Genomic DNA, 72,089 nt, shown 5'->3' on the forward strand with positions numbered 1-72,089 from the left:
AATACTTTTGCCTAACATATTTCGTACTTTATTCATAAATTCTTTGAATTTATCAAAAGCTTCAGATTTATGTCTCATAAGATAGACATAACCATATCTACTAAAATCATTAGTAAATGTGACAAAGTATGAATATCCACCTCTGGCTTCAACTGTTATTGGACTTCATACATCACTATGGATGATGCCAATTAATTCAGTAGCCCTTTCACTTTATCCTGTGAAAGGCAACTTGGTCATCTTGCCTAAAAGGCATGACTCACACACCTCAAATGAATGAAAGTCAAAAGGGTTCAAAACTCCATCCCTTTGGAGTTTTGTAATGCAAGTCTGATTAACATAACCCAATCTACAATGCTAGAGGTATGTTTGGTTTTGATCGCTATGTTTAGCTCTCTTGGTTTCAACAATTAGAATATCTTTATTGTTTAAATCAAGAATATATAACCCATTCTATAACCTTGCAATTCCAAATAGAATACCATTCAAACTAAAAGGTCAACAATCCATTAGAACTTGGGCTCCCTCAGTCATGCGACTCCTAAACAGTGCACTCGACACCTTATACTTCTCATGTCGAGCATTTCTTTCGAAAAGCTCCTTGAGGTGTAGAATGATGGTAGCAACGTCCATATTCTCATGCTGCTTTTGTAGTTCAGGTGTCATCGATGCTAACATAAGGTATTGAACAACATCAGTATCATCAAGGAACTTTTGGTAAGTATCCTTTACTTCTTGAGTGGCATCAGGATCAGCCTTAGCCATATAAAGATTGTCAAGGATATGATATACTATTTCTTTTCGGACTTCAGTACAATCCGAAGATTTAGATACTAGTCCGAGAAACTGGATCCATCCAGCCTATTTTCTTTCTCGATTATCGATCCCAGGTTCATATTGCTCAATCAGGTGAATCTACAAATGCAGAAAAGTAAAAATCATTATAATGTTCATTATTATTTAATATGGTCTTTTATAAAAAATGCTCCCACTATTTTCTTCAAGCCCTCTTTATTAACTCGGGGAAGCCCGTTGGCTTTCCTAGTGGACTGAGATCCCATCTAGCCCATTTCAAACCTTCGCTTTGGCAAACAAGCCAAAATAGGTTGATTAGGTAGGTCAATAAACTTAATCCACACTAGTTGATAGCTCCCACTACCAACCTCAAATATGAAGCAAACCAACAATCCAATGGCCGAAGCCATCGTCCTCAAGTGTGATTCTTAGTATCAGTAGAGTAGACACTACCTGTCGCCATGTACACACAACAAGTGTGCCTATGATGTGCTTGTCAACCTTTGCTTTGGCGAACAAGCAAAACACGTCATTTTAAGTTGACCCATCACCATTAAGGAAAACTCCAATGAGCTTTAACCTACCACTGGTAGAAGTGTACCCTTTCCTTTGGCAAACAAGATTCCAACAAACAGTGGTTTGATTGAAGTCATGATGATTGAAGGCGTACATGACTTAATATACTTTATTCGAGGGTTTTATTTCACGTCTCACCAGTTTTATCTTTATTAGCATGTTATAGTCATAACATACCCCTTTAGCATGCATTCTAAGCATTTAAGGAAACGTGCCAATACATGGCCTAACTAAAATTGGTTTCCTCAAGCCTAGAGGAATCGATGGGTCACCTAGGAATTCTATAATAAATATCTTGAGTCTTCAAGTATGATCGGTTCGTTCTTGCTCCGTCTTCAAGTACATTACAAAATACATCATACTAAATTTACAGTGAAATTAATACTACACTAATTTTACATCAATAAATTTAGAAACCTCGAGCTACATTCGAGGGGAATAAGATGAGAAGAGAATGTACATCAAGAAGGGAGGAGAAAGACCGGGCATGCTGGCCCTATTTAAAAATTTACAATCATACATACCCAAAAATATACTTTAAAACATTCACCATAGGTCTAAGGCTCACGTACTGGGCACCATGCAATTTTTCAAATGAGAATTATTGCATATATTTAACACAATCAATTTTGAATTGGGTATTAAAATTACCCTCTTGAATTTGCAGAATTACGCATTGATCCAGTATTAAGAAAAAATGCTACAGTAGCATTCACATCGTGATATAGTTTTATTATGTCGCGGCGCACAGTAAGAACCAATATGCATCGCAGTGAAGTTTTATTTCGCTATGGCCAAAACTAGCAACTCGCACAATGACGACGAATTTGCGTCATGGTATAGTTTCATTATGGCGCGGCACAATCACGTAATTTTGCGATTTGTTGCACCATTTCGTCGTTTTGACGACATAGAGTAGTTTTATTACACTGCGGCGCAAATGCTCGTTGTAAGATTTTACGATGCTTTCATGATGCGGTGAAGTTTTATTTCACTGTAACTCAAATTGCACGATTGCGCGTTCACGTTATGTAAGCATGCTACGGCAAACTTTTATTTCGCTGCGGCCCAAGTGCGCGTTCTTAGTCACTCAACATATCCTGTAATCACGCCGTGGCGAAGTTTCATTTTGCTGTAGCGCATTTACATATTCCAAGCTTACGAAACTCTACGCTGTGATGTAGAACAACTATATTGTGGCGCAAATCGCTATTTCCAAAATACTGTACATGCGCGTGTATTACAAAAATGATCCAATGTGAATTCCTCAACAAACCCAGTTAATATATTAATCAATTTAAGCAATTTTAATAGATTGAAAAACCTAAACATGCATTTTTCTAGCAATCAATTCAGTTAATCAATCAAAAAAATAGTTTAAATATATACAATGAAGACCTTAGTCTCTGATACCATTGTTAGTAAATCGATGAACAAGCGAAAAAAACAAAATTTATGCCCATCGATTACTCTGATTTCACCAACATCAGGGTCTGATATATACCTACGATTGCAAACTCCGTCAGTGTCTTTGAATTTGATTCGCTATCAATTCGAGAATGGAATTGAACTCATGTCGTCCACACGAAGACAGTACATCAGTGACCAAGAATTAATTTTGCTAGAATTAATTCTTGGCTTTAAGGATTGTGTTTTGGAAGATTGAGTGTAGAGAAGAAGAGAGAATTTTTTCTCTTCAAAATTTATCTCCCACGGCTGGAATGAAATTATATGTGAAAACCTATTTTTGCTTTCTTTAAATAATGGAGCAAATATCACTTCCACCCCTCAAGTTTAGGAACAACCCAAACTTTAGGTATAATTGCGTATTAACCCTTATTTAATTATTTAGTTAAATATTAATATAAATATTAATATTAACTCTAATAATTAAATTTATAATTGTGATAAATTACTCTAATAATAAAATTGGACATAGGCTACAACCTCAATAAATTCAATTACACAGCAAAATTACCAATATGCCCATTTGTCTAAAAGACAGATACACCCTTCCAAAATTTACCATCCTTAAATTGTCTTCTAAGTGTGTTACCCGTAAACTCCTTATCATATCGGCAGTAGTAGTATTGCAATTGACACCAATCAGTCGTCTCACTACACACAGACCAAGATTGGCCCTAGTAAGGCATCATGGCCACTTGATAGATTTGAATTCAGCAAAATAGCTACCTATCAACGATATGGTTACTGTGCAATAAAATCCTTTCATCATCTGTTATCTCATCGAGGCTGAGGCACAGAAATAGTGTCAACATCAGTTATCCTCGATATCTTTGTATTCAGTTACTGGACCAATAACTGGAATAATAAATTGGATTAAGCAATAACTCAATCCCATTGTGCCCACAACTTTAGTATCATTGTCATTCACTGAATTGCACCATGAGATAACTTCTCCTATACTCAGGAGTGATAAATCCTCTGTCGATCCACCATAGTCTTGATACACTCCTTGATGCGGCCAATCACTACCGTATTGATAGCTCTAAATACAACTACGTTGGGCTAGTGTCAAAATACACCAATCGGTGCACAAGGCGCTCTAGTGATCTCAAGTCTAAGGATCTCATGCACCACCATTTTTTAGGGGATTTGTTCCGTAGACGCTATGGTTATCATTTATATGGAATCCTCTAATGGGTTAGTCAGGTGAACTTGCCTACAACAAGCACCCATACGCTGCACCAGGTTGTCAACAAACAACCTTGACAAGCGAGATCAGTCGATATCTTTCAACAGGGTCATTCAACACTATGATAGCCTTACCGTATTATCTATGCGCTTGGTCAGAATAATACTAGGGCTACGGACATTTCTAGAATGGCCACCATATGTGATCATAGGGTTCTCACTATCAAGATTTGACACACTTGATACCCTCGTCATGGTTCTACCATCCTAAGGACATATATCAATACATACCATTATGATTTACGGGATATAGAATAAAATGTCTTTTATTGATTAATTAACATTATTACAAAGAGTCAATTCTATAATATTGGATTGGCTCTAGGGCACCTACTCTAATAGGATGTCTTGGCTCCCAACCTTGAGAGGCTGCCAAAACTCTTGTCATTGATGATCCATCTGCCCAGATTGGCGACGAACTCCTTGATCATGTTGGCAACGATGCCACCGCTCCTCCAACTGCTTAGAAATTTTTCTTTTTTTTGTATCTTTTTTTTTTTTTTCTAGTTTAGTTTGTAACTAAACTTTATAATTAATGAAAGACATTTTTTGCATATATTTGTTAAGCAATTTTTTATTTCTGCAGAGTCGCTTTAATCGTCCTAATTGGAGTTATCATGAATAATTTGAATTTGCTCCAAGTTACGCATAGCTCGCTTTTTGAGGAACTTTTCAAATGCATATAAGAAAATCTTGTGTGACAACTCTGAGTCTGGACTGATTGCCCATCTCATGTTTTAGCCGCTGGCAAATGACCGATTTTCCTTCGACGTGTTTTACTTGAATTTTTTGAAGTGTACCTTCATCGATTTGGGAAATTTCACCTTTAATGAGTTGGATTTTGGTGTGGCTTATCAAGCTAAGCTGTATTTTTTCCGAACTATTGACTCTGAATTTTTGGATGTGATCGCGTAGGTTACAATTTTTGAAACGAAAGATAATAAATGACGAACTACAAATAAATAAACAAAAAATGACGAAAAAATTAATGTTCATAAATAATACCTCTTTTTATTAATAATATTTTGGCCATAGACGACCTTACAACAAATATATGAGAGAAAACAAATCATGATTGGAACTCGGGTGCTTATTGGTAATACCTTCGCAAATGCTTGGCTTTCCATGCTTGTAGTACGGCTTCACCATTGAGGTGTTCTAGGTGGAAGGTTCCTGGTATAAGCTTTTCAGAGATCCTGAATGAACCTTCCCATTTGGGCCCAAGTGCCCCCAAGTTTGGGTTTTGTGTACCCTGGACAACCTTTCTAAAGATTAGGTCACCCACTTCAAAGTCACTGTCTTGATCTTGGAATTAAAGTATTGGCTAACTTACTATTGGTATAAGGCAAGCATTAGCTGAGATTTGGTTCAGTGTTCTTCAATAAGGTTTAGCCTCAGTCAGAGAAGATCTTCATTTACTTCTTCATTGAAGACCTCCCTGTGGAATGAACTAACCCCCATTTCAACTTGGGCCATTACTTCACACCCGTATGATAGAGAGAACATGGTTTCTCCTATCAAGCTTCTAGCTGTCGTTCTATAAGACCAAAGGCCTTGGGCGATTCCTCAGCCCATATTCCTTTCAAGGCGTTAAGCTTCTTCTTAATGGTGTGCTTGATCACTTTGTTCACAGCCTTTGCTTGACCGTTGGCTAAAGGCCGATAAACAGCAATGAAGCTCTTCTTGATACCAAGCCGTTCATAGAAAGTTCTGAAATCTTCACTATCGAACTGTTTCCCATTGTCGGTTATTATTGTATGGGGAATTCTAAACCAACAAATGATGTTTTTGTAGACGAAATCTTTTAGCTTCTTCGATGTGATGGCAACTAACGGCTCAACTTCTGCCCACTTTGTGAAGTAGTCCACTGCAACCACCACGAACTTAATTGCCCCTTTTCCTTGTGGCATAAGGCTTATAAGGTCGATGCCCTAAATTGAAAATGTCTATTGGCTTGTCAAAGTAGTCAACTCTTGGGGTGGAGCTTGCAAAACATCTGCAAATCTCTAGCATTTGTCGCACTTGTGCACATAATCTGTTGCATCGTCAAAGATTGTTGACTAGTAATAGCCTTGACGAAGCACCTTGTATGCTAGAGATCTGCCCCCTACATGGTTCCCACAGATGCCTTCGTGGATCTCTCTCAAAACATAGTCCACATCTTCATGGTAGACGTGCCACAAGAGCGGTGAATTGTACCCATGCTTATATAGCTTGTCGTTGATGAGTGGTATCGAGCTAACTTTGCTTGGAGTGTTTTGGCTTCACTTCTTCCTTCAGGCACTGTTCCTTCTTTTAGATAGACAATTATTGCATCCATCTAGTTGTATCTCTACCCTGTTACTAAGATTGGTTCTTAGGGGGTGAGGTTGCTTGGACTTGGGAGGAATTTAACAAGTATCGAATCAGTCTTCTCTTGGCTCACTGCTAAAGTTAGGTGAGCTAGAGCATCGGCGACCGAATTCTTCTCTCTTAGGATTGGAAGAATAATGAAAGACTCGAACTGCTCCAGCTCATATTTCACCTGTCAGAGATAGGATGCCATCCTATCCTTATTCGCTTATATTCCCCAAAAATCTGATGTACTACAAGCTGAGAGTCGCTATAGATCTTGATGGACATTGCCCCCATTTCCTTGGCGAGGCGGATTCTTATGAGCAATGCCTCATACTCTGCCTGGTTGTTGGAGGCAACCAACCTAAATCTGAGTGCGACTCTAATCGAGTTCCCTTCTGGACTTTCAAGCAAGAGCCTAGCTCTTGCGCCCTTCTCATTTGGGAACCCGTCTACATATAGAGTCCACTGTTATAGCTTTTCAAGCTTTGGTTTCTGCTACTCGTTTACCTCCGAGGTGCTCACCCCTGGCAGGCTTAATTCTCCCTCGGGCTAATAGGAAAATTCTGAGATGAAGTCTGCCAAAGCCTAACCTTTTATTGCTGTTCTTGGGATAAACTTTATATCATGCTGACTCATTTCCATCATCCACTGGATCAATCTGCTCGATGCCTTGGGCTTCTACATTATTTTTCTTAATGGAAAGTTCGTCAGCACATGTATGGAGTGTGCTTGAAAATAGGGCCATGGCTTCCAAGCGGCAATGACAAGTGCACAGGCAAGCTTCTCCATCTCAACATATTTGGTCTTAGCATTGAGCAACCTTTTGCTCACATAATACACTGGCCACTGCACTCCATCTTCTCCACGTACAAAGTCGCGCTCATTGCAGACTTAGATATCGATAATTATAGAAGCAGCGACTCATCTTGCACTGGCTTTGATAGCAAAGAAGGCTGCCCCAAATGCTTCTTCAATTCTTGAAATGCTTTCTCGCACTCCTCTGTCCACTTGAAACCCTTTCTTCCCTTTAGGGTCTCAAAGAATAGTAGACACATGTCTGCGGCTCGGAAACAAATCTACTAAGAGCGGCCTCATGCCTTGTCAAGCTTTAAACTTGTCTTATGCTGGTCAGACTTTTCATGTCTAGGAGAGCTTGAATCTTTTCTAGGTTGGCTTTAACATCTCGTTGATTGACCAAGAAACCTAGAAATGTTCTTGAGCTTACTCCGAAAGCACACTTCAGAGGGTTGAGCCTCATTTTGTATTTTCTAAAGATGTCGAACATTTCCCCCAAGTGGTCAACATGGCTTTCAACAACTTTTGATTTGACGAGCATGTCATTGATATACATCTTTATTGTTTTACCGATTTGCTCGACGAACATCTTGTTCACCAAATGCTGGTAAGTCGCCCCAACATTCTTCAAGCCAAATGGCATAAGCTTGTAACAGTAAATACCGTAGTTGGTAATAAATGAGGTGTATTCTTCATCGGGCTAATGCATCTGGATTTGGTTGTATCCCGAGTATACATCCATAAAGCTAAGTAGTGCGTTCCTTGCTATCGTATCTACTAATTGGTTGATCCGAGGTAGCAGAAAGCTGTCTTTGGGACAAGCTTTATTCAAATCTGTAAAATCGATGCAAGTCTGCCACTTGCCATTCCATTTTTTTACCAAGATTGGGTTGACGAGCCAGTCCAGGTATTTCACTTCCCTGATGAAGTTAATGTTCAGGAATTTGTCAACTTCATCTTTGAGCACTTTAGAGTGCTCTGCATCCATAGACCTTCTCTTTTGCTTGATTAGTTGAGCTATTGGGCTGACATTTAATCAGTGGCACATTACCTCGAGGCTAATGCCCACCATATTTTTGTGTACCCATGCGAATATGTTAATGTTTTTCTTTAGAAACCCCGCCAGACTGTCGGCCATTTCTTTGTTTAGATTGCTGCCAATCTTTAACACGCAAGTTGGGTCTTCCTCTCTAATAGAAGATATTTCTTGTAGCTCTATTGTCGGCCCTACTCCAGGCTCTTCTTTATGGATGCGAAGATCTATGGTGTCCTCAGAGGTCCGGGTTTGGCTCATACTCTACAATAACCATGGTTCTCGATAGCGGCCATTTGACTGTAGCATTAATGGCCCGGTTGTAACATTCTTGAGATTCTTTCCTGTAACTTCTGATTGTTGCACCCCCGCCTCAAGTCGAGAACCTCATTGCTTGACAACGTACTGAAGTGATTACATTCAGATCATCTAGGGTCAATCTTCTGAGGATGACATTATATATGGTTAGGCAATCCACCACTAAGAATTCTGCCATCACCGTCCTGATTTTAGGTTCTACCCCCAGGGTCACGGGCAGGTCGATCGTTCCCTTGGGGAGTAGGCTGTCCCTAGTGAATCCATAGAGCGGCAATGGGCACACCTTCAAGTCTCTCTCTATGAACCTCGTTTCTCAGAAAGCTCCCAAGAAGATGATGTTCGCTACATTACCATTATCGACCATCATCTTTTTTTTTCTTTTTTTTTTTTTTTTGCTACAATTACAATTGCATCATGATTATGGTGAGGAGATTCTTCACACTCATCCACTGTGAATCCTATCACCTTGCTCTCTTGTCTGGACCACTTCGACAGCTTCTATTCACATCTCAATACTTAGGGGACCGAGTCTATTTTGGCCTCTCGAGCATATTGCTCGTAAGAGTGCCTTGAGCTCCCTATAATGTTGGGACCCCTGTAGATCATGCCTACTAGGACTTCATTGTTGGCGTTGGTCAGGGCTTGCTAGATTTGGTTATTCTGCTTGCCAGTACTTTCACGAACTGGTGTCTTTTTAACAAATTCTTTTAAGTGGCCCCTTCAGATCAGATCTTTGATGGTGTTCTCTAAAGCCCGACACTCATTGGTGTTGTGCCCGATGTCCTAGTAGTTTCGATAATATTTCTGTTGAACTCTTCTGCTTGGAGCCCCCTTCATTCTTTCTGGAATGGGCAGTTTCTTAGCCTCATGGGAAACTTCATATATATGAGCTATGTCTTGCATGAGGGGGGTGTATTTTGTATACAGCGGGAAAGGCTGCCTGTCCCCGCGATTATCTGTTCCCTATCTCTTTTAAGACATGTTCTGGTCCTTGTCATTGTAGTCTTGGCCCTTCTGCTTGTTTGTTGGGTGATCCTATCGCTTGTTTGAGGCTCTTCTTAGCGAGCTTTTCACTCACTGATGCTTGGTAGCCATCTAGTAAAACTTTGCCAAGCTCACATGATCTTCACTTTGGAGCTCTTTCCATAGCTCCGTTTACGGCCCGATACCTGCAATTAGCAAAGTCTAGATTGACTCTTCAGATGCATCTGCAACCTTTGCCTACTCGTTTTGGAACCTCATTAAATACGAGGTCAGTGTTTGATCTCTTTCCTGACGAATGTTGCTCAAGTAGCTGAGCAGCATTGCGAACTATGTCCTTTCTTAGAATTGTTGCAAGTACAGCGAGGAGAATTGTTACCAAGAACCAATGGAGTTCGCCTTGAGTCTTTTGTACCACCTCTTGGCATCCCCTACCAATGTGACCGCGAAACAGCGACACTTTCTAATTCACACACTTAGTGCAACTCCATAAGGTCGTTGAAAGTGTTGAGGTGGTCTTTGGGATCTCCTTTCCCATCGAACTTACTTTCTAGCGCCCTGAATCCTTGGGGAAGCGGGGCCTAGCGAACCTCCTCTGTGAAGGGAGAGCTCACTATCTCCTTTGTTGCATTGTTTTGGTGGGCTCTTAGATCATCGAGCATTTTCTGCACACGATCTAAGTCTTCATTGTGAGGATTGCCCTGGTTGGCTTTGTTTAGCCTTACCTCAAGTAGGTGAGTTCGTAAATCTTTTGCTTGTGAGCCCCCTTCATTATGCATATTGATGTGCAAGGTTGAGTCATGATGGCTGGGCTGGTATGTGCTATCATGCTCATTAGTGCGTCGCTCGCAACGTTGGTTATAACCAAAGCGTCATTCATTGCCGGATTGGCGCACATGACTTGTCTTGCGAGCTTGCGAAGACTGACATTGTCTTGGGCATGGGTTAAAACCAGTACATTGACGCTAGGGATACTGTCAAGCAAGTTGGGTATCCCTCTAGAGACCATTATCTTCATTTTCTCCTATGGGTTGTTTGCCTAGTCACCTTCTAGGGTTAGCTTGCCCACGAGACTCTCTTTCTTTTGTAGAATGCTCTCGGTGGTGCCAAGGTCATTGGTCATGCCTTGGTGCCGACGAACCAGATTGGTTGCTGACTAAGTGTCGCCTTGTCGGAGTGGCATCTGTAAAGCGTGGTTGGTCAATATCCTAGAGGACTGGTTGCTGATTTCTCAGCTCGACCACATTATGTTGCATAGCTTGTGCGACCATCATTTTGACCATCTCTACCAATTGGCCATTCTCAGGATTTAACGTCCCTGCCCCCAATTGGTTTGTGGCTTGCTGCATCGGTGACATTGGTGGTCGACGCCCGACGACGTCTTGATGCACCTCCTGGTGGATGGTCTCCACATTGTCATGGTTCTCGATAGTGGTCTTTGATCTGGTTCAAACCATCGTGAGCCTCAAGTGATCAAATTGCTGGGTTGGTTGCCAGAAATTCTGAAATTTGGAGAAAGGGCCTCCTTCTAACGCCAAAATATTGATGCAAAAATACACCAACCAGAGCAATCCGATCGACCTTAATGGGATCAAAATTGATGTGTGCGTGATTACAGGTAACCAACAATGGATTAATAATAAATGCAATAAAGAAAATGACAAGACAGTTTTAAAGTCGTTCGGCGAGTTACACTCTTGAGCATACATCCACTGTTCTTGTATTTGTTGTGAGAGCTTACAATAAAAATCCTAAAATAATTTGCTAACCCTTTTCTCATCGTTGAAAGGGGTTTATATACGGATTTTGTACAAAGGAAAGAGCGAAAATAAAGAGATGACAATTAAGTTTGACATGCAACTTCGATATTCTCGCAATTGAGCTAAGATTGTTGTCGATTTGATCCCTTTTGAGATATCCGGGATCTAGAGTTATTTGTGAGCTGGTTGAACAACCGTAAGGATTAGTCGCGACTAGCTTGTACTAGGTAGAGTTATAACTCGACGAGCTTATGCTGAGTTAGACAATCGATTGAGTCGAGCTGGTTCTGGATTGAGCTATAACTTCGTAATTCTCTGATCTTGAAGTAAAAATCACATACAATATTGTACTAATTGAAGAATATGTACAAATTTATTATACAACCCCGTTTATACAAATTTATTTGTCATGATATAATTGGATTGATTTAAAATTAAAGATAAATTAAACAAATTAATGCAGATGATAAGGTAAACATGCGATATTGTCCAATCAATTTGCATTAAATAGTTTCCATGATTAATTTCTTTGTGTAACTGTACTCCTAATTGAAATTTCTCGTAATATTTTCTTATGCTTAGTTACATTGGATAATATAGAATAAAAGATATCATACAACTCTTCAATATCCTAATTGAAGATGATTAGATCTTCATAGGAGATATTTGTCAAAAAGAAAGAAAGTTGAGCATGTTTGGCAGACTAGAAAAGAAGTAAAAATGGGAGAGAAAATCAGTCTAATTTCTTTATTAACAATACTCTGCCTCTTATACAAAAGCTTCTCTTTCCTTATTATTGTGCATCAAATTATAGAAATATGGATTTGTGTCACGTGTCAAACCATTTAGTGCTATGCAAAAAACCCGAAGAAGATACATATAAATCCAGACAAAAAAACAAAAAAGAAAGTATTTATTAGTTCTTTTCTTTTGTCTCTTGACTCTTGTATACGTGTTAAATGATAAGTGAAAGAGTGAAAAAAAATGTGTAAAAGAAGAATATTTCTACCACTCCTCTACTCAGAAGTCAGAACATTAAATAGATGTTGAGAAAATACATACAAATGCTTGAAAGGAGGAATGGTCCAATGCTACGTGTAAAACAAGAGGGCTCTAGAATTTAAGCGCGGTAGTTGTTTGATTGAAGTTTTCTGACTAAATAATAAAAAATAAAGTGAAAGAAAATCATCAAATATCCCACTGAAACACTTATGATACAAGTACAGGTCTGACACTAGTNCATTACATTATAGTTAAATAATTACTCAATTAAATTATAATATTATTATATTACATTATATATTATGATCACTTACTTAATTATAGCATTACATAGTTAAATGATTACATAATTACATAATTAGTTATGAATTTATAACATTACATTATAAACATTAGTAATTTACTAATTTACTATATTATTACATTACTTAATTAAACGATTAAAAATTTAATTAATTATAACATTACCTTATATATTTATAATATGATTACTTAATCAATTATAACATTCCATTATAAACATTAGTATATTAATTAAATGATTTGAAATTTAATTAATTATAATATTAAATTATAGATTTATAGTATGATTACTTAATTCATTATAACATTACATTATACTATTATAGTATAATCATATAATTAATATAACATTACATAATTAAATGATTACTTAATTGATTATGACATTATATTATAAACATTAATAATTTACTAATTTACACAATACTTAATCAAATTATTATAACATTATATTATAAATTTATGGTATGGTTATTTAATTAATTATAACATTCTATTATAAACAATATTATAATACTTAATTAAATGATTAACAATTCAAGTGTTGCTTAGAGATTACAGGTTATGAGTTACATTGGACACAAATGAATTAATAATGAAAATTTATTAGGGGTGTATTTGTAAACTTATAAGGTGTTTTTGTTATTTTTTAAACTAATAGGGGGGTAATTGATTTTTTACAGGGTACCCTGGAAAGGAACCGGAACCTGCATTTTAGGTTCCGGTTCCTTGAATTGAAGAACCTGCACTGTGCGGTTTCGGTTTCAGTTCCTTTTTTTGGGAACCTGCACTGTGCGGTTCCGATTCTGATTCTCCCGAAAAATACAGGGTACCCAGAACCGCTCACCCCTAGAAAGGAGGAATGGTCCAATGCTACGTGTAAAACAAGAGGGCTCTAGAATTTAAGCGTGGTAGTTGTTTGATTGAAGTTTTCTGACTAAATAATAAATAATAAAGTGAAAGAAAATCATCAAATATCCCACTGAAACACTTATGATACAAGTACAGGTCTGACACTAGTTATGGCATCTTTATTTATTGTACTAGATAAAATCATCTTAATAAAATAGGAAAAAAATTAATTGTTTATTTATCTATCTACGAATGTTTTTTACATGAAAAGTACTCCCTCGTTTTATTTTAATAGACATTTTAGTAGACATTTTAGGAAAGTATTTTTTTTTTTTTTTTGCCAAAATAAAAGTCGTTTGACTACTCTATCCTCTCTCTCTTCCGATGAATTTCCTGTCCTTTATATTCCATTTTTTCTCTGCCCTCATCTCCTCTCTCTCTTTCTCCATCTCTGCCCCTTATCTCATCTCTCTTTCTTTCTTTTTCAAATGCAGGTGAAGAGCAGCGGGAGAATCAAAATTTTCTCACTGTAATTTCAGTAAAAGAGTCAGTATGAGGAGAGAGAAATTTATTTTCTTAAAAATTGTGTAAGGTCTTAAAACGTCACTTAAAAAGAAACGGAGGGAGTATATTCTTAACAAGTTTATATGCGTAAAATAACAGTTAATGTGTGATTTTGACACCAACGATCTCGTATGCATAAAATATTAACAAAATTTTAGAAATTATACGTGAATTAATTATGAGAGTTGATTATGGTACAATGGTAATATATGTTTGAAGAAACATAAATAAAAGATTGACAAGAGAGATTTTTATAGTGATTCAGATGCTTAAAGTAAATCCTATATCCACTGTATTTTATTATTCTCTGATTATTTTTCTGATATCGCCAATAAGACGTAGAAAAATGGAGTAATGTTTTATTTACAGAGAAAAAACAATGGTTGAAGCTTGAATGTATGTCTAGCTCTCATATGTCCAACCTCTCTTTTTCATAAAAAAAGGTGCCTATTTATTCCTTTGAGGTCAATGTAATGAGTGTTTTTGCAAGTTGTCTTGACACGTGGGTACCACTCCTTAATCCTTATATTAAAATGGGATATGATTGATATATATGCTCTTAAGTCGGTTTGGTCTTGACAGCTAAGATTATTTTGTCTTTTAGCTCTTGCTAAACTTTGATTGATGGGACTGGCAGCTCATTGCGATTGGTGGTGTTGATGTCAATGTAATTTTACCCATAATAAAAGCCCCCCAGTTTTTGGAGTGCGTAATCGCGCTTTAAAAACTCATGTCTTTGATCTGAATGGCTATCGCACTATAGGTTGTAGTCTCGAATTAAAGAGCTCAAATTATGCATGGTGTGATCAAGTGCTAAGACCTAGGACTACGATTTGAAAGCTTGGAGTGATCTGAAGCTAATCACGATCTGATAACTGACATAAAATGTCTAGTAGATGAATTCCTGGAGAGAGCTGACGTTAGAAGCCCAAACACACGATTCAAAGGTCCCAAACGAACATGTCAACTTAAAACAACCATAACTTTGATCTAGGAAGAGTTTTGGAGCCCGTAAGATACCAACAGAAATCTTGTTTCAAGCTCTATGTTGTGGCGATTGGGAAACCTGGTTGGGTTCATTTTTAGGCCCAAAATTCACTGTTTTGGCATGTTTCGAGGCTATTTTAAGTTTTCTACACGTTTTTTCTAACGCTAACAACTAATCGCGATTTGAGAATTGAGAGCCAAGAACACGATTTGAGGCTGTTCGCAATCTCAAAGCTGAGAGTTGATTGTGATTTGAGAGCTAGGAGTCGATTGCAAAAGAGTTTGAGGCGTGCAATCTGAACAATCCAAAGAAGCGATCTCAAGACAAGGAGCTTGATCTAGAGCACGCGATATGAGAGTTTAAGGACCTTGATATATGCTCACGATCTAAGCAATCAGAACGATCTGATGCACATGATCTCAAGCAAATGAGCGAGCTTATAAGCTCAATCAAAGAGTATAAGGAACTCTATTAGAGAGCATAAAGAGTTCGATCAGAAAGGGCAGACCTTGATCTGAGAACACAAAGAGTTCAATTAGAAAGCATGGGGTTTGACTTGAGAACAGAAGAAGTTTGATCAAAAAGCATTGACTTGATTTGAGAATAGAAGAAGTTCGATCAGAAAGCATATAACACAAAGAGTTCGATCAAAAAGTGTAGAGCTTGATCTGAGAACACAAAAAGTTCGATTAGAAAGCGTGGAACTTGATATGAGAACACAAGGTTTGAATGATCTTAGTGATCTGAGCACTCGGAAGCACGATCTGGGAGATAAAAAACGAGTGTTCTAGTTGCTCGAAAGTATGATCTGGCTGCTCAGAAGCGCGATTTGGGTGCTTTCAGAAGCACGATTTGGGTGCTCGAAAGCACGGACTGGCTACTCGGAAGCTTGATCTGAATGATCTTGAATGAGTGATCTGAGTGCTTTGAGAGCTCAATAGCTTAGGAGCTAGAGAGCTTAGGAGCTTGATCTGATATGAGAGATCTGAGCGTGTAATCTGAGAGATCTTATGCGCGCGATCTGAGAGATCTGATGCGTGAGATCTGAGCAATCTGGGAGATATTATGCGCCCAATCTGAGTGATCTCATACGTGCAATCTGAGAGATCTGATACGCACAATCTAAGAGATCTGATGTGCACAATCTAAGAGATCGAATGCACGTGATCTAAGCGATCTGGCCATGCGATCTGGGAGATCTTATGCATGCAATCTAAGCGATTTGGCCATGCGATCTGGGAGATCTGATATGCGCGATCTGAGTGATCTGGCCACGTGATCTGAGAGCTCTAATGCGTATGATCTAAGAGATCTGGCCATGCAATTTGAGAGTTCTGCTCTGGAACAAGTTTTAGTATTTTGAGAATAACTTGAGCTATAGACCTTGGATTTGGATGATTCTTGGACCATCGGAAAGCTAACTCGAAGGACTACAATCTTGTGTTTATCGCATTGCCAGATTCAGACTTTATCCTGCTCAGATTTTCACATTTGATGACGTGAAAAGAAGCTGGAATTTGCTGAAGAATTTGAGACTTGCTAGAAAAACATGGAGAGCTGATGTGAATCAGAAGCCCTCCTTCTAGGGTCAAACTATTGATGCGTGATTTTGACACCAATGACCTTGCATGTGCAAAGTGCTAAGAAGATCTTAGAAATTACACGTGAATTGATTATGTGAGTTGATTATGGTACATGGTGATATATGTTTGAACAAACATAAATAAAAGATTAGCAAGAGAGATCTTTTTAGTGGTTTGGATACTTAACGCGAATCATACGTCCATTGTTATTTTATTATTCTCTAACTATTTATCTGATATCGCTTGTAAGACGTACAAAAACAGAGTAATGCTTTGTTTACAGAGAAAAAATAATGGTTGAAACTTGAATGTGTGCCTAGCTCTCATATGTCCGACCTCTCTTTTTCATGAAGAGTGGTGTCCATTTATACCTTTGAGGTCAATGTAATGAATATTTTTACAAGTTGTCTTAACACGTGGGAATCACTCCCTAATCTTTATCTTAAAATGGGATATGATTGATATAAATGCTCTTAAGTTGGTTTGGTCTAGACAGCTAAGATTATTTTGTCTTTTAGCTCTTGCTAAACTTTGATTGATAAAACTGGCAGCTCATTATTATTAGTGGTACTAATATCAATGTAATTTTACCCATAACAAATATTATAGTGATGTTTCTTCTCATTTGTATAATGACAAACTTAAGTCTATTATTACACACAGAAAACTCTTAAAAAATTCTTATGCATTTAGATCACTTTTGATCTTAGACAAAAGCAATTCATTAGTGTAGAATAAAGGTGTATTCATTGTCTTTTCCGACGCTTAATTATATATAATATTACGGTCTTACATTGGATAGAAATAAGTTGTTGAGCTTATTAATTAATGAATGGCAAACGCTTGACTCATAACAATATATTTACATATATTAGATATGTAATGTGATCTTTTAATTTAAATTAATGACTTAAACTACACTTTCCAATCCTATCCATCCAATTGTTAGGATAATCATTGAGATGTTATAAAAGTGATATTTTAAAACTTTTTTTGTGGAAAAAAGGTTGTTTACCTTACATGAAGTATTCATATAACAACTATGAGATCAAATTGCTAATCAACTCTTTCAAAAATCTAAATATTTTTTTTTATTTTTTAGCTATAATAAGTTTCTTAATATTACTTTGAAGCAGTGTAATGATGTATTTATTTTATCCAGAAAGGAGAAAAATCAAGAAGAAAAGAAGTCAATAACCTAGAATAAAAGAGGCTATTTTCGTACAAATTGAAGAATATGTATAAATTTTTTATGCAATCTCGTTTATACAAATTTATGCGTCAATACATTATTGGATTGATTTAAAATTAAAGATAAATTAAACAAATCAATATAGATGATAAGGTAAACATGTGATATTGACCCATCAATTTGCATTAAATAGTTTCTAGCAAGTGGCGGATCTAGGAATTTCTTTCAATAGGGGCAAAATACTTTTTTTTTTTTTTTCATTACAATGGGCTTTAATAAAAAATTATAAAATACAAATAAATATCTTCAAAAAACACAATTTTTGTAAAAGTAGAACAATTTTTCTACAATTATCCTTGACTAGTTTTCCTATTCTGAAAACGTTGGATAATCATCTCACTGTCAATTGTATCAAATACATTTTTCTTAATATAGATAACCAAGCAATCATTCATCCATTGATCTCCCATTCGATTGCATAATCGATTTTTCACAAGATTCATTGTAGAAAAAACCCTTTCAATAGTCGCAGTCACAACTGATAGAACCAATGCAACTTTCACAAGCTTATACACCAACGTATGCAAAATTTATTTTTTAAACCGAACTAAATTCTTAACCAAATCACCAATTCCTTGTAACTCAGCAAATTTATCACAAGAACGTATGTCAATAACATAAATTTCAACCTGGTTCTCAAGTACGATCAACTCAAGTGTTGAAAAATCAAATAGATAAAACTGACCAAACCCATTTCTTTTTCCTTTGCTTCTTCTTTCTTTCTTCTTTATGGGCTTTTCTCTCTTTTTCTTCATTTTTGACAAACAACCCAATTTATATATAAAACAACTTCTTTGAATTATGAAACTGCCTCAAGATTCTCTTATTCTCACCATGACCTCGCCACATTAGCTTTTTGATGTAAAAATGTCCAGATTTCTACTCTCGGTTAAATGCAAACCCAACAGTTCTTATTCCTTTCATTTTCACTCCTAATAAAACTTTTAAAAACTAACAGATCCTCTTGCATAAAAATAAAAATCACAAAAAATATGAAATATATATACTCGGATTAAAAATAGGGTTTTACAAAAATAAAATCTAAACTAACCGTGGGGGCTGTTCCCAAAATCTCATAATTCTATAAGTGTAAAATTTAAATAATTATAAGATATGGACTTTTTTCAAAAGTTGAGTGGGGACTGTAGTCCCCACAAGTCATTAATTGGATCCGCCACTGTTTCTAGCTATGATTAATTTCTTTGTGTAACTTTACTCCTAATTGAAGTTTCCTGTAATATTTTCACATGCTTAGTTACATTAGATAATTTAGAATAAAAGATCTCATACCTCTCTTCAATAGCCTAATTGAAGATGACTAGATGTTCATCGGAGATATTTGTCAAAAAGAAAGAAAGTTAGAGCGTGTTTGACAGATTAGAAAATGAGAAAAAATGGGTGAGAAAATCAGTCTACTTTTCTTATTAGCAATACTCTGCCTCTTATACAAAAATTTCTCTTTCCTTATTGTTGAAAGAAATTTACATTAAATCATGAAGCATGGATTTGTGTTACGTGTCAAGTCACTTAGCACTATACAGAAAAATCTGGAGAGGTAAATCCCAATACAGACCATGAGACCAAAGACAAAAAGAAAAGGAAAAAAGAAGAAGCATTTATTACTTCTTTTCTTTTGCCTCTTGTATACGTGTTATATGATAAGTGAAAGAGTGAACAAAAATGTATAAAAGAAGAATATGTCTACCACTCCTCTACTTCGAACATTAAATACATGTTGAGAAAATACAAACAAATACGTGTAAAACAAGAGGGCTCTAGAATTTAAGCTTGGTGATTGTTTGGTTGAAGTTTTCTGACAAAATAATAAAAAAAAAATCATCCTCAAAGATCCCACTAAAACTCTTATGATACAAGTATAGGCCTGACATTAATTATGACATCGTTATTTATTATTAAGGGTGAGTAGTTTCGAATATCCTATATTTTTTGGGAGAACTAAAACTAGAACTATAAGTAGAGGTTCCAAAAAAAGAAACTAGAATCGGAATCATACAGTACAGATTCTTAAATTCAAGGAATCGGAACCTAAAATGCAGGTTTCGATTCCTTTCCCGGGTATCCTGTAAAAAATTAATTACCCTCCTATTAGTTTAAAAATAACAAAAATACCTTAAAAATTTATAAATACACCCCTAACAAATTTTAATTACTCATTCATTTGTGTCCAATATAACTCATAACCTCTAATCTTTAGGCAACACTTGAATTCAATCAATTCATCACAATTCACATAAAATTCCTCAATCAAATCCAAAACACAAATAATTATTCATCACAATTCACAATAAATAACTTCACCAAAATCATTCAAACAAACAACAATATAGAAAGTTAGAAACTGTCACCAACTTTTTTGATTCTCCTACTAATTTCAATCACTACGGCTCCGTTTGGTTCACAATTTTGTGTTTTTGGGAAAAGTTTTTTGAAAAAAGTTAAAAAAAAAGTTGAATTGGGCGGGTATTACGATGTGGGATTTACAAATTATAAAATACCCCCTATGTTTGTTTTTTTACAAAACACCCCTTATAATAAAACATTAAAAGTTAACAAAAACACCCCCAGCCCACCCTCAAATACGGACAGTTGGGTTTTACCCCTTCAGGTGGTTCCACCAGAGACCACACTTGGTTTTGGTACATGGAGTCCATCTCAGATTTCATGGCTTCAAGCAATTTAATGAAATCTGGATCCGATATAGTGTCTTCGTAGGTTCTGGGTTCATCATCTTGGTAGACTAGTACGTCACCATGTTGAGTCATGAGATAACTGTATCTCTCGCGCTCATGGCATACTCTCCCAGATCTACCTAGTTCCTATGCTACCTGAGATGGTTCACTTTGATCCACAAGTTATGGAGTAACCTCCTCATGTGGTCAACCACTTCCTATGACACATCATCCCGTCCTTCGTCTAGTATATCTTGTGGTTCTATAATTTCATCGAGTTCTACTTTTCTCCCACTAGTGCTTCTTAGAAAATATTCATTTTCTCGGAAGACACCAAATCGAGCAACAAAAATTTTGCGCTCTTCTGGGTGGTAGAAATAGTATCCTTTGGTCTCCTTTGGATACCCCATAAATATACGTTTGCAGGATTTTGGGCCCTGCTTGTTCGAAGTCAATTTCTTAACATAAGTTTCGCAACCCCAAATCCTCAGATAAGACAAGTTGGGCTTTCACCCACTTTATAGCTCATATGAAGTGTTATCTACAGACTTTGATGGCACACGGTTCAAAACGTGAGTCGCAGTCTCTAGGGCAAAGGCTACGCCTCAGAACTTAATTGCACTATGAATTACCAAAATACCCTTTCGCCTAAAAGACGAAAATGCCCTTCTATAAATGGTTCTTAAATTTCTTCCTATGTGTGTGACCTTTAGGCTCCTCATCATACCGTTAGTGTGTATTATCGCGATTACACCAATTAATCGTCTCACTACACACAGACAAGATTAGCCCCTAGCAGGCATCATGGCACCCGTAGATTCGGATTCAACGAACCAGCTACCTGTCAACTATATGTTATCGTAGAATCCAATCCTTTCATCATTCATAATCTCGACGAGACCAAGGCATAGAAATAGCGTTAGGAAATGGTCCATACCACGGAAAAACAAAAACATATAACACGGATCATTTCCTTGATTCAAGATCAGGTTATAATTTTACATTTATATAAAGTAACATCTGCACAAAATATAATCGATTTAGAATAACATACGCACTTTGGAGGCTCCTCCAAAAATAGCTTTGTACGTATTTGCTCACGACCCAAGCGTAGGGTCGAACTTATGAATCCACACAAGATAATCACAAAGAACCAAAGAGCGATTTGCTAGATCCTCTTTGGCTTTAAGATTAAAGAAGAATGAATCAAATGAATTTGATTTTAGGCAAATGGGTTTCTCGCCGTGGGAGAGAAATGGGGCTGTTGTGTATTTGGTTTTACAATGAAAATGAGCTAATCAATTAATTGTAACATTTTACAAATAACATTTTCTTTTATAGTAAACTTTAATGCCCTATTCCCATATGGAATAGGCTTGGGCTCCACCCAAACAACCGATGTTACCAAAACCTCCCTAATTAGATATTTTATTTATTTCATCATTATCTCAATTAACTCAATTAATATATATTTAATCTATCTATAACATTTAACAATAATGATGATATTAATTAAATAGTGTGAACACATATTTAAACGTAATTTCACTTATTTATTTTTCTAATTAATAAAGGCTACGACCTTCAGCAAATTTAATTGACTGTGAAATTACCAAAATACCTTTTCACCTTAAAAGATGAAAACGCCCTTTCTTCTTCTTGGATCTAAATTATCTTCTATGTGCGTGACCCATAGGTTCCTCATCATACCGGCATTGATAGTATCGCGATTAACACCAATTATCCTCTCACTGTACACAGACCAAGATTGGCCTGATAAGGCATCATGGCCACCCATAGATTTGGATTCAGCAAGTAGCACCTTTCAACGATATGGTTACCGTACAATTGATCCTTTCATCATCACGTTACTCGACGAGACAGGAAGCATAGAAATAGTTGTCAACCTTCAATTACTCTCATATTATGTATTCAATTTCTGGACCAATGACCTGTATTAAATCCGGATGAGCAACAACTCATCCCACTATGGCCACAGTTTTAGTGTCATTGCAATATACTGAATTGCGCCGTGAGATAACTTCTCCGGTACCCGGGAGTGATGAATCCTCTGTCATCCACCATAGTCTTGATACATTCCTTGTAGCAGCCAATCACCCACCGTATTGACAACTCTGGGGTTACCATCCATATGGAATCCTCTGGTGGTCAGTCCAATGAACTTGCTGCGGGTATTCGCCTACAGCAAGCACCCTATGTTGCACAATTGTCCCAAACAACCTTGACGAGTGAGATTAGTCATTGCCTTTCGACAGGTCATTCAACACTATGATACCTTACCATATATCTGTGCCATTACTTCAGAATAATACTAGGGCTAGGGACGTTTTTAGAATGGCCACCATATGTGCTCATAGGGTTCTCACTATTAATTTTGAAACACTTGATACCCTCGTCACGGTTCTACCATTCTAAGACATTTATCAATGCTATTGCAATAAATATGATTTACCGATATAGTATATTGCCTTTTATTGATTAATGAACATTATTACAAAGGTCATTCTACAATAATTGATTGGCTCTAGGACATCTACTCTAACAATCTCCTATCTGCACTATAGCCATCATTCATGTATTTAATATCAAATGATGTCAAGTGCCTGTCATCTTCTGCTGCGACACGCGTTTGTTGTGGATCTGCGAGATTGTTCGTCAGTATGCACTTTACTAATCTGCACTCTTTCCTCTCAACTATCTCTCTGATGAGATGGATCGTCTAAGTATTTGGTCTGGATTTCTGATGACCGGGGGTTCCCTGGCTTGAGCAATTGCTCTATTGTTGTCACAATAGATGTCTATAGGATCAACAATCGTGGTGAACCATACCAAGTTCAGTAACGAATTTCTATCCAGACTGCTCTCCTTGGCCGCATCTGACAATCGCATACTCAGCCTCTATTGTAAGTCTGCTACAGTGCTTTGCTTAAGCTCTTCCATCTCCTGCACCACCATTGAGACAAAATACAAACCCGGATTGCGATCGATAATCATCTTTGTTCCGTTGGAAACTAGCATCACTGTATCCTCTTCAACGAGCTCATCTTCCCCTCCATAAACCAGAACATATCTTTAGTCCTCTTCGGTACTTAAGAATATTCTTCAGCCATCCGTGACACTCACCTGGATCTGATTGATATCTACTACAAGTGCTCAAGCACATGAGACATCACCGAGTACATAGCATGGCATACATGATGGATCTAATTGGCTGAGGCATATGGGATCACTCTTCATCCCATCTCTCTCATCTTGTGTTTTAGGACACAATTCCTTAGAGAGTAAAACAATATGACATCGAAGAAATCCCTTCTTGGATTCTTCCATACTGAACTTTTCAGTACTTTGTCAATATATGCACTTGACCTAGGCCAAGCACTTACGCGATCTATCATGTAGATCTTTATAACCAAAGATGTAGCTGCTTCCCCTAAGTCCTTCATGAAGCACTTGGATAACCAAGTCTTTACCAACTTGCAAGTTCGGTTATATCATTCCCAATCAAAAGTATGTCATCGACATAAAACATAGGAATGCTACTGCGCTCCCAGTCCCTTTCTTGTAACACCAGGGCTCATCGCGTTCTTAATAAAACTAAATTCTTTACAGCTTCATCACAATGATTTCCAGCTCCTGAAGCTTGTTTGAGTCCATAAATGGATTCTGCAACTTGCATACCTTATTGGCTTGACTATCAAAACAAAACCATTAGGTTGTGTCATATACACATCCTTCTCAAGGTTTCGTTCAGGAAAGCAATTTTGACATCCATTTGCCAATCTAGTCATGATATGTAGCAATTGCAAGCATAATCTATGGATTAATCATGGCTACCAGCGAAAAGGTTTCTTAATCAATGCCATGAATTTGTTTGAAACCTTTGGCCCACTGTGCTTTATAAGTATGCACTTTGCCATCCATGTCAGTCTTCTTTGAAGACCCATTTCCCCTTTTTTGTATCGATGATCAGTTGTAAGATTCCGATGGTGGATGTTGACCTAGACCAAGTTTCGTTATTTTGATTAATTTAGATTTGAATTGCTTTTGTTTTTCCTGAGATTATTTCTGTTTTACTAAAACCCCCCTCAGCCTTGTTCACATAACATAAAATATGGCTAGACACTCTCCGTGGGAATGACCCTGACTCACACTACTGCATGTGTTTTTAGTTTTAATTCTGGGTGCCTACGATAGCACACCAACACAGACAACATAAGTTTGACAAACATATTCAACAAATTCTTTTTTATTTTATTTCATATTCTTCTTCTTCTTTTTCTTTTCTTTTTAAGTTTTATATTTCAGAAAACTACTACAAACTACATTGTTTGGATGCATAATTAATCATATAACCAAGAAATTACTAAAACTTATAAAACTAAGTGTTTATGTTTTTTCTTTTTTCTTTTTTCTCTTTAGTGTTTATAGAATTGAAGATTTTATAGAAACAAAAGCTATTAAAAGATTTAAGATCTTGAGTTAAATAATTAACATTTTTATAAATTCTTCCTGAATTGTTTTAATATATATAAGAACCATTGTTAATATTTTTTTAAAAACCATTATACCCTTATTTAAGATAGAAGATGGGGGGCTAAAGACATAAAAACCGAGGCTAAAAATCACTTCCTTTAATACTTTTGTTTTACGAAAATTTAGTCTAACCCAGTTTGATGAATCCTAATGAGAAAGTCCATGATGAATAGGTTTAAAATATATGAATAAATGGTCCAAAATTAGTAAAACAAAGCAAACCAACGTACTGAAGATTTTAGCCACCTAAAACCTAAACTTTAGCAGTTTGCATAATGGGAATGAGGCCCAAATATGTTAATATTAAGGGTACATTTTGTTGGAGGTTATCTATCATTACTCCAGTAATGTCATTTTATATTACTGACATTACCATGTGTGGGGGTCAAAAATCACCTGCGGCCCTGTCAGGCCTAGTTAGGCATTTTCTATTACAACGACCCAAGAACACGATGCAACTTTGGTTGGGCCAGCGTCAGATTTCATGATTCTGGGCCAAAGCCTGTGGCCCAAATCTAGCCTCCCTCTTGAATGGGCATTATCAACAGCCCACTTAAGGCTAGGTCTCCGGAACAAGGTAAGTAGGATTCTTCCTATTTGATTCAATCCTAATTCGTCTAAGATTTCGTATCTTGGATGAATTAGGACTCCTGCTACTAATGAAGGCGAGTGAATCAAGATTTTCCTATTCACTAGACCTCTTCCTTTATGGATTTAGAATCTTACTAGGATACGAAGATCCCATGACTACTATATAAACAGGGGTCACCCCACAAGACATTCAACATTACACCTTATAACCCCTTAGTTCTCATTCTTGAGAGCTATACATTGTGACCGTGGTTTTAGTTCCCGACTAAGCTACTGGTAACCTTTTTTTTCCTTTACCTTTACTAAAAGCCTTTATTTTCCTTGTTGACTTGAGCGTCAGAGTGCCTACGGCAAACACCACCCCAGTGTTTTTCGTTCGCTTCAGGTTAGTTCCTTTGTGTGTGTAGGTGTAGCAGATTGTCAGTGGCCTTAACCTCATAGAATTCGTCCTTCTTTCCGCAACTATAGATTTTAGCGTTTACAGTTTGGTGCCCACCATGGGGCCTCTGGCAATCAACATTCTTTCAACATTCTACTCCACAAAGGAATCAATCATGACTAAGATGACAAAAAATGCTCATACATACCTCCCAGCAAAAATTAAGGCTTCAACGGCCATAATGCAACAAAATTCGGATAAGGAGGCTGTTAGGAAACGATCCAGTTATGGCAGCGAAAACAAAAACATAAACAACATGGATCATTCCTTAGAACCAAGATCAGGGCACAAATTTATAGTTTATACAACATATATTAGAATCTGCAAAAAATCAATTTAAAGTTAAGAAACCATACCTACGTTTGGAGGCTCCTCCAACTTTAACACCGAATGAGTTTCGCTACCGATCCAATGGTAGGATCGAACCACCGTTAGTCCACACGAAGATAACCCCAAGGAACTAAAGAGGGATTTGCTAGATCCTCTTAAGCCTTAAGAACCAAGAACAAAATCAAAATGAAACTTTGATTCAAGCAAAAGAAATCTGGCGTGGGAGAGAAAAGGGGGCTGGAGTTTTGCTTTGTGAATGAATTGAAATTAATTAATAATTCCACAAAGTGTTGCACTTATATAGTGCACACTATGCCCTATTCCTTCATGGAATGGGCTTGGGCACCAACCCAAACAACCCCTATGTTCAAACAGCCCCATTTAGATATTTTAATAATAATTATTGTTATTTTAATTAAATTAAATTAATATATATATTTCATATATTAACATTTAACAATAACAATAATTCATTTAAATATATGCTATCATATATTTAAACATAATTTCACTTATTTAATTTTATTAACAAATTAAATAAAGGCTACGACCTCAGCAAATTTAATTGCACTATGAAATTACCAAAATACCCTTTCGCCTAAAAAGACGAAAATGCCCTTCTTATAAAATGGTTCTTAAATTACTTTCATGTGTGTGACTGTAGGCTCCTCTCATACCGGTAGTGTGTAGTATCGCGATTAACACCAATTAATCGTCTCACTACACACAGACCAAGATTAGCCCTAGCAAGGCATCATGGCCACCCGATAGATTCGGATTAACGAAACAGCTACCTGTCAACTATATGGTTATCGTAGAATCAATCCTTTCATCATTATTATCTCGACGAGACCAAGGCATAGAAATAGCGTTAGGAAATGGTCTATACGCAGCGGAAAAACAAAAACATAATAACAAGGATCATTTCCATTGAGTCAAGATCAAGGTTATAATTTTACAATTATATTAAAGTAAATCTGCACAAAAGATTAATAAGAGTTTAGAATAACATACGCACGTTTGGAGGCTCCTCAAAATAGCTTTGTACGTATTTGGACCGACCCAAGCGTAGGTCGAACTTATGAGTCCACACGAAGATAATCACAAAGAACCAAGAGCGATTTGCTAGATCCTCTTGGCTTTAAGAATTAAAGAAGATGAAATCAAATGAATTGATTTTAGGCAAATGGGTTTCTGCCGTGGGAGAGAATGGGGCTGTTGTGTATTTGGTTTTACAATGAAATGAGCTAATCAATTAATTGTAACATTTTACAAATAAACATTTTCTTTTATAGTAAAACTTTAATGCCCTATTCCCTATGGAATGAATAGGCTTGGGCTCCAACCCAAACACCGATGTTACCAAACCCCCTAATTAGATATTTTATTTATTTCATCATTATCTCAATTAAACTCAATTAAATATATTTAATCTATCTATAACATTTAACATAATGATGATTTAATTAAATAGATGTGAACACATATTTAAACGTAATTTCACTTATTTATTTTTCTAATTAAATAAAGGCTACGACCTTCAGCAAATTTAATTGACTGTGAAATTACCAAAATACCTTTTCACCTTAAAAAGATGAAAACGCCCCTTCTTCTTGGATCTTAAATTATCTTCTAGTGCGTGACCCATAGGTTCCATCATACCGGCAGTGTATAGTATCGCGATAACACCAATAATCCTCTCACTGTACACAGACCAAGATTGGCCTGTAGAAGGCATCATGGCCACCCGATAGATTTGGATTCAGCAAAGTAGCTACCTTTCAACGATATGGTTACCGTCAATTTGATCCTTTCATCATACGTTACTCGACGAGCGAAGGCATAGAAATAGTGTCACCTTCAATTACTCTCATATTATGTATTCAATTTCTGGACCAATGACCTGTATTATAATCCGGATAGAAAAAAATCAATCCACTATGGCCACAGTTTTAGTGTCATGCAATATAGAATTGCGCCGTGAGAATCTTCTCCGGTACACGGGAGTGATGAATCCTCTGTCAATCCACCATAGTCTTGATACTTCCTTGATGCAGACACAATCACCACGTATTGACAACTCTGGGTTACCATCCATATGGAATCCTCTGGGGGTCAGTCCAATGAACTTGCTGCGGTGTATTCGCCTAAAGCAAGCACCATATGTTGCACCAGATTGTCACCAAACAACCTTGACGAGTGAGATTAGTCATTGCCTTTCGAAATGGTCATTCAACACTATGATAGCCTTACCATATTATGTGCCATTACTTCAGAATAATACTAGGGCTATGGACGTTTTTAGAATGGCCACCATATGTGCTCATAGGGTTCTCACTATTAGATTTGAAAACACTTGATACCCTCGTCACGGTTCTACCCATTCAAGACTATATCAGCATGATTGCAAAAAATAATGATTACGATATAGTAAAATTGCTTTATTGATATATGAACATTATTACAAGAGTCAATTCTACAATAATTGATTGGCTCTAGGACATCTACTCAACAATCTCCTACTTGCACTATAGACAATCATTATGTATTAATATCAAATGATGTCAAGTGCCTGTCAGCTTCTGCTGCTGACAAAGGCTTTGTTAGTGGGATTGCGAGATTGTCGTCAGTATGCACTTTTACTAATCTGCGTCTTTCCTCTCAACTATCTCTTGATGAGATGGAATCGTCTAAGTATGTTGTCTGGATTTCTGATGACCGGGGTTCCTGGCTTGAGCAATTGCTTATTGTTGTCACAATAGATGTCTTAGGATCAACAATCAGTGGGAACCATACCAAGTTCAGTTAACAGAATTTTCAATCCAGACTGCCTCCTTGGCCGCATCTGACAATGCAATTACTCAGCCCTCTATTGTAAAGTTGCTACAGTGCTTTGCTTAGAGCTTCTCCAGCTCACTGCACCACATTGAGACAAAATAAACCCTGATTGCGATCGATAATCATCTTGTTCGTTGGAATAGCATCATGTATCCGCTTTACAACGAGTCTATCTTCCCCTCATAAACCAAGAACATCTATTTAGTCCCCTTCAGGTAACTAAGAATATTCTGAAGCCTCCAGTGACACTCCCTGGATCTGATTGATATCTACTACAGTGCTAAAGCACATGGACATCATCGAGTACATGCATGGCTACATGATGGATCTAATGTGGCATGGCATATGGGATCATCTTCATCCCATCTCTCTCATCTTGGTGTTTAGGACACAATCTTAGAGAGATAAACACAATGACATCGGAAGAAATCCCTTCTTGGATTCTTCCATACTGATCGTTTCAGTACTTTGTCATATATGCACTTGACCTAGGCCAAGCATTAAGCGATCTATCATGATAGATCTTTATACCAAAGATGTAGGTGCTTCCCCTAAGTCCTTCATGGAGAAGCACTTGGATAACCAAGTCTTACCAACTGCAAGTTCGGTATATCATCCAATCAAAAGTATGTCATCGACATAAAACATAGGAATGCTACTGCGCTCCCAGTCACTTTCTTGTAAACACAGGGCTCATCTTCGTTCTTAAAAACTAAATTCTTTTACAGCTTCATCAAAATGAATGTTCCAGCTCCTGAAGCTTGTTTGAGTCCATAAATGGATATCGCAACTTGCATACCTTATTGGCTTGACTATCAGAACAAAAACCATTAGGTTGTGTCATATACACACCTTTCAAGGTTTCCGTTCAGGAAAGCAATTTGACATCCATTTGCCAAATCTCATAGTCATGATATGTAGCAATTGCAAGCATAATCTGGATGGATTAATCATGGCTACCAGCGAAAAGGTTTCTCATAATCAATGCCATGAATTTGTTTGAAACTTTGGCAACCAGCTGTGCTTATAAGTATGCACTTTGCCATCCATGGCAGTCTTCTTTTTGAAGACCCATTTACACCCTTGGGTTTTACCCCTTCAGGTGGTTTCACCAGAGACCACACTTGGTTTGGTACATGGAGTCCATCTCAGATTCTTTCGCTTCAAGCATTTAATGAAATCTGGTCCGATATAGTGGTCTTCGTAGGTTTGGGTTCATCATCTTGGTAGAATAGTACGTCACCATTAGTGTGAGTCATGAGATAAAAGTATCTCTCGCGCTCATGGCATATCTCCCAGATCTACCTAGTTCTATGCTACCGAGATGGTTCACTTGATCCACAAGGTATGGAGTAACCTCCTCATGTGGTCAACCACTTCCTATGAACCATCATCCGTCCTTCGTGTAGTATATCTTGTGGTTCTATAATTTCATCGAGTTCTACTTTTCTCCCCCTAGTGCTTCTTAGAAATATTCATTTCTCGGAAGACACCAAATCGAGCAACAAAATTTTGCGCTCTTCTGGGTGGTAGAAATAGTATCCTTGGTTCTTTGGATACCCCATAAAATATACGTTTGCAGGATTTGGGCCCTGCTTGTCGAAGTCAATTTCTTAACATAAGTTTCGCAACCCCCAATCCTCAGATAAGACAAGTTGGGCTTTCACCCACTTTATAGCTCATATGAAGTGTTATCTACAGACTTTGATGGCACAGGTTCAAACGTGAGTGCAGTCTCTAGGGCATAACCCCAGAAGATTACAGGTAATATCACTAAAACTCGTCATAGACCTAACCATGTCAAGTGAGGTCCCATTCCTCCTTTCTGACACTCCATTGTGTTGGGGTGTATAAGGAGGGGGGGAGTGTGATACTATCCCACAATCCTTCAGGTACTTTGAAAACCTTGAGCTTAAGTATTCACCTCTTGATCCAACCGAAAGCTTTAATACTTTTGCCCAACATATTCTGTACTTCATTCTGAATTCCTTGAATATCAAAGGCTCAGATTTATGTCTCATAAGGTAGACATAACCATATCTACTGAAATCATCAGTAAATGTGATGAGTATGAATACCACCTCGCCTCAACTTTTAGTGGACCACATACATCACTATGGATGATGTCTAAAGCTTAGTAGCCCTTTCACCTGTCCTGTGAAAGGGACTTGGTATCTTGCCTAAAGGCATGACACATACCTCAAAGACTGAAAGTCAAAAGGTCCAAAACTCCATCCTTTGAAGTTTGCAATGCAAGTCTTTAACATGACACAATCTACGTGCCAGAGATATGTCTGGTTTTGATCGCTATGTTTAGCTTTCTTGGTTTCAATGTTGAGAATATCTTTATTGTTAAATCAAGAACATAAATCATATATAACCTTGCAATTCCAAATAAGAATACATTCAAACTAAGGACAACAATCCATTAGATATCTCAAAATGATACCTTATATACAAAGCGGATACTAAATAATATTTCTAGAAATAGAAGGTAAGTGATAACATATGTAGTTCCAATAACAAGCTCGTAGGCCAAGATAAACAATGTCCCTACGGCCAATGTAGCCACATGTGCTCCATTTCTAACTGTAGGTCACTCTCCCTTGGCGAGCACTCCACTCTGCTTGTCCTTGTACATAGTACAATGTAAGCAACACATCCTGTGTCAATGACCAAGATGTTGAGGAAGAGAAATGAATCTCAATCAATAAAAATAACTATAAGTCATGAGCTCTGACTCTCTTGCTGCGAGGAAAGCCTTGCAGTGTTTCCTCCAGTGGCATGCTTGCCACAAAAGAACGAGACTCCTTGCCTTCCCTATGCCACTTCAGGTCCAGAGCTACCTGTCCTTGGGATTAGGCTTAGGTTTGGCCTCGGCCTTACCCTTGCCGTTACCATTCTTACTGGCCAAGCAACAATAAAATAGGCTTGGACTTTTTCAAGTCCTGTCTGCAGTCTCAGATGTTCAGAGTTTTGACAGGTTTCTCTATCATGTTCATATTGAAATTCCTTATGAACGGGCATAAGAGTCAAGCAAGGATTGCAGAATTAATACCATTGTAATTCTGCATCCAAGCCACATCCCAAAGTCTCAAGCCTCTCTATGTGCTTGATCATCTTGAGCACATGAGGACAAACTTGGGTCCCTCAGTCAGATGACTCCAAACAGTGCTTTAGACACCTTTACCTCTCATGTCAAGCATTTGTTGTAAAGCTCCTTGAGGTGTAGAATAATGGATGAAACATCCATATTCTCATGCTGCTTGTGTAGCATAGGTAAGGGATCGATAAGATCAAACATTGAACGCTATCAGAATCATCAAGGAACTTTTTATAAGTATCCTTTACTTCTTGAGTGGCACAGGTCAGGCTCAACCATGTATGGCTTTTCAGGATAACAATTTCTTTCTGGCTTGAGTATAATCCGAAGATTATGATACCAGTCTAAGAAATTGGATATATCCAACTTGTTTTCTTTCTCGATTATCCGCACAGGTTATCAATGCTCATTTTGGTGAATCTACAATCGCAGAAAAGATAACGTATTATACAGTATTATTATTTAATATGGTTCTATCCCTCTCTTGAACATCCAAAATGGGAGGAAACTCCCTCACATAACTAAATGCTGTCATAAAGAACACTCCCAAGGAAAGTACTCAATCTCCTCCAACTTCCTTTCAAACTACATCCCTTCATCACTACATTTCATCACATTAAACACTTCTCATCAATGAAGTGTAATCAACAACTATAAAAAAAATACTCATCTCAACCCAATTTCTCAATAGCATAACATACACATGCATATATAAATCTCTACTTAATCTCTACTCAAAAGATTTCTAAATTCAACTTGGGTGGATTTACTTACCTTGTAATGGAGAAATCTCACTAGCACTTTCCTTTCTTTCTTTTTAATAAGTCTCTGTCTCTTCTCTACAACTTTACACATAAAACCACAAGCCTTCAATGTACAAATATATGCAAAACACTTCACATCTAAAGCAATAATCCTTACTTAGGATGTCTTAGATTAAGTTCTTCCAAGATCCAACTAAAGCCCCCAAAGATCCTTGAAAGATGGAAGGAAAGTTGAGAGGAAATGGTGAATGAGTTGGCGGTGGAAGAAGAATGAATGAAGGGTTTACTAAGCTTAACCCCTTTAGCTCAAATTTCTTCATTCTTCCCATATTGCCCTTGCTTTTTCTTGAAAATTCCATCCTTGACCTTTGATTTATTACATCACAAACCCCACTCTAACATATTCTCCATAAAATTTCCTTACAATTCACTCCCCACTTTTCCTGCTAATTAGGGGTAGAAAGGTCCTTTTGACCCTATGGAGAATTCTCTAGAAACCTCAATATATTTTTTGTCGTCCTATCGCTGCAGCGAAAACAGTTCCGTTGCCCCGGTGAAAACTTACAGAGCTGACACCGTAATTACCAAGCCAACGTCGCTACGACGAAGACTGTTCTTCACCCCGGTGAAGATCGAAATTCCAAGCTTCACCAAATCTTAACCAAAATTAGGGAAAACACTCAACCAAACCAACTAAGGGCCAACCAACTGAAAATAACGACATACAAGCTCAAATGAGAACAAAGCAATAAACATTCATACATACAACATAATTTACTGCGTACCTCAAGTGGGGTGTTACAATTCTCCCCCTTTAAAAGAATCTCGTCCCCAAAATTCATACGAATAACTCCGGGTACCGATTCTGCATGTCTTGTTCTACCTCCCATGTGGCCTTTTCGACCTTGTGATTCTGCCAAAGGACTTTTACTAACGGAATACTCTTGTTCTGGAGCTCTTTAACCTTCCGATCCAAAATCTGTACTGGACGCTCCTCACACATAATGTTCTCTTCTAAGTCAACATCATTTACTTTCAAGATATGGGAGGGGTCACTTACGTACTTCCAAAGCATCGAGACATGGAACACATCATGCACGTTGTCCATGCTGGGTGGTAGTGCCAATCTGTAGGCCACCTTTCCTACTCGTTGCAATACTTCAAAGGGACCTACATATCTTGGTGCTAACTTCCCTTTGCTTCCCAAGCGCATTACTCGCTTGTAGGGGGAAACTTTTAGAAATACTTTATCGCCCACTTGGAATTCAATCTCTTTCCTCTTCAAGTCGACATAACTCTTCTGTTGATCTTGGGTTTGCTTCATTCTGTCTTTGATTAACTTTACATTCTCTATCATTTTCTGAGTCACCTCTAGCCTAAGAGCGACACTTAACTCATCCCTTTCGCCGATCTCATCCCAATGTAATGGAGACCTACATCGTCTACCATACAAAGCCTCGTAAGGCGCCATCTTAATTGTAAACTGATAACTGTTGTTGTAGGCAAACTCCACTAAGGGTAACATCTCATGCCAGGATACCTTATAATCCATACAGCAAGCTCTCAGCATATCCTCAAGCACCTGATTCGTTCTCTCTGTTTGGCCATCCATCTGAGGATGATAGGCAATACTAAATGCTGATCGGGTACCCAAATTCCTCTGTAAACTCATCCAGAAAGTTGAAACAAACCTGGAATCTCTATCTGACACTATTGTCTTGGGCACACCATGCAACCTGACTATCTCTTTAATGTAAATCTGAGCCAACTGATCTATAGTGGTGCTCTCCTTTACTGGAAGGAAATGGGCTGACTTGGTTAACCTGTCCACAATCACCCATATAGCATTATACCCTCTCTGTACTCCGGGGAGATCTGTGATAAAATCCATTGAAATGCTTTCCCATTTCCACTCGGGAATACTCAGTGGCTGAAGCAACCCTGATGACTGTTGGTGTTCTACTTTCACCTGCTAACAAACCAGACATTTAGCTACAAATTCTGTAACATCTCTCTTCATACCTGGCCACCAATAGCCTTTCTTTACATCTTGATACATTTTGGTTGCTCCAGGATGAGCAGTGTATGGTGTGTCATGAGCCTCTGTAAGTAGTCTCTTCCTCAACTCATCATTCTGAGGGATACACAACCGATTCCTAAAATAGAGGACACTATCTACTACTTGAAACTCTGTTGTCTTGCCCTCATGCACTTGTTGAACGATTCTCTGACACCACTCATCGGCTACTTGCTTATCTCTGACTTCCTCCAGTAAAGTAGACTGAGCCTCTAACCTGGCAATCCTTCCTGGAAGTACTTCAATATGTTCTTTACATAATTCTTCTATCAACTCTTTCTGCTTAGTGAGCCGAGACAAATAAGCTTTTCTACTCAAGGCATCGACTACTACATTGGCCTTCCCCGGTTGATACTTGATCTCACACTCATAGTCCTTAACCAGCTCTAACCACCTTTTCTGTCTCATGTTCAGCTCCTTCTGAGTGAAGAAATACTTTAAACTCTTATGATCGGTGTATATATTACTTTTTCCACCATAAAGGTAATGCCTCCAAATCTTTAGTGCGAAGACCACGGCTGCCAACTCTAAATCATGTGTAGGGTATCTCGTCTCATACTCTTTCAATTGCCGAGAGGCATATGCTATCACCCTACCTAACTGCATTAATACAGCACCAAGTCCTTGCAGTAAGGCATCTGTATAAATGTCATAATCTACACCCTCCTGTGGTAACACTAACACGGGAGTTGTCTTTAATCTCTTCTTCAACTCCTGAAAGCTCTCCTCACATGCTTCTGACCATACAAAAGGAGTTCTCTGTTTAGTAAGAGTTGTCAACAGTTTAGCCAACTGGGCGAATCTTGCTACAAATCACCAATAGTAACCTGCTAAGCCTAAGAAACTCCTGACTTCTTTCACCGTCCTCGGCCTCTGCCATTCCAAGATTGCCTGCACTTTACTCGAATCAACTGAAATCCCTTCCTTAGACACAGTATGGCTCAGAAATATCACCTGATCAAGCCAAAACTCATACTTAGAAAATTTAGCATACAATTTTCTTTCTCTCAATCATTGTAACACTATCCTCAAATGTTCCTCATGCTCTTCCCTCGACTTAGAATAAACCAGGATATCATCAATGAAAACCACTATAAACCGATCCAAATAATCATGGAATACCCGATTCATCAAGTCCATAAAAACTGCTGGGGCATTGGTCAAACCAAACGACATCACTACAAACTCATAATGCCCATACCGTGTACGGAAAGCAGTCTTAGCTATATCTTGCTCGACCACTCTCACCTGATGGTACCCTGACCTCAAATCAATTTTAGAGAACACTGCGGCTCCTTTCAACTGATCGAACAAATCATCAATGCAAGGTAGTGGGTACTTATTCTTCACTGTCACTTTATTTAACTCTCTACAATTGATACACATCCGTAGTGACCCATCCTTCTTCTTCTTCACAAACAAAAATTGGAGCTCCCCAGGGAGAACAACTCGGTCGGATAAAGCCTTTGTCCAAAAGCTCTTGAAGTTGCTTCTTTAATTCCCGAAGCTCTGCTGGGGCCATTCGATAAAGGTCTTTGGATATTGGTGCTGTCCCTGGTACTAGTTCAATACTAAACTTAACCTCCATTTCTGGAGGCAAACATGGTAACTCTTCCGGAAACACATATAGAGAATCTCGAACTACTGGCACCCTCTGAATCTCTGGCTGTGGAACATCACCACTCTGCACTACATGGGAAATATATCCCGAACACCCCTTTCTCAATATCTTTCTAGCCTTCACACTACTAATTAACATGCTCAATTGATAATCCTTTCCAAAACTAAATTTATCTCCATTATCAAGATTAAATCTCGCTTTCTTCTTCCGACATTCAATCTCTACTCCGTATCTCCCTAGGAAATCTATGCCCAATATCACATCAAAATCGGGCATATAAAAAACTATTAGATCAACTGTTAAATCTCTATCCTGGATCACCACAGACTCTCCTGTCAACATCTCTTGTGTTAGAACACTAACCCCATTGGGTAACTTTATCCTAATAGGTTGAGTCACTCTAGTAGGTTTCAAACCTAACCTCTCAATCATCCCATACGATATAAGAGAATGAGTGGCTCCTGAATCAATTAAAGCATACAAAGGAACATAATGAAATAATAATTGACTAGTAACGGCTGATGGACTAGCTTCTGCTTCACCCTGTGCCACGGTAAACACTCTAGCATTCGTAGTACCTCCAGAACTCTATGCGGGCGGTGGAAGAGGAGCTTTACAATCTCTCATCAAGTACCCTGGCCGTCAGCACCTAAAACACACCCTCTGGTCTTTCAGACACTCTCCTGGGTGGTTCCTCCCACATTTAAGGCAAAGAGGAAACCCCTCCGTCCAGGGTCGCTTATTCTTCCACTCTCTTCTGTTCTGTCCAAACTGAAACTTCTTCTTCTGATTCTTCATTTCTTTGCCTTTCACACCCTCTACTTTCTCTCTCTGCGGGGCGAAGGGTATCTCACTTGGTCCTCCTGTCGAGGAACCTACTAGGGGAATTTTATTCTTGAAAATTTCTGCCCTCATTGCTCGCCTTAAGGCCTCACTATAAGTTCGAGGGGGATCAAAACTCATCATTATATCCCAAGCTATCTCCAGCTTCAACCCGTGTACAAACTTATCTCTTCTCAATGCTGGAGTACTAACTATTCCGGGTGCAAATCTTGCAAGGGAGTTGAATCTCACTGAGTACTCCTTCACGGTACTAGACCCTTGCTGCAAACTAATAAATTCTTGGACCTTCTCATGAACTCGGTCCTCTGTCCTATACTCAGCCTCAAACTCTTGCCTGAACTCTTCCCAAGTCATCGTTGCCACATCATGGGTTTCTTCCATTAGTTCCCAACAAATTCAGGCATCACCTCGAAACAAGAAACTCGCATATCGGATCTTCTCCCAGTCCATCATGGGGAATAAACCTGTTGTTCACTCTACAGACCTAAACCATTCTTCTGCTAATCCTGGGTCCGTAGTACCCTAAAACTCTGAAGGTTGATGTTGACTGGGAAGACCATAAATTGGTTCAACTCTGTTCTGTACTAGGGGAGGTACCGGTTGTCCTCTTTCGACATTAGTAGTTGGTGGTACCTGCACAGGGGTTACCACTCTACCTTGGGTTTCTGCCATAACTTGCTGTATAATCCCCCGAACTCTAGCTTCATCCAAGGGAGGGGGCATAGCTTCCGGTGGGTTAGAAGATTTTCCCTCATTCATCACACTGTTACCACGTTTTCGGTTACTACGCCTCATCTACAAAACAATCACATTTAATCAATTTGAGAACACAAATAGTAAGGAAAGAATTAACTCACAAAGTCGATTATCAGACGTCGTAGCGATGAGAATAGTACACTGTCAAATCCCAAAATCTTTGTTCTGATACCAAAAATGTAATAACTGCTTTATACTAGGATACTCATAGTAATATATTAAGTAAAATACATTTATATTAGTAAAAGTAAATGGGCCCAAATTTTTTTTTTATTGCATATAAACATTCTTTACACAAAATAGAATATCATTTACAAAATGCCATTAAAATAGCGGACAGTGTAGCTATTGCTCCTCGCTTGCCGATGCCCATCCGACCGCGTTCTCACCTAGATCTTGCAACCACAAAGAAAACAATGGGGTGAGCACAAAATAATGTTTAGTAAGTAAATCCTCTACTCTACTGTCCCCGTAACTCTTTCTCTTAATTCTTTCCTTACACTTTTTCTCATCTCATTTATTTTCTCTTTCACACAGCTCTCTTACTTAATTTCTACCATATGTCACGGCCTCATCTTACCGGAGGTATAGCCGGGTGGAGTTCACACAGCACCAACCCACTCTTTGTGACTTTCGGGTGGAGATCACATAGCACCAACCTGTTTTTCGTAACTTTCGGGTGGAGATCACAAAGCACCAACCCGCTTTGAATTGTGGAGATCACAAAGCACTAACCCGTTTTTAGTATTTTTCTCATTCTTTCTACTCTTAAAGTAGTTCATACACATAGTTCTCTACTCTTTCTCAAGCCACTTCTCAATGCACAATTAATCTTCTCCACTAATGAACTCATGAAATGCCAACATGCAATGTTGCAAGAATTAAAGTTTACTACTCATGATTCTCTTAGGCATTTCATCAAACAACTAGTGTGCATATATAAACTCTACTTTAACTATGGTTCTATCCCTCTCTTGAACCATCCAAAATGGGAGGAAACTCCCTCACATAACTATAATGCTTGTCATAAAAGAACACTCCCAAGGAAAGTACTCAATCTCCTCCAACTTCCTTTCAAACTACATCCTCTCATCACTACATATTCATCACATATTAACACTTCTCATCAATGAAGTGTAATCAACAACTATAAAAAAAAATACTCATCTCAATCCAATTTCTCAATAGCATAACATACACATGCATATATAAATCTCTACTTAATCTCTACTCAAAAGATTTCTCAAATTTCAACTTGGGTTGGATTTACTTACCTTGAAATGGAGAAATCTCACTAGCACTTTCCTTTCCTTTAAAATGCTTGTCTCTTCTCTACAACTTTACACAATAAAACCACAAGCCTTCAATGTACAAATATATGCAAAACTTCACATCTAAAGCAAGAATCCTTACCTTAGGATGTCTTAGATTAATGTTCTTCCAAGATCCAACTAAAAGCCCCCAAAGATCCTTGAAAGATGGAAGGAAGAGTTGAGAGGAAATGGTGAACGAGTATGGCGGTGGAAGAAGAATGAATGAAGGGTTTACTAAGCTTAACCCCTTTTTAGCTCAAACTTTCTTCATTCATTCCCATATTGCCCTTGCTTTTTCTTGAAAATTTCATCCTTGACCTTTGATTTATTACAGTCACACCCCCACTCTAACATATTCTCCATAAAAATTCCTTACAATTCACTCCCTACTTTTCCTGCTAATTAGGGGTAGAAAGGTCCTTTTGACCCTATGGAGAATTCTCTAGAAACCTCAATATATTTTCTGCCGTCCTGTCGCTACGACGAAGACAGTTCTGTCGCCCCGGCGAAAACTTACAGAGCCGACACCGTAATTACCAAGCCAACGTCGTCGCAGCGAAGACTATTCTTCGCCTCGACGAAGATCGAAATTCCAAGCTTCACCAAAACTCAACCAAAATCAGGGAAAACACTCAACCAAACCAACTAAGGGCCAACCAACTGAAAATAACAACATACAAGCTCAAATGAGAACAAAGCAATAAACATTCATACATATAACATAATTTACTACGTACCTTAAGTGGCGTGTTACACCAAACAACCTTGACAAGTGAGATCAGTCACTACCTTTCGACAGAGTCATTCAACACTATGATAGCCTTACCATATTATATGTGCGCTTACTTCAGAGTAAAACTAGGGCTACAGATGTTTTTAGAATGGCCACCATATGTGCTCATAGGGTTCTCACTATCAAGATTTGAAACACTTGATACCCTCGTCATGGTTCTACCATTCTAATGACATATATCAATACATATTGCAATAATAATGATTTACGCGATATAGTATAAAATGCCTTTTATTGATTAATGAACATTATTACAAAGAGTCAATTCTACAATAATTGATTGGCTCTAGGGCATCTACTCTAACAAATAGTGTCAACCTCAGTTACTCTCGATATTATGTATTCAGTACTGAACCAATGACCTGAATTATAAACTGGATCGAGCAACAACTCAATCCTACTGTGGCCACAGTTTTAGTGTCATTGCCATTTACTGAATTGCACTGTGAGATAACTTCTTCCATACCCGGGAGTGATGAACCTTTACCAATCCACCATACTCTTGATACACTCCTTGATGCAGCCAATCACTACCGTATTGACAACTCTGAATAGAACTGCGTTAAGCTAGTGTCAAACTGCACCAATCGGTGCACAAGGCGCTCCGGTGATCTCAAGTCTAAGGATCACATGTACCACCATTCGTTAGAGGATTTGTTCCATAGACATTGGCGTTACCATCCATATAGAATCCTCTGGTGGGTCAGTCTAGTGAACTTGCCTACAGCAAGCACCTATGTGTTGCACTAGGTTGTCACCCAACGACCTTGACAAGTGAGATCAGTCAGTGCCTTTAAACAGGGTCGTTCAACACTATGATAACCTTACTGTATTATCTGTGCCCTTACTTCAGAATAATACTAGCGTTATGGATGCTTCTAGAATGGCCACCATATGTGCGCATAGGGTTCTCACTATCAAGATTTGAAACACTTGATACCCTCATTACGATTCTACCATTCTAAGGACATATATCAATATATACAATGATGATTTACGCGATATAGAATAAAATGCCTTTTATTGATCAATGAACATTATTACAAAGAGTCAATTCTACAATAATTAATTGGCTCTAGGGCACTTACTCTAACAGAGGCAGCATTAGAGGCCGAGAACGCTAGCATTTGGGCCAAAAACCAGACTCTACGAGAGCAGGTAACTCAGTTTTATTCACTTGACTTCACTCATGATCAGGTGCCCAGGAATCGGTTTCGCGTCCTGGTAAGTTCCATGTAAAACCTATCAACCCTTGACCCCAAAAGCTCAAACAAAGATGCGCAATCCTCTCATTTCTAGTCGTCCTTAACGAACGACTTAGCCTTAAACACAACGCCCGTAACCGATCCATCCTTACAAAAATCTCTCCCAGTTGACCTATCACTCACATTTGACCCCATTGTTCAAACAATCCCAAACCAATAGTTTCAAACATCAGCCACTATCAGTCACCCCACCTAACCAACCTTGACTGATAACTTGTATCCGCAAACCCCGCTAGGCTCGACTCGACTCCCCCCTATGGGTTGATTAGACAACATTATGCCCAACATACCTATCCTAGTATAGCTCATCCCTGTAGCTCGAGTCATCCCCAAAATACACCCTTGGTCATTCATGCCAATCGAAATCGCCGTTCGGTCACATTGGGGCCAACTCAACTTGAAGGAGCGATTGAGTACCCCAATTCCGAACCAAACCATTATAGAGCAAACTTTCAATCCACACATTGTGACGTGACTTGCCTTGGGGGACTGAGTGGGTCACAAGTACACAACTAGAGCATCGATGCATAACTATTATCCATAGGCACCCCTCTCGAGCAAATATTAGCAAAAAAGCAGGCCGATATAGGGGCCATAATGAGATGCATACGGGGAATGCCCACCCCAACAAAAAAAAGCTTGTGCTATAGCTACGCAGATTCACCCTTTGTGGATTCAATAGCCTTAGTCAAGATGCCACACAAATTCACCATACCCAACATGAAGCCATATGATGGGACAATTGACCTAGGTGATCACATAGCCTTATATAAGCAGCGGATGTTCGCTGCCTCCATACCAAGGGATCTCAGGGAAGCCTGCATGTGCAAGAGCTTTAGTTCTAGCTTCTCAGGACCAACTTTACAATGGTACACTAGTCTCCCCAATAACACCATAAGCTCTTCTGCTCAACTAACCGACACCTTTGTCCAGTAATTCACCAACAGCAAGAAACTAGGGAAGCTGTCAACTGATTTGTATTAAGTGTACCAAAGAGGGGACGAACCTTTGTGAGAGTATGTTAGCCGAGAAAATCTTCATGCCTTCCTACAACCCCGAGACTATAGTGGACGAATTCAGGAAGGGGCTCCTCTTTGATGGGGAGCCGTACAAAGACCTCACCAAGCTCGACTATAACACAATGGAAGATGCATTGGCCCGGGTAGTAATCTAAATCATGTGGGAAGAGGATGAAGCCGATTGGATGCAACATAACCTTTATGATGATCACCGCCAGAGATGTAATGACAAACATCTAGAAGCTCGCACTTATGAACTACATTATCCCACTCAGTCATAGGGCTCTAACCATCACAACAATAAACCATATGACAGACAGCCTGCCTGCCCGAATAAACACCTATCTAACTCCACCCCGTTCAATGTTCCAGATTACAACCGCAGCATCGAACCAACCCAGCTAATGGCAATTATGAAAGGTATGGGGCAAACTATCAAATGGCTAGCTAAGTTAGACTGAGACATCAAGAGAGACACCTCCAAATGGTGTGAGTTCCACCATGATCACGGACACAATACTGTTGATTGCATTACCTTGAGACTGGAGGTCACAGCGTTGCTAAAAAGAGGGCACCTGAGAGATTTACTAACTGACAGGGGAAAGCAAACCCTAAACCAAAGAAGCAACAAGGAGCGGTCCCCCCTCCCAAAGAACCAAAACCCAAGGGTTTCTGTAATAACATATCCAGGGGCTTAGTAATTAGTGGGGTTAGTTATTCATCAACAAAGAGACATGCCCGAGCCAGCCACCACTAGGAAGTCTGTTTAACTCATCCACCCATGTAGACATCTTTAAAACAAGTCATCCAATTTGAAGACGGTGACCCTGTCACCCTAACCACAATGCACCATGATGCCCTAGTGATTAGCCTGTAGATCGCCAATATTCTCGTCAGGAGATTTTTTGTAGACAAAGGATCCCCAGCCAACATACTTTTTCTGGAAGCAGTGAAGATGATGGGATTAGATGAAGCTGACATAAGCAGGTGCCCAACCATCCTGGTCGGGTTCAGCTCAAAGAAAAAATATACCATTGGATAGATTATTTTACCTTTCTATACATGTGGTATGAATCGTCAAACAGTCTTCTTGGTCCTTGATTGCCCCTCCCCCTACAATGTCATCATGGGTCGACCCTTGATCCATGACATGAGAGCCATTCCATCCACATTCCATTAGATAATTAGATTTGCCACCAAGTGGGGAGTGAGTGAAATCAGGGGCAATCCCAAGGCTTTTAGAGAATGTTAAAAGAACACCTTCAAGGGTAAGTCATAAACTTTATAGCAATTACAATCACATCTAACTCCCTGAGCTGAGCCTGACGAACCATCAATGGAGGAGTTGGATGAGGTACAGATACACCCAGATTCCCTTGAGAGGAAGACACAAATCAGTTCCCAATTGAGTTCTGTTATTAGGGAACGGTAATTCCTGCAACAAAACAACGACTACTTCGCTTGGTCTCATTTGGATATGACAGTGATCAGTCTCAATGCAATCGTCCATCACCTCCAAGTGGACCCCAATCATCCCTCAGTAAAATAGAGGAGAACAAAGTTTGCCGTAGAGAAAAACCAAATCATCAATGAGGAGGTTGAGAAACTGTTGGCCAATGGGTTGGTGCGAGAGGTACATTATCCAGAGTGGTTAGCAAATGTAGTGATGGTCAAGAAGAAGAATGGAAAATGGAGAGTCTGTATAGATTTCACTAACCTGAATAAAGCATGCCCCAAAGATTCATTCCTACTCCCCCATATAGACATGTTGGTAGATGCCACAGCCAGACACAAGTTGCTCAACTTCCTGGATACCTTCTCGGGCTATAATTAGATCCTAATGCATTTGGGTGACTAAGAGAAGACAACTTTCATCACCGAAAGAGGCACATACTGCTATAAAGTGATGCCTTTTGGACTCAAGAATGTAAGGGCAACTTATCAACGAATGGTCAATAAGATGTTATTTGAACAATTGGGAGACACAATAGAGGTTTATATAGATGACATGCTTATGAAATCCCTAATGGCTAAGCAACACCTCGATCACCTAAGCCAAGCATTCTCAATGTTTAGGAAATACAACATGAAGCTCAACCCTACCAAGTGTTCATTCGAGGTCTCATCCAAGAAGTTTTTAGGGTACATGGTGACTTAGTGTAGGATAGAGGTAAACCTTGATCAGATTTGAGCTGTCCTAAACATACCCTCTCCTACAAGCATTAAAGACGTGCAACGCCTAGCTAGACGAGTGGCCACCTTAAGCAGATTCATCTCTCACTCAGTCGACAAGTGCCACATGTTCTTTGCCACACTCAAGAAATCCAAAGAGTTTGATTGGACCCAACTTGCAAAGAAGCCCTAAACAGTTAAAAAGGTATTTGACTTCCCCCTTCTTCTCTCCAAACCCCTCACAGGAGAGACACTTTATACATACTTGGTTGTCTCTGAAATAGTGGTCTCAGCCGTTTTAGTCAGGGAGGATAATGGGAAACAACTACCTATGTATTATGTGAGTAAGTCGCTCTTTGACATTGAGACTCGGTACAACCAGCTAGATAAGTTAGCCTTATCACTCATCCATGCCTCCAGAAAGCTTCGTCCATACTTTCAATGCCATTCCATAGTCGTCTTCACCACATTCCTACTGAAGAAGATCCTCCACAAACTAGAGTTGTTAGGATGACTCACTTAACGGACGGTACAGCCAGCTGGAGAAGTTGGCCTTATCACTCTTAAGTGGACTCTCTCAATCGATGGGTCTAGTAATTCGAATATGAGTGGTTTGGGCATCGTACTAATTACACCAGAGGGAGATATTGTCTAAAGAGCCATCAGATGTGACTTCAAGTGTACTAACAATGAGGCTGAGTATAAGGCATTGATAGCCAGGCTCACCCTAGCAAAAGACATAGGAGTAACACAATTAGAAGTCAAGTCCAACTCTTAGCTAGTGGTTAATCAACTCCAAGGAACCTACCAAGCCCGAGATACCAAGATGAAAACATACCTTAGCATAGTAAAAGAACTCCAGTTAACCTTTGAAGAGTTTACAATCACCTAGATCCTAAGGACCAAGAATGCTCATGCTGACGCCCTAGCCAACCTTGGATCAACTCTTTAAGGGTTATCTTCAACAGCCATCCTCCTTCTATTCCTACAGTGGCCAGCTGACTGGAAAGATCTCCAGGCAGAAAACACCTTTATCCCTAGAGAGTCTTCAGAAGTATTAGACATCAACTCCGTTGACTCATGGATGACTCCGATCATTCTATACTTGGAAAATAATGAGCTCCCCCCTCTCCTTTACAAGAATGAAGCTTGCTGACTTAGAGCCAAGGCTGCCAGATTCACAATATATGAGGGTCAACTGCTAAAGAAGTCATTTGCCGGCCCCTATCTCAAATGCATCACTATAGAACAAGCTAAGTATGTCCTCGCCGAGATACACAAAAGTGAGTGCATGAACCATGCTGGGGGATGCAGTCTTGCCCACAGATTGATCACAGTCGGTTACTATTAGCCTTCCATGTCAGTTGATTCAACGGCTTACGTCAAGGGGTGTGATAGTTGCCAAAGGTTCACCAATGTCTCGCACCTCCCTCTTGAAAGACTTAACCCTCCCTGTGCATTTGTGAAGTGGGGGATGGACATAGTCAGTAAACTTCCAACCGCACTCGGACAACGAGTATACATGCTATGTAATATTCTCTCTAGCTAGTAATTCTTTAAGAAATATATGAAAAAATCCACTAAATAACTTTTGTAAACATATATTAATATAGGTATATAATGTAAAATCTGAAAGTTCTAATTTTAATTCACATAATATATACACGAAATAACTGTTATACTTTAATAAGTACAAAAATAGTCTTGGACAGTGTCGCCAAACCCCTTCGCTTCCTGACGTCCCTCCCAACGGTAAATCATCTAGTACCTACAAAACAGTAAAATAACGGAGTGAGCACTAATTGCTCAATAAGTAAACCAAGCTGCACTACTGTTTTTCCTCTGTTACTCATATTCCAACTTTCCTTTTCTCACTTTAATTTTTTCTGATATACCGCATTCTTTTCTAATATTCTACATTCTTTTCTGATATTCTGCATTCATTTTTGATATTTTGATTTGCTACTTACCAATGTGCAAAGACAATTAGTAAAATTGTACATCGTTGAGCACATAAGAAATGCTAAATCATGTAAGTAGCATAATACATATGCAGAATAATAAACTTTTCTGAGAAAAGAACTTTCGTTTCTTTTCTGTTTTCTGTTTCTTATGTTGTTTCTCTTTGTTTTCTTTATTCTATTCTGGTTTGCCGATCGGACTAGGCTGAGGCATGGATTTGGAACCCTGGCCATGTGAGTGTATTTTGAAATTCTTTCTAAGTACAGTCCTCATTTACATGCACTGCTAACAGACTGTACTAATTCTGTTCTGCTATTCTAAGGTCACTCACTGATGGTGGCGTGCATGTAGGAATTTTCTGCTAGGTACAGTCCTCATCCACACGCACTGCTGACAGACGGTACAAATTATGTTTTTCTATGCTGAGGCTACTCACTGATGATGACGTGCATGTGGGAATTTTCTGCATCTCTGTCACTCACGGGTTCCCTATCGTAACAACCTTCTAACATAACATTCTGTAAGTAATTGATCTACCATACATAGCGAAAAAACAAAAATTCAATCGGTAAATCAATTACCTTTCTTTGCCAAGATCCGAGTATAGATTATATCGTTTACATGTTTATAAACAAAATATGTATAAAGTAAATCCATTCAAGGATTAGAATACTTACGTACGTTTGGAGGCTCCTCCGAATATCTTTGACTTTGGACACAAACACTATTCACCATCTACTATTCACCGTCTACTATTCATAGTTACTATTCATAGTATACTATTCATGTTATTCTTCGCCAATCGATCCAAAGTAGGATCACACTCATGAAAGTCCACACGAAGATAATCCGAAGAACCCTTGATTATTTTGCTAGAACAATCAAGGGTTTCAAGAATCAAGAAAGAAGAACAAGAAAAAGTTTTCTTCTTGAGAGAGAGAGATAGGGTGGCTAGGGTTTTAATTGAATGAATGATTCTATAATGTTTTAATTTTAAGTTGCACTTATATAGTGCAACAATTAAAACCCTATTCGAATTAGGAATAGTCATGGGCTCCAACTCTAGTTTGCCCTTGCAACCAAACACACCCTTTATGGTATTTTTAATTAATTAATTATTATTATAATTAAAATCAATTAATATACAATAATTTATTAATATTTAATTAATAATAATAATTCATTTAAATATATACAAAGATATATTTAAATATAATCTCACTAATTTAATTATAATATTAAAATTAAATACAGGCAACAACCTCAACAAATTTAATTGCACTGTGAGATTACCAAAATACCCTTTCATCCTAAAAAACGAAAATACCCTTCTCACAAATTGATTCTTAAATTATCTTCTAAGTGTGTAACCCGTAGGCTCCTCATCATATCGACAATGTTTAGTATCGCAATTAACACTAATTAATCGTCTCACTACACACAGACCAAGATTGGCCCCTAGCAAGGCATCATGGTCACCCAATAGATTTGGATTTAGCGAAACCGCAACATGTCAACGGTTTGGTTACCGTGCAATCAAATCCTTTCATCAATTGTTTTCTCATCGGGACTGAGGTATAGAAATAGTGTCAGCCTCAGATATCCTTGACATGTTTGTATTCAATTACTGGACCAATGACAGGAATATTAAATTGGATTGAGCATCAGCTCAATCCCACTGTGGCCATAGATTTAGTGTCATTGCCTTTTACTGAATTAACCAGTGAGATAACTTCTCCCGTACCGAGGAGTAATGAATCCTTTGTCGATCCACCATAGTCTTGATACACTTCTCAATGTAGCCAATCACTATCGTATTGATAGCTCTGAAAAGAACTACATTGGGCTAGTGTCAAACTACACCAATTGATGCACAAGGCGCTCTGGTGATCTCAAGTCTGAGGATCACATGCACCACCATTTGTTAGAGGATTTATTCCATAGACACTGGGGTTACCATCCATATGGAATCCTCTGGTGGGTCTGTCTAGTGAACTTGCCTCTAGCAAGCACTAATGCGTTGCACCAGGTTGTCGGCAAACAACCTTGACAAGTGAGATCAGTCACTGCCTTTTGACAGGGTCGTTCAACACTATGACAGCCTTACCTTATTATCTGTGTCCTTGGTCAGAATAATACTAGGGCTATGGACGTTTCTAGAATGGCCACCATATGTGATAATAGGGTTCTCACTATCAAGATTTGAAACACTTGATACCCTTGTCACGGTTCTACCATCTTAAGGACATATATCATTACATACACGATATAGAAGAATATACCTTTTATTGATAAATAAACATTTATTATAGAATCAATTTTACAATAATTGATTGGCTCTAGGGCACCTACTCTAACCCATTCTGTAGAAAGAGAATAGAAAGAGATACTATACACATTTCTAAATAAATTTCCAAGCTATGAAAATTCTACACTTGCATTCTTTAGTAAATGAGAAAAATACATATATGCATGTTAGCTTAAAAGAAAACTACAAGCCATTTTCTTTTCTTTCTTTTTCTCATTCTTTGCTAACATATTCTTTAATATTCTCATTTACCAAATCAAGGCTATATATAAATCATGTGCACAATATATACATGATCAAGTCCATTCTTTGATGTTCTTTCCAAGTTCACATACACAAACTTGAAAATTCATTATGGCATAATGGTATGTCATGGAATATTCTACAATTTTCTATTATCAACAATGTCATATCAAAGTAACACTTTAACTAATGTGCTATTCAAGTAGTAAAGGTTCAAGTAACTACAACCAAGCACTAAAGGCCATCTGTCTCATGGAACTAACATGACCAAGTGATATTCTAAATTTTGGCATAACAATATGCACTCTTGAATACTAACATTTACACTTGGTTAGGCCCAACATAATTTTCTACTTCAATTCTTGCCTTTCTCTAACCCTTTCTTCAATAAGGTTTAGCCAACTCATGCATGCATTTTCTCTTTGGATTTTCATCAAACAATTCATATGCACATGCAAATACTAAGTTGGCTAAACTTCCACATCTCTCTAAATCCACCAAAATTTGAGCAAAAACTCACTGACTATAGCATTAAACTTGGCCGATTTCAACAATTCTCAACACTTCAAAATTCCATCACTAATTCTTCCATAATTCCACCAATTCGTCACATACTCATACATCATTTCTCATGGTTGGAAATTTACACATCAATTAACATCAAAACAGCCAATAATTCTCACATACAAACTTGCAAGAATCATTCTATACAAGTCTTTGCTCAAATCAAGGCTAAAATTGGGTTTACTTACTTTGAATGTGTGATATAACCCCCCTTTGCTAAAAGTCTCTTCCTCTTGGACCTAGATCATATAAAAACCATAATAATTTAAAACTTTAAAGGTTAATCACACACCTTGTGCTAGAATCTTACCTTTGGATGCTTTAGGATTGAAAAGCTACAAGAATTTAAGCCAAATCCTATGAATTCTCTTTAGAATTTGGTGAAGAAATTTGAGAGAAAAAGGGGTGAGGGTGGCATGTACAAGGGCTGAAAAATGGTTAGGGTTTCTTATAATGAAACCTTATATCTAATAATATATGCATGTATTCCCATTTTCCTTGACTTCTATGAAATCCCATCTATTCAGTTAGTCAATTACCATACCCTCATTTGATTGTCTTCTTCACATTATTTTGCTTCCTTTCACTTCCCACTTTTTTCATCTAGTTTGATTGAAAAGACCATTTTACCCTAATAAGTTTTAAGGAATTTTCTTCACATTTGTCTAAGGTAACTTCAAAGAAATCCACTAGGGTTTAGGCATACTAAAATTACGTACCTTGACGTGGGTGTTACAATTCCCCCCCCCCCCCCCCCCCCCCCCCCCCCCCCCAACAAAAAAAAAAAAAAAGAATTTCATCCGCGAAATTCAACTGAACAATTCACGATAGTGGTTGTGTACATCTTGCTTCACTTCCCATGTAGCTTCTTCTACTGTATGATTCCTCCATAGAACTTTTACTAATGGAATACTCTTATTTCAGAGCTCCTTAACTTTTCTGTCCAGTATCTGAACTGGGCGCTGCTCATAAACAAGATTCTCCTCTAATTCCACTTCTTTTGCTTTCAATATATGGGAGGGATCTGTAATGCTTTCTCTCTCTAGCTAGCATACTCGTAAAATAAACAGTAAAACTCACTAAAATCTATATATTAAGAAAATATACATGTAGATGAGTATAAAATAATGGGCCCATAACTAATTTTTCTTTATATACAAAACTGTACATTAACAAAATTACTCAAAAATAAACTCGACAGTGTTGCCAGACCCTTCCGCTTCTTGATGCTCCATCTGATCGCGTCTCTCCTATTACTTGCAAAAACATTGAAAACAATGGAGTGAGCACTAATTGCTCAGTAAGTAAACCCGCTATGCTATTCTTCTCTCTCAGTTGCTCATATTCTGAATTTCTTTCCTTACATCATCATTCTTTATTCTTCTCTGTTCTTTCTTTGTTCTTCTCTGTTTCTAATTCTGTTCTTTCTCTGTTTCTAACTTCTCACTACTCATGATAGTAGGCATGGTATCATGCATAGGTATGATGCAAATGCAAAAATACATAAGATGTGCACTTTCTTTTCTATTTTTTCTATTTTCTTATTCTATTTTCTGTTTCTTTTCTCTGTATTTCTATCTATGCTTCTTTTCTTTTCTTTTCTATTCTTTCTTTCTTTTTTATCCTTTCTTTCTTTTCTATTCTTTCTTGCCTATCGGACTCGATTGAGGCATGGATTCGGAACCTTGGCCATGTGAGTGGGTACAGTCCTCATTTACAGGCACTTCTAATGGATTATACAAATTCTTCTTTCTGATTCTGAGGCCGCTCACTAAAGGCGGCGTGCATGTAGGTATGCTCTACTGGGTACAGTTCTCATCCACATGCACTTCTAACGAACTATACAAATTCTTCTTTCTTATTCTGAGGCCGCTCACTAAAGGGGGCGTGCATGTGGGGCTATTCTTCTCTGTCACTCACGGGTTCCCTATCGCAACAACATTCTCTTCTCTCCTCTTTTTATATTTCTTTAAGTAAAATTTCAAATTTGAATTATTCTTTAATTATATTTATTTAGATAATACTTCTACATGTAATTTCTTTTCTTTCTCTTTATTCTTTAATATTCTCATACATGTGTATGTGCATGGAAATATGCTCATTCTTTGCTATTCTTTCTAAATGCAAATGTGAGAATGTGAGAATGCATTATGGCATATAAAATATCATTAGAGAACTAGTATTTTGTACCAACAACATTCCCATACTTGAGATCAATCATAGATTATTAGACTATAAATAAACTAATAAATTGGAAGCACTTTTGAGGTAGTCATACTGTATAGGTCATATTCAAGAAGGCATATCTTGAGTTATACACGTTGAATTGCTATGATATTGTCTTATTTTAAAGCTTAGAGAAAGGGCTACAACTCTTATTTTTAGGTCTCAACCCAATTCGATCGGTAAGATTCCCAAAAATCACTCAGAAGGTCACGGATTTGACAGGGCAACCTTGGTAACTTTAAGGCTTTTCCATACCTATTTACCTCCACTTACTTCCTAGCCTTTCCTAACCATTCTCCCCTGTGAAAACATGTTAAAAGATCAATAATAGACAATCAAACTTCAATTCTCGTCTTTCTCTAACCCTTTCTTCATTAGGGTTTAGCCAACTCATGCATGCAATTTCTCTTTGGATTTTCATCAAACACTTCACGTGCACATGCAACTACCATGTGGGCTACACTTCCACAACTCTCTAATTCCACCAAATTGTGAGCCAAAAACTCAATAATTATAGCATCAAACCTGTCCATTTTCAACATTTCTGTACACTTCAAAAATTCCATCACTAATTCTTCCATAAATTCACCAAATCATCACATAACCATACACTACTTCTCATGGCTGGAAATTACACATAAAAAACAGCTAATAATTCTCTCATGTCATCACATACAAACATGCAATAGTTCATTCAACACAAGTCTTGCTCAAATTAACGTTCAAACTAGGTTTACTTACCTTGAATATGTTAGATCACTTCCCTTTTTCTCTAAATTTCTTCCTCTTGGACCTAGATCATATAAAAACCATAAGAATTTAAAAATTTAAAGTTTATCACACTCCTTTCTACTAGAATCTTACCTTGGGATGCTTTAGGATTGAAAATCTATTAAAATCCAAGCCAAATCCTATGATTTCCCTTTGAAATTTAGTGAAGGAAATTGAGAGAAAATGGGGAGAATATGGCGTGAACAAGGGCTGCATTTTGGTTAGGGTTTCTTCAAATGAAACCTTATATCAAATAATATAAGCATGTATTCCCATTTTGCCCTTGCACTTTCTATGAAATTTCATCTATGTTCCTTAGTCAATTACAATAATGTCCTTATTTCCATTTCATTCTCCATGTAATTCTACTTCTTTTCACTCCCCACACTTTCAACTAATTAAGAGTGAAATGACGATTTTACCCCTAGTGAAGTTTTAAGGAATTTTCTTCACACTTGTTCAAGATAACTCTAGTAAAATTCAACTAAGGGTATTAGGGCATAAATCAAGTTACGTGCCTTGATGTGGGCGTTACAGGATTGTTGACATACCTTCAAAGCATTGACACATGGAAAACATTGTGCACTTTATCCATATTTGGTGGTAACGCCAACTTGTACACTACTTTTCCTACTTGGTGCAATACTTCAAAGGGGCCAATGTATCTAGGGGCAAGTTTTCCTTTTCCACCAAAACACATTACCCGCTTGTAGGGGGAAATTTTAATAAACACTTTATCATCCACTTCAAATATTACATCCTTTCTCTTTAAATCCGCATAGCTCTTTTGTCTGTCTTGAGCTTGCTTCATTCTATTTCTGATCAACTTAATGTCTTCTATCATTTTCTGAGTTATCTCCGGTCCAAGAGCTGTATTCAAAGCATCTTTCTCTCCTACTTCATTTCAATGCAGCGGGGATCTACATCGTCTACAATATAAAGCTTCATAAGGAGCCATCTTAATTGTAGACTGATAACTGTTGTTATAAGTAAACTCTATCAATGGTAGCATCTCATGCCAAGTCATTTTATAATCCATACAACACGCTCTCAACATGTCCTCAAGCACCTGATTGGTTCTCTCAGTCTGATTAGTTCTCTCAGTTTGGCCATTTGTCTATGGGTGGTAAGTTGTACTAAATGCTAACCTAGTACCTAAGTTTCTCTGTAGACTAGTCCAAAAAGCTAAAACAAATCTGGAATCTCTATCTGATACTGTTTTCTTGGGCACCCCATGCAATCTAACTATCTCTCGGATGTAGATTTGGGCCAACTGATCGGAGCTGGTATTGTCTTTTACTGGAAGAAAATGCGCTGATTTGGTTAATCTATCTATTATCACCCATAGTGCATTATAACCCTTTTGAACTCTTGGAAGGCTTGTAATGAAATCCATTGATATATTTTCCCATTTCCATTCAGGAATGCTCAACATCCTGGGGAATGCATATAGGACTCCTAAAACTGAGCATGTCAGCTGAAATTTTATACTTTGATATCTTGCCTTCCAACACTCATAGACTCATTTTTTGACACCACTCGTCGACAACTTGCTTTTCTTTAATCTCTTCCAATAAAGTAGATTGAATTTCTAACTTGGCAATTCTTCCTGGTATCATCTCTATCTGTTCTTTGAGAAATTTTTCCATTAATTCTTTTTGCACTGTGAGTTGAGACAAAAAGGCTTTTTCTACTCAAGGCATCAGTTACCACATTGGCTTTTCCAGGTTGATACTGGATTTCACAATCATAATCTTTTACTAGCTCCAATCATCTCTTTTGTCTCATATTCACTCTTTTTGGGTAAAGAAATACTTCAAACTTTTATGATCGGTATAAATATTACTCTTTGCCCCATACAAATAATGCCTCCATATCTTTAATGCAAAAACTACAGTTGCTAACTCTAAATCATGCGTAGGGTATCTTGTCTCATACTCTTTCAACTGTCGAGAAGCATAAGCTATTACCTTACCCAACTGGATCCACACAGAACCAAGTCCCTTAAGTGAGGCATCTGTATAAATATCATAGTCTACACCCTCCTGTGGTAACACCAGAATAGGAGCTGTGGTGAGTCTTCCTTTTAACTCTTGGAAACTCTCTTCACGTGCATCTGACGATATGAAAGGAGTTCCCTGTTTGGTAAGAGTTGTAAGCGGCTTAGCCAACTGAGCAAATCCTGCTATAAACTACCTGTAAGAACCTATAAGCCCCAAGAAACTTCTAACCTCTTTCACTGTCTCTGGTCTTTGCCACTCTAGGATTGCCTTTACCTTACTGGGATCTACTGACACACCTTCTTTTGAGATAGTGTGGCCTAAGAAGATAACTTGATCTAGCCAGAACTCACATTTAGAAAATTTGGCATACAACTTCTTATCTCTCAATCGCTATAGCACAAATCTCAGATGCTCTTCTCTTGTCTTAGAATAAATTAGGATGTCATCAATAAACACCACTATAAATCGATCAAGACAGTCATGAAACACCCAGTTTATTAAATCCATAAAGACTGCTTGGGCATTGGTTAACCTGAAAGGCATCACTACAAACTCATAATGCCCATATATGGTCCGAAATGCAGTCTTGGCTATATCTTGTTCTGCAACTCTTACTTGATGATAACCCGACCTTAAATCAATCTTTGAAAACACTGTTGCTCCTTTAAGTTGATCAAATAAATCATCTATGCGAGGTAACAGGTACTTATTCTTCACTGTCATTTTATTCAACTCTCTGTAATCTATGCACATCCGTAGTGACCCATCTTTCTTTTTCACAAATAGAATCGGAGCACCCCAGGGAGAATGGCTGGGTCGAATAAAACCCCTGTCTAGAAGTTCTTGAAGCTGCTTCTTCAATTCATGGACTCAGTTGGGGCCATACGATAAGGGGCTTTAGAAATCGGTGTTGTCCTTGGTACCAACTCAATACGAAATTCCATTTCTCTTTCTGGAGGTAAATCTGGTAAATCATCCGAAAATACATCTAGAAACTCCCGGACTGCTGGCATATTCTGGATCTCTGATCGAGGGACATCACTACTTTGCACCACATGGGCAATATACCCGAAGTACCTTTTTCTTAACATTTTTCTGGCTTTTACACTGCTAATTAACATACTAAGTTGATGGCCCTCTCCGAAATTGAAGTTATCGCCGTCATCAAGATTAAATTTTGCTTTCTTCTTTCGGCAATCAATTTTACTCCATATCTCCCTAGGAAATCCATGCCTAATATAACATCAAAGTTAGGCATATCAAATACAATCAAATCCACTGTTAACATCCTTCTATGGATCACTACGGACTCCCCTAAAATCATCTCCTAAGTTACCACACTATCACCGCAGGGCAATTCTATCTTAATAGGCTGATCTATTGTAATAGGTTTCAAACCCAATCTCTCTATAATCCCATGTGTAATGAATGAGTGTGTGGCTCTAGAATCAACTAATGCATAAAGGGGAACTGAATGAAATAATAACTTACCAGTAATTGCAGATGGGTTGGCCTCAGCTTTACTCTGTGCAACTGTAAATACCTGAGCATTAGCACCTCTGGATGTCTGTGCTGTAGGTGTAAGAGCGGCCTTACAGTCTTTCATCATATGTCCGGGTTGTTGGCATCTAAAACACACACCCTTGGACACTCTCTCGGATGATGTTTCCCACATTTCTAACATTGGGGAAACTCAAAAGTCCTCGGTCATTTATTGTTCCCATCCCTCCTGTTCTTCTTTGACTGAAATCTTTTCTTATTCTTCCCTTCTCTATTGTTAGGGGTATCAAATCTATCCCCTTGTGGAGCGGGAGGTGGAATACTGGGCATTGCTACTGATGGAGTCAATGGAGTTAACTTATTTACAAATACTTTAGCTCGTAAAGCTCGCTTCAAAGCCTCACTATAAGTCAAAGGGGGTTGGGCACCTGCCATCACATCTCGAGCTATTTTTGGATTCAGCCCATGCACGAACTTGTTCATCCTTAATTCTGGTGTGCTCACTATACCAGGTGCAAACCTCGCCAAGGAATTAAATCTAATGGAGTATTCTTTCACTGAACCGATTCCTTATCGTAGGCTAATAAATTCCTTTATCTTTTCATGCATCCTATCAACTGTCCTAAATTCTGCCTTCAAAAGTCGTATGAAATCTCCCCAGGTCATAGTGGCTACATCATGAGTATCCTCCATCAGCTCCTACCATATTCGGGCATCACTCTTAAACAAAAAACTAGCATATTGGATCTTCTCCCAATCTGTCATGGGAAAAAGTGTTGTCGTGCACTCCACAGATCTAATCCATTCTTTTGCCACTACTAGGTCAGTCGTACCTCTAAATTCTGACGGTTGATGCTGACTAGGTAACCCATAAATAGGCTCAAGATGACTCTGCACTATCAGAGGTGCCGACCTTTCTTTCTCATCTCTAGTGGTTGGCACTACTGGTAGACAAAACGGACTAAAGCTGCCTTTATATAGTTTTTAGACAAAATGGCAAACTTGTAAATACGGGTAGTCGAAATTAGGGTTGGAAATGCAACATTTTTACATTCTGTGTGATTTGCGCTGCAACAAGGTTTAGTTGTGTCATGGCATAGTTTAATTGTGCCCCAGCTCATTTTAATTGCTCCCCGATGCATTTCCACTGTGGGTCAGTTGAATTACACAGCGGCGAGTTTACGCTATGGCGCAAAGTTAGAATTCCAAACTTTTACTTCTGGCCTTGATTTATCCGCACTCAAATGAGTCCAAGATGTCTGAACACCAAACAAACATGAATAATCCATTCTTTTACACCTGAATACCTGAAAAACACACACAACCTGTGATTCAGGAAAACAACGAAACATGCAAGAATTCACATCATAAATCATGCATTAAACCTTAAATTCCTTACAGTTTCACCCCTAAATAACTAAATAAATCTGCATTTCCAACATGCAATGGGGACCATGTTCAGTTGAAGCAAACTTACTATAGTAAACACGTTCCAAATCAATAAAAAGTCAAAATTAAGTACAACAAGTGTAAACAACTCCCTGTTCTACAAGATTCTAACTCCACCCTCTGATTACTCCAACATTCTGAGTCCAAGAAACCACCTGGAGAGCTCAAGCTCTACTCAAGCGTCAATGGCCAAAATCTACTTTCAGCTCCATAGCTTGAACTACACTCAAGCTTTCAACAAAGGAACCATGTTCCAACAAAAACACTCAAGCAAGATAAGAGAATGTTAAAGAACAAACAAAGGGAACCTAAGTAAATAAACTCTATAAAAAAATTCAAAGAGCATAATAATTGAAACATCAGGTTCAAAGAAAATGCAAAGAAGAAAAGATATTACATAATCTTTGCTCCACAAATCCCTAGTACACTCAGCCGACAATGTCTAACACATGTTGGACTTTTTAGGAAAGATTCCAACAACTTTGTTGGACCACTTTTGAAAAAGCATAAACAACTTTTCTGGATCAGTTCTGAAAAATCAGACATCTATAAATGGACCTTTCATGTGCCCAAATTTCAGAAATGGAAAATAGTCTAACAAGTAATGGAAACATGACACTTGTACTAAGAGATTTGATTAAGAAAATGTTTACACAACTGAGTAATATGTGCACACATATTTGCAATATGTTCAGACAAAGGAAATATGCACACATGTATGCAATATGTTACGACATGTGTAAACTACAAACATGATTGTGCCTTAAACAACTTAATGTACAAACATCAGAAAATAATATGCACACATAACTTCATAAGTTAACAAAAAACCATATAAGTTCAAAGAAGAAATTTTGTTTATTCATTTTTAATTAACATTTCAATAAAATTTATTACAATCAAAATTTTAAAATAATAACAATAACAATATTGATAATAATTTATAAAAAAAAAAAAAAAAAAAAAAAATTGGCATCATAAGGATCAACTTGCATACTTTAAACAATAGTAATAATGTCACCGTAATTAGATTATATTAAAACAAAAGAAAGTAAATTTAACAGTGTATCACTAATGTACATATGTAAAACAGGGAACAAGTAAACAAAAATATTCACGGGTTGAGGCCCTGTATCTTATAATCATGTTTTCGTGGACTAACCTATATTGTTTCAAAGATATTAATACTTGGGAAGTGATTTTCAGCCAGCATCTTCTATTTTAAGTGAGGATGTAAGCGTAATAAAATAAATTATTCTTCTTCCTCTATACTTTTATTTTAAAGCTTTATATTTGTAATACCCTTTTTCTAAAGCGCTCTGGCATGCTGTTCAAGTTAAGGGTAATTTAGAGCCCCGGCTGGTGATTGGGGCACTCTTATTTCTTAGTGTGCTCATAGTTTCAAAGGCAAGAATATTCTTACGGTTATTGTTTGGGGCTCTAGTTTATGCTATTTGGCAAGAGCAAAATATTAGGCTGTTCAAGCATTAGTGGAGGAGCTGAAGTAGAGTAGAGAGGATGATATTTGAAACTGTTCATCTTAGGCTAAGCAGCCAGACCCTCAAGGACAGTTATAGAGTCCGGCAAGTTGTTAGGGCTTGGAATCTGCCTTGGAGTTGCATAAGAGTTGATGCTTGAGTTTTTTGATCTTATGGAGTGGAGGTTTTGAGAGGGAGTGAATGATGAGGGGTAGTTACTGGTGGCTCTTATTGGGTTACCAGGGGGCAGGTGTTGGGCAAAGAGAAGAAGTTTAGGCCCACGATTTGGATGAAAGTTTATAATATATATATATAGTAGGCCTTTTGTTACTGGCCTTACAGGTCCTATGTTTTTTCAAAAGAGTCTTGGAGGCAGTTGTGTTGATGTTATGCAATCCTAATTTGAGTATAGGAGAGGACTGCATCCTTTCCCTTCTCAGTGACAACATGTGGAAGATGACTGGTATTTTGAGGCGATTGTCTTATGTGGATAATCTCTTGGGTGCTTGCTGCTAGCTGTCTTGTGTTTTCTCTAGGTGTTGGTCATGGTGCAGGAGATTGGCAGGTGGCATGGTATTTCGTTTAGGATACTGGTGCATGGTTTTTTGCTTTTGCCTTGATTGTGTTGTGTTTGGTGGGTAGGGACAATGGCGGACCCAGGATTTTTGCTGAGGGAGGCCTTTGCGGTTCTACCATTGTTGCCAAACAATTAGTGAAAACTTTAAAACCAAACCTTAAGCAAAGAGAATAGTACAATATCAAGAACTTGAAAGAAAAGAATGCAATAACACATTACTTTCCTACTCTTTTCTACTCGAATAATTCTATGAGAAGCAAATTTTTGAGTAAATGTCAACCAAAACTTAAATCAAGTCAACGTTGCATTGACTTTTAATGTGAATTAATAAAAATAAAGGGGGAATTTTCTTGGTATAAACATAGATAATGAATCAAATTTCTTTAATAATTTTGAGCAGCTGAACGGTGACGTTTGAAATGTAGGAAAGTGGTGGGTGAAGGGTGAAGAATAACGTCCTTTAAAATATAGTTAAAGTTTTAATTTAGGAAAGTAGGAACATTCTTAGACCCAAAACACAAAATAAACTCACAAGATCCATGTCTTTATCCCTCAAATTAGAATAAAAAACCTCCAAAAAACAAGCATGATTCAACCCTAAAATAAACTAAATTGAAATAAGCAATACACATACCTAAAACTGATAAAACAGAAAATAGAGCTAATTGTGGCACATTGAGTAGTGAAAGCTTTAACAATTTTAGTCTTCAAAAGTTTTAAGAGTGAATATCATGAGAAAGAGAAAGAGAGGACGAGAGAGAAAAAAGTTTTACGGATAAAATCATAAAAAACAAGCGGAGCCGTGGAGAAGAAGAGTGGAGAGAGTTTTGAACTTATAATATGGGTTTGGAATATATATACTAATAAAAAGTTTTTTGTGGGCTTGGATATATGTGTAATAGTTTTTATTTTCAATAAATTTGAGAATAGGTCTGGGTATATATATTTATAGCACATTTTGGTAGGCCTATATATTAGTAATTTTTTTTTTTTTTTTTTTTAAATATGAGGCCTACCCTCAAAGCGGCTAGATCCGCCCTTAGGCAGGGACTGTGTTGGTTCTAGGAACGGTCTGCCAAGGCATCTTTGACAGACTAGCTAGTAGCCTCTTCAATACATATGGTTGCTTTGTGGCGAGTTTAGACTTGTGGGGACTCCTGTTAAACCTTACACTTTGGTTCACTAGGATCTACATAAGGATTCTTTGGCACTTCGGAAGTGATTGCATCCATTGTTTGCATTAGATTTCTTTTGCATCAAGGGTTGGCATTTCGTGGTCATGATGAAACTGAAGACTCAAAGAATCAAGGTAACCTTTTCAGACTTCTTCATTTTCTAGCTCAGCATAATGAACATTTCAAGAGTGTTATTTTGAAGAATGCACCTGGGAATCTTAAATTGATAGCACCAGTGATTCAGAAAGATATTGTGAATGCTGCGGCAAATGAAACCACAAAAGCTATCATTAGTGATCTTGGAGATGACATATTTTCAGTTTTGATTGATGAGTCTCATGGTGTGTCAATTAAAGAACAAATGGCTATTGCCATACGTTATGTAGATAAAAAGGGTTATGTACTTGAGCTATTTCTTGTCATTGTACATGTTAGTGACACAACTGTAGTATCACTTAAGATGGCTCTTGAGTTATTATTTTGTAAGCATGGATTGAGTTTGTCAAGATTACGTAGACAAGGTTATGATGGGGCAAGTAATATGCACGGAGAATTTAGTGGTTTGAAAAGTTTGATTTTGAGGGAGAATGAATATGCTTATTATGTTCATTGTTTTGCTCACCAACTTCAATTGACACTAGTAGCCGTTGCAAAAAATCACATTTCTGTTGCTTCATTTTTTAGCTTGGTTACTAATTTGATAAATGTTGTTGGAGGTTCATGCAAGCGTCGAGACATGCTTCGAAAGAGCCAAGTTAATAAACTTGTTGAAGCACTAGAAATTGGTGAAGTTAGTAAGGGACGAGGTTTGAATCAAGAGACAAGTCTAAAACGAGATGGTGACACACGTTGGGGCTCGTATTATTATACATTGATCAACTTAATCCTTTTGTTATCCTCTGTGGGCGATGTGCTTAAGGTTATTGAAGAAGATGGTTTAAATCCTGAATAAAGGGGTGCAACATGTAATCTATTAGATTTAATCTATTCCTTTGGTTTTGCATTTAACTTACGTATGATGAAAAGTATATTGGCAATTACTAATGAGCTGTCGCAAGCACTGTAGAGAAAAGATCAAGACATTGCAAATGCTATGGCTCTAGTCAAAGTTTCCAAACAACGATTACAATTGTTGAGAGATGAAGGATGGGAATCTTTGTTGAGTTTAGTTTCTTCATTTTGCCAAAAGCATGATATTGCCATTCTGAATATGGATGATATGTTTGCAATTTGAGGGTGGCCACGACGAAGAGTTGAGCACATGATAAATTTGCATCACTATCGAGTTGAATTGTTTTATATTGTGATAGATATGCAACTTCAAGAACTTAACACTCATTTCACTAAGGTTAGTACTGAGCTACTTCTTTGTATGGCATGTTTAGATCCAAGTAATTCATTCTCTGCTTTTGACAAGCATAAGTTGATATGTTTTGCCTAATTTTATCCATCTGATTTTTCTACATTTGAGTTGATGGTACTTGAGAACTAGGCTGAGACTTATGTTATTGACATGCATTCTTGAGATGAATTTGCTAAATTACAAGGAATTGGTGGTTTGGCTAAGAATTTAGTTTGGTTTAAAAAAGACATTTTGTATCCATTGGTGTATAAGCTTGTGAAACTTGCATTGGTTTTACTAGTTGCGACTGCGACCGTTGAAAGGGCTTTTTTTGCACTGAATCTTGTGAAAAGTCGGTTATGCAATCAAATGGGGGATCAATAGATGAATGATTGTTTGGTCACCTCTATTAAGAAAGATGTATTTGATACAACCGATGATGAGATGATTATCCGATGTTTTCAGAATATGAAAACTCGTCGAGGACAATTGTAGAAAAATTGTGTTTTTTGAAGATATGTATTTGTATTTTGTAACTTTTTGTTGAAGCTCATCCTAATGAAAAAAAGTATGGTTATGATTGGTTAAAATTTTTTTTTGTTTATTTTTTGCCCCCATCGAATGAAATTCCTGGATCTGCCATTGGCACTTTCGTCTACTTAGGCTAGGGCTATTGGATGTGGTGTTTTTGACTCTGGTTGTGCTGGGCTTTCTATTTTTGGTGCTTGGCTCATTGTGTTTAACTTATGAAGACTGATTTGTAGGCTGGTCTGTCATGTACAAACTGTGTAGCTGCTGTTTTTGTTTGTCCAGTTGGCCTTTTTTTTTTTTTTTTTTTTTTTTTTTTTTTTTTTTTTTTTTTTTTTTTTATTTCTGGTCATATAGTATAGACTTCTTAGAGGCTAGGTTGCTTGCTTTGATGATTGTAAATCTGTGCGTCTTTTTTTTTTATTCTTTTTGCTTTATCGCTTAGGCTTGTCCAAGGATCTTGACTTTATAAGGGATCTTTCTTGGGGTCTCATTCTTTCATTCTTTATAAATTACCTTTAACTTAAAAAAAAAAAAAAAATTTAATTAGGTTAATGAGAATTCATGATTTCATAAGTAAATTAAATTTCATTGTAATTATCAAAATTATTTTCCTTTGTAAAAGGACTAATTTTTAGATCGCATATATTTCAAAACCTAAAGCAAATGCAAGTAAATTTGATAAATTTTTTTTCAATTCTTTATTAGTTTCTTTCTTTCTTTCTTTCTTCTTCGTCTTCATCTTCATCTTCTTCTGCTTCTTTTTCTTTTCTTTTTAAGTTTTATATTTTGGAAAACTACAACGAACTACATTGTTTATTTTTACTTTTTTTTTTCCTCTTTAGTGTTGATAAAATTGAAGATTTTATAGAAATAAAGGATATTAAAAGATTTCAGATCTTGAGCAAAATAATTAACATTTTTATAAATTCTTCCTGAAATGTTTTAATATATATAAGAACCATTGTTAATATATATATATATATTAAATGGGGGGGGGGGGGGGGGGGGGGGGGGGGGGGGGGGGGCGCGGGGCGAGAGGGGTGGGTGGGTGTTGGGGTGTTGGGGGCGCGCGGGCGGTACTGGGTTTTACTGAGGACATAAAAGTTGGGGAAAAATATTGTTTGACGAAAATTTAGTCTAACCCAGTTTGATGAACCCTAACGAGAAAGACCATGATAAATAGGTTTAAAATATTGGAATAAAATGTCCAAAATTAATAAAACAAAGCAAATGGGCATACTAAAGCTTTGAGCCACCTAAAACCTAAACTCAAGAAGTTTGCATGATGGGAATGAGGAGGCCTAACTATGTTAATATACGGAGCAGCTGGTAAGGCGAGCGACACTAAAAGAGATATAATTTCCAACCATGTTATACTCATCTTCTATTCTAAGTTAACTTTTCACTATCTAAATTATAGGCTAGTGCCTTCTCCACCACTTTGACATTTGGCATTAGCCATCATCTCAAGCACCTTTATGCCGCAAAGATCACAACAATATAGCTCTAAAAATCCTTCTAGTGTTTAGGGGGAAACGTCTATATAAATTCCTAAGGGGTTTTGTAGATGTAAACTCCAAATCATATGCAAAATCCCAATTTTTCTTCTATTTTTATCTTAGTATTTGATTTAAGCATTGGAGGAGTTATGTTGACAAAACCAATAGCCTATCCTATCGACATCCCCTAATGATAACTGTTGTGTGTGATTTTTTCACTAAGCTCGGAGTATTGTGAGGTTATAGCCCAATCCAGAACCAGCTCGACTCTACAGATTGTTTGACCCAACACAAGCTCGTCAACTTATAGCTCGACCTAGCACAAGCTAGTTGCGACCAATCCTTACAGTTGTCCAACCAATTCACAGATAACTTCAGATCCCGGCTATCTCGAGAAGGATCAGATCGAGAACAATCTTTACGCAATCACAACACCTAATTGCGAGAATATCGGAGTTGTATTTCAAACTTAAATGTAATCCCTTTTTTTTTGCTCTTTCCTTTGTATAAATTTTGTATATAAACCCTCTCCAATGACGAGAAAAGGGTTAGCAAATATTTCTAGGACTGTCATTGTAAGCTCTCGCGGCGAATACAAGAACAGTGGACGTAGGCTTAAGAGTTTAACTCGCCGAACCACTTTAAAAATCCCTTTGCCATTTACTTTACTGTACTTATTATTTACTCATTATTGGTTATCTGTAATCTCACACACACATCAGTTGTGATCCCATCAAGGTCGATCAGATCACCCTAGTTGGTGTAATTCTTACATCAACATTTTGGCGCTAGAAGGAGGACCTCTACCAAAATCCCAGAAATTCCGATAAGAAATCCCAATGACCTAAACACTCTAGGCCCACAATGGTGCATAGAAGATCGAAAACCACCACCGAAAAGCACAACAATGCGAAAAACACTAGAAAGCGCTACAATGTGGAGACCACCCACTAAGAGGTACAACAAGATGACATTTGGGTGTCAACCACTAGTGTCGCCAACTTAACAGACCACGAATAACTAGGGAGTAGGGACATAAAACCCCGAGAACGGTCAAGTGGTGGAAATGATTAGAATAATGGTTGCACAAGCAGTGCAACTGAACGTGGCTGAGCTAAGAAATCAGCAATCAACCACACAGAACCTTGACCAACCACACTTTATCGATATCACCTCAATAGGTTGAAATTCGATCGGGGACCAGTCTGGCTCATCAGCACCAAGGGGCGATCGGCATCCCCGATGTCACATTTGACCTGCTTAGCAATATCCCTTACGTTAGCGTGCCAATTTTAACCCACGCCCAAGACAAGCTCGATCCTCGCAAGCTCATGAGATGAGTCATGTGAGCAAATCTGGCAATGACCGTGTAACGCCCCACTTGAGGTACGTATTTGTTGTTTCTTCTTTCGCTCTTATTTGAGTTGGTTTTTGGTAATATTGTTTGATTGAGTGTTGTGTTGAATGCTTGCCCTGAAATTGGTTGAAAATAGAAGAAGTTTAGTGTTTCAGTTTTCGCCGGGGCGAAGAAGAATCTTCGCCGCGGCGAAGAGGTGTTGTAGCCACGGGGAAACTTGCTGGACAGTTTCGCCGCGGCGACAGAAGTTTCTTCGCCGCGGCGACAGGCCGATTAAAATGTTTGTTAAGTTTTAGATATTTTCTTCCCTAAGGGCTATTTGACCATTCTACCCCTAATTAGCAGGAAAAGTGGGGAGTTAATTGTAAGGATTTTTCATGGAGATGATGTTGATATGGGGGTGTGGTTGTAATGAATCAAAGGATATAGATGGAATTCCCAAAGAAGAGTAAGGGCAAAATGGGAATGCTTTGGTATAAATTTCATTAAAAGGAATTAAGAGTAAGCAAACCCCTCATTCTTCTTCTCAAAAACGCAACTCTCCATCCTTGATCCTCTCAACTTTTCTTTCTTTTGATCAAAGAGTTCTAAGGGGTTTTTGAAGTGATTTGGGGTAGAAAATCAACCTAAGGCTTTCTAAGGTAAGGATTCCTACTTAAGTTGTGTGATTTGTGAGTTTTAGTTTATATTGAAGTTTGAGGGTTTTTGTTCTTTTGGTTAAGAGTAGAGAAAAAGTCAAGCAAAACAAGTGAAAGGAAGAGTTGGTGAAGTCTCTCCATAACAAGGTAAGTAAATCCTAACCCAAGTTGAGATTTAAGAATTTTCTTGATTAGGGTTTTAATAGAAATGATGTATGTATGTGATATACATGTGATATGCCATGTATGGGAGTTTAAATAGAGATTTCTGTGCTTTGTGAATGTTAATACCTTGCAAATATGAGGAATGAGTTGTTGGGTTGGAAAGGTAGTTTGAGATGGAATTGAAGGGGTGTCATGGATCCCTTTTTGGAAGTGCTTTCTTTGACAGGTTTTATGGTTATGTGAAGGGGTTTTTCCCCATTTTGGATGGTTAGAGAAAGATTTAGAATCATTGCTATAGTAGAGTTTTATGATGCACTTGAGTTGTTTGATGAAATGCCTAGTAGAGGTTTGAGTATGAGTAGTGAACCTTAATTCTTGCAACATTGCATGTTGGCATTTCATAAGTGCGTTAGTAGTGATGAACCATCCATAGGCACTAATTGTGCATTGAAAAGTGACCTAAGAAAGTGTAGGAAAATTTTGTATGCAATCACCCCATGAGTAGAGAGCTTAGTGGGTGCAACTACTCTAAGGGTAGAGAGAATGAAAAATGCTAGAGTAGAGTGAATTAGAAGAGTAGAATGGATGGGTTGATGCTTTGTGATCATCACCCGATAATTATGGGAATCGGGTTGATGCTTTGTGATCACCACCCGAATAGCCCTTAGAGATGGGTCGATGCTTTGTGATCATCATCCAACATTTAGTAGAAGTGGGTTGATGCTTTGTGATCATCACCCGACAGTGACTAGAGACGGGTTAATGCTTGGTGATCGTTACTCAAAAGTCATGAGAAGCGGGTAGGTGCTAGGTGGTCTCCACCCAATAGTTAAGAAAACCGAGTAGGTGCTTTGTGATCCCCATTCGGTAGTCACTAAGAACGGGTTGGTACTGTGTGAATTCCACCCGATAGTCATGGAGAGTGAGATGGTGCTATGTGAATGCCATCCGACCGTACCTCCGGTAAGATGAGGCCAGGATGTTTAGTGGAAACAGAAATAGAAACAGAAATAGTATAAGGAAAGAATTAAGAGTTGTACATACGGGGACAGACAGATAGAGGGTTTTACTTACTGAGCATTATTTTGTGCTCACCCCGTTATTTTCCTTTGTGGATGCAGGATCTAGGTGATGATGCAGTCGGAGGGGCGTCGGCAAGCGAAGAGAATAGCTACACTGTTTCCCCTGTTTTGTCTTTTAAAACGAATTTTTGTAAACAGTCCTCTTTGTGTATAAAAGACATGAATTATAATGAAAAGAAAATTTTGGGGCCCAATTTTATATTGTTATTATGCATGCATTGTACTAGTTTTCAGCAGTTGTTACAGACCGACATTCCAGTTATAACCAATGTCGCAAGCAACGCACTGACGAGCATGATAACACCTATCAGCCTATCCATCATGACTCAACTTCGTGCATCAATGCACATAATGGAGGAGGCTCACAAGCTAGATTTATGAACTCACCTGTTAGAGGTAAGGCTAAACAGAGTTAGCTAGAATAATCACAACAAAGACTTAGATCGGGTATAGAAAATGCTCAACAATCTAAGAGCTCGCTAGAACAATGCGATGAAAGAAATAGTGAGCTCTCCCTTTGATGCGACTAAATCAACTCTAGCAAGTGCACTAGTCGTGTTCAAGTAATAAAGTGATGACTTGAGTATCGTCCCACAGAGATCAAAGCAATTATTTGTAATTACTTGAAACTACGTATACGTTATTTGAGAAAACAAAATTTTAGAGTGTAAAAGTAACGGATTAAAAATAACTAAATTAAACAAATAAATAATGTGAAGAACTTTGCAATATTAATGAAGTTAGGGTACAGATTTCCCCCTAATTATGCTTGACAACTACTCTTAATACCCGTTTGTGCTATGAATTGGTAGGATTCTTCTAAAGCCAATTATCCTTATTCAGGCATAATATTTAACTTAATACAGATCCCTATTCGGTTACTCTGAAATTAAGAAGCATAAATTCATCAATCCCTTAGGACTAATTCGCCCTACTCGGTTACGAATTAGATGGACCACAAATTAATCCTAGAATCTCTATTCTATTACTTCTAGTTTTAATATGTTATGCAATGTTATTCCCATAAAACAATTATGAATATGAATTAAGCAATAAACCCTAACTTCTCTATTCGAAACATCATCAAGGTAATTGAATCAATCCAACATTCATAAAGCATTAAACCTAAACTCTTGCACAAATTCATAAACATAAATCTGGTATTAAGAATAAAAATTGTTCAAAACATAATTAGGGTTCCATCCTCCCCTAACAAAAGAGATTTACTCCATCCTAAGAACAAAGAAATAAATAGAGAAGAAGGAAAACATATTCAGACTTGAAAAGAAACAAAAATCAAACTCTTAAATCTTATCTTCAGTCTTCAAGCCCCAAGAATGCATCTTCTCCTCTAAAAAACATGTAAAATCCCTCCCTTGACGACTAATCTCTATTATACTTAAATACCCAAAAGAGTCCTAAGTGAAGAAGGAAAGAAAAACTGATAAAAACGCCCTAATAGTTTCTGCCACAACCCTGGCTGTGGCCAAATTTAAGTCACCATAGCCTAGGCCGTGGTGCTTCTTGGTCTCTTTGTTGTCTCTTTGTTCCACCACCATGGCCATGGTAAACTACCAAGGCATGGTCGTGGCCTTCAAAGAATGTTAGGTAATCTCAACTTCTTCAAGCTTTAAGTTCTAATTTCATTCCAATACTCCAATCTACTTAATCAAAGCCTGAAAAATACGAAAGTTATCCAAATCAATAGGTAACCATTCATATCTCAAACTTAACAAAAACAAACATCAAAACAAAGGAAACAAATGAGAAGTTAACTAAACTAACATCAAAACTACCCTATAAACACTCAAATTATGCAACTTATCACCCTTCATAGAGGAAGTTTGCTAAGCCCTGCTTCCACAAGGATTCAGGGCGTTAGAAAGTAAGTTTGACAGGAAAGGAGATCCCAAAGAAAACCTCGACACTTTCAATGACTTGATGGAGCTGCACCAAGTTTGTGACTTAGTGAAGTGTCGCTGCTTCATGGTCACATTGGTAGGAGATGCCAAGAGGTGGTACAAAAGACTCAAGGCAAACTCCATTAGTTCTTGGCAACAATTCTTCTCGATGTACTTGCAGCAATTCTAAGTGAGGAGACAATTCACAATGCCGCTGAGCTACTTGAGCAACATTTGTTAGGAAAAAGACAAAACACTGACCTCGTATTTAACGAGGTTCTAGAACAAGCAAGCAAAGGTTGTGGATGCACCCAAAGAGTCAGTCCAAACTTTGCTAATTGCAGGCATCAGGCCGTAAATAGAGCTATGGAAAGAGATCCAAAGTAAAGATCATGTGAGCCTGGCAAAGTTTTACTAGATGGCTACAAAACACTAGCGAGTAGAAAGCTCGCTAGCGGCCTTAGCTAAAAGCTCGCCATGAAGAGCCCCAGACAACCGATAAGATCACCCATCAGATAAGCAAAAGGGCCAAGACCGCAATGATAGGGACTGGAACAGGTCCCAAAAGAGACAGAGAACAGATAACCACAAGGACATGCAACCTTTCCCGCGATATACAGAATACACCCTCCTCATGCAAGACATAGCTTACATATATTAAGTCTCTTGAGAGGCAAAGAGACTACCCATTCCAGAAAGAATAAGGGGGACTCCGTGTAGAAGAGATCAGCAAAAATATTGACGATACCACCGGGACATCGGGCACAATACCAATGAGTGTCAGACCTTAAAAAATGCCATCAAAGACTTGATTTGAAGGAGCCACTTGAAGGAATTTGTTAAGGAAGAACCTACTCATGAAAAAACTGGTGAGCAAAATAACCAGGCCCAACAAGCCCTAGCCAACGCCAATAATGAAATCTTGGTGGGCTTGATCTATGGGAGGCCCGACATAGTAGGGAGCTCAAGGTGTGTTCACGAGCAATATGCTCGAGAGGCCATAATAGACTTGGTCCCTTGGGTAATGAGCTGTGAATAGAAGCCGTCGAAGCAGCCCAGACAAGAGAGTGAGGTAATAGGGTTCACGATCAAAAAATGTGAAGAATCCCCTCTCTATAATCATGATGCCATCATAATCGCAGCCAGGATCGGCAATGCTAGGGTCTTGAGGGTGATGGTTGATGATGGAAGTGTAGGGAACATCATTTTCATAGGAGCATTATAAGAAATGAGGTTCACAGAGATAAACTTGAGGGCGTGTCCATTGTCGCTCTATGGATTCATCAGGGACAGCCTAGTCCCTTAAGAGAAAGATCGACCTACCTATGATTCTAGAGGCAAAACCCAAAATCAAGACGGTGATGGTAGAATTCTTAGTAGTAGACTGCCGTACCATATATAATGTCATCCTTGGAAGACCGATCTTGGATTATTTGAGTGTAGTCACTTCAATGCGTTGCCAAGCAATGAGGTTCCCTACTCTCGAGAGAGTCATGACAATCAGAAGCTACAGAAAAGAATCTCGGGAATGTTACAACTAGGCCATCAATGTTATGCTAAAATGGCCGCTCTTGAGAACTATGGTCATTGTAGAGTCCAAGCAACGCCCCGAACCTCTCGAGGATACCATAGATTCTTGCATCCATAGAGAAGAGCCCGCAGTAGGGCCAACAAAAGAGTTACAAGAAATATCTGTCAACGAGGAAGACCCAACTCACATATTAAAGGTCAACAACAGTTTGAACAAAGAAATGGCTGACAATCTAGTGGGATTTTAGAAGAAAAACCTCCATGTATCTGCATGGGTGCATGCTAATATGGTGGGGATTAGCCTTAAAGTAATGTGCCACAGATTGAACATTGACCTAGTAGTTCGACCAATAAGACAAAAGAGAAGATCTATGGATGTAGAGCGGTCTAAAGCGCTCAAAGATGAAGCTGACAAACTCTTGAATATCAACTTCATTAGAGAAGTGAAGTACCCCAACTAGCTCGCCAACCTTGTCCTGGTGAAAAAGTCGAATGGCAAATGGCGGAATTGTGTTGACTTCATAGATTCAAATAAACCCTATTCCAAAAATAGCTTTCTGCTACCTCGGATCGACCAGCTAGTAGATGCGACAACCGGGAATACAATACTTAGCTTCATGGATGCATAGTCGGGATACAACCAAATCCTGATGTATCAGCCCTATGAAGAACACACATCCTTTATTACTAACTGGGGTATTTATTGTTACAAGGTTATGCCGTTTGGCCCAAAGAATACTGGGTCGACCTACCAGTGCCTGGTGAA

General features: G+C 38.0%; 2 protein-coding genes across 2 annotated transcripts; one reads left to right on the plus strand and one right to left on the minus strand.

Moving 5' to 3' along the window:
- Positions 1-6,606: 6,606 nt before the first annotated feature.
- On the minus strand, positions 6,607-56,708 carry LOC116139091. Its single transcript, XM_031424768.1, has 2 exons — positions 56,591-56,708; positions 6,607-6,872 (listed from the first exon to the last, which is right to left on the minus strand). The coding sequence occupies exons 1-2, from the start codon at positions 56,706-56,708 to the stop codon at positions 6,607-6,609; spliced, it is 384 nt and encodes a 127-aa protein (XP_031280628.1).
- A 3,363-nt stretch (positions 56,709-60,071) lies between these two features.
- On the plus strand, positions 60,072-62,230 carry LOC116139092 (zinc finger MYM-type protein 1-like). The gene is made up of 2 exons (XM_031424769.1): positions 60,072-60,099; positions 61,365-62,230. Exons 1-2 carry the CDS (start codon positions 60,072-60,074, stop codon positions 62,228-62,230), a joined length of 894 nt encoding a protein of 297 aa, XP_031280629.1.
- The last annotated feature ends 9,859 nt before the right edge of the window (positions 62,231-72,089 follow it).

Source organism: Pistacia vera, unplaced genomic scaffold (genome assembly GCF_008641045.1).
Source record: "Pistacia vera cultivar Batoury unplaced genomic scaffold, PisVer_v2 Contig347, whole genome shotgun sequence".
Taxonomy (NCBI): Eukaryota; Viridiplantae; Streptophyta; class Magnoliopsida; order Sapindales; family Anacardiaceae; genus Pistacia; species Pistacia vera.

Coding starts and splice junctions, on each gene's coding strand:
- LOC116139091 (XM_031424768.1), bottom strand. CDS start 56,708: ATGATGAAAGACTGTAAGGCCGCTCTTACACCTACAGCACAGACATCC. Junction 6,873..56,590: donor CAACCCATCTGCAATTACTG/GTAAGTTATTAT, acceptor CTCTATATGTAG/ACGGGTTCCCAAATGAGAAG.
- LOC116139092 (XM_031424769.1), top strand. CDS start 60,072: ATGGTGCAGGAGATTGGCAGGTGGCATG. Junction 60,100..61,364: donor GGAGATTGGCAGGTGGCATG/GTATTTCGTTTA, acceptor TTTTGCATCAAG/GGTTGGCATTTCGTGGTCAT.